Source organism: Mauremys reevesii, linkage group 17, assembly GCF_016161935.1.
Source record: "Mauremys reevesii isolate NIE-2019 linkage group 17, ASM1616193v1, whole genome shotgun sequence".
Lineage (NCBI taxonomy): Eukaryota > Metazoa > Chordata > Testudines > Geoemydidae > Mauremys > Mauremys reevesii.
In genome coordinates this window covers 8,005,740-8,073,800 of record NC_052639.1, presented here as the reverse complement: position 1 = coordinate 8,073,800, position 68,061 = coordinate 8,005,740, and the positions used below count along the sequence as shown (strand labels likewise).

Here is a 68,061-nt window from a genome sequence, read left to right as displayed (position 1 = left end):
GGGCGAGGCCAGGGGGTCTCCGTGTGCCACTGCCTGCAGGCGCTGCCCCCAGAGCTCCAATTGGCTGCAGTTCCTGGCCAATGGGAGCTGCGGAGTTGGTACTCGGGGCAGGGGCAGCGCATGGAGACACTCCCCCCACCCCAGGGGATGCTGGGACATGCCGGCCATTTCTGGGAGTGGCACGGAGGGACAGAGGCAGAGTGGGCAGGGAGCCACCTCAGTGCTGCTGGCACATCTCTGCACACCCATGGGGGGAGGGGAGCAGAGGTCGTCCATGTGCTGCCTGGGGTTGGGGCAGTGCACAGAGCTGCCTCCCCTCCCGGGTCTATTACAGGAGTGGGTGGGTGGGGTCTTTGGGCCTGCAAGGTGCAGCAGGTCGGACTAGATGATCACATTGGTCCCTTCTACTTTAAAGGCTCTGAGTCTAAAAGGGAGAGGGAAGTAAAGGGAAAAAAATAAAAAATAAACCAAATATTGTAATAACCAGGATGACTCCACCTACTCATTGTATAGTTCTGCCCCTTTCTTCCTCCACTGGGTGTTTAATGACCTGCAGGATATTGATTCTCTTATTTCCATTGCTAAACTGATACAATGTGACTGAAATTAAACCAATTCCCAGCAGAGAAAACATCACATCACTGCATTGGCTGGGAATTAAACCCAGGTCAGCTGCTTGGAAGGCAACTATGCTCACCACTATACCACCAATGCATCTGACAAAAAGCACCACTTATGCTTGCCAAATGAGGCTAGACCAGAATTGAGGCATTTTACTGCCTGCTAAAATGTACTGGAGTCTCATCACTAAAAAAAACAAACTACCTCTATCTTCACCTGGGTTTGAACCATCAGCCTCTCAATTAGGTCACCAAAGTGGTTAATCACAGACACAGGTAACTACCCTACACTTCCCAAGCTTGTCTATGAAGCATGTACAGGGGCACACCTGGCTAGTCAGGGAGGCGCACTGCTGGGGTTATGAGTTCAGGCCTCACCCAAAGCATCGGTTTTCATTAGCCAGGGAGCTTCCCCCACTCACTTTGTCTAATTCACATGGAAAGTGCCATACCAGGGTGATGAGAGCAAATTCTAAACTCTGAAATGTGGAGGTGGCCCATAGACTGGGATAAGGGGTTTGAAGAGAAAAAGCTCTAAGGATATAAAACCAGACAGGCTCCAGGGGCAGGTATGGTACAACGTCTCAACAGGGAGCCATTCGGGGGAGAGGGTTTCACTTCCTCTGTTCAATGTCCTGAGAGGTATTTTAAGATGAAGATAACACCATGGCTAACAGTTGACTGGCACGTCCTGGGTTAAAGAAAGGAAGGGACTTGGGTTAACAGTCGGAAGATTTGTGTTACCGTCACTGTCTGACCCCCCTTCAGTGCAGAGGTTTGTACGTTGCTGGGTGGAACGCACAGACTCCTGGAGAGCAGGGGCAGCTGTTTCCATGGCAGAGAGCCTGGCACTTAGGAGACTTTCTTGACTTGCTGTTTTGAAGCAATTCAATAAAATAACAGTGGAGCTACAATGTCCAGTCCAAAATTTCAGCCCCCCCCCAGTGCAAAAATGCTATTTGAGGATCTAAACAGGAGGCTTCCGGCACTAGGACTCCTGACCAGAGAGCTCAGAGGGGGGTGTAAGAGCTGCTGACTCTGAGGATCCTGGGCTAAATCCACTTGCAGGTGGAAGTGTTTTGATTTACTTGATGGATAATGAGCGCCAGCTACCAGGGGAGAAGCCCTGCCAACCTGCTGCCACTCTAGCTGCTGCCCCGGCGGGGGGCGGGGGGAGCCCCAGGGGCCCTGCTGCTGCTCCAGCCACCCCAGGAGTGCTGCTGCCGGGGGCCACCGAGCTGCGGCTGCTCCTGCTGCCCACGGAACCACAGGAGGGAGATGATTTTTGACAGTGACGGACGCCTCGTCCTAAAGGCCTTTGTCTGCCCCCTTCTAGTGACTGTTTGGCACAGGAATGCAGCCCTCACTCCTGAATCTCTCCTGGGGAAATAATGTTTCTGTGCAAAACACCAAAACTTTTGACAGAAAGGAAGAAAAGGAAATGGCCACACGATGGGACTAGGACATAAGGAATGAAACACAAGATGCTTCTCCCATGTGCATTGACTTTGAACCTTGTTGTTTGCGGTGTTGTTGTATCCATGTTGGTCCCAGGACATGAGACACAAGGGGGAGGGGGTCACATAATATCTTCTAAAGGACCAAGGAAGGGAGTATTATTTACTCCTTCTCATAACACAAGAACTAGGAGGGGTCACCACATGAAATGAATAAGCTGCAGGTTTGAAATGAACACACTTCCCTCAAGCTGCTGGCAATGCTTCTACTAATGCAGCCTAATCTGCTGTTAGCCTTCTTGGCAACAGGGGTACTGTTGACTCATATCGAGATTCTCAGCCACTGTAATCCCCAGGTCCTTTCCTGAAGAACGGCTGCTTAGCCAGTCGGTCCCCAGGCTGTAACAGTGCAGGTGATTCTTCCTTCCTAAGTGCAGGACTCTGCACTTCTCCTTGTTGAACCTCCTCAGATTTCTTTTGGCCCAATCCGCCAATTTGTCTAGGTCACTCTGGACCCAAACCCTACCCTCCAGCGCTTGGATTCTTAACATGCTTTCACAGAGTGAAGAGCACATGTTCCATGATTTCATATGGCAGAGTTTTATGCTATAGGGAGCTTTCCCTGTGTGAATTTGACAGGTGAATCAACATAGAGACATATTGTGACCCTTCTCAGGGAGCTGAGGGCTGAGAGTTTCCTTGTTGCCACCTTCCACTAGGAAGACGGAGTTTTGCATTTGGCAGCTGGATGTTAGGGACCAAACTCACCCAGCCCGTCAGGCACTCAAGGACCCTCCTCTGAGCTACAGCAGCCACCTTAACCCCTGAGTTCCTTCAATGTGTCCCCCTCTGGGGTCCAGCCCGGATCACCAGATACTCAGAGAAATCCCAGATCCACTCTGCCCAAAGCAATAGTAGATCCCAGGTTACTAGTTTTACTGTGGACCACTGCTACTGTATCTCACACAGCACTTGAGTATAGTTATCAAACAAGCAGAAATTTATTTAACAACCGATAGAGATTTAAACAAACAAATGTGAGTGATGGAAACCAACTGTTACCAACTAAACAAAATCAGAAAATGCAACCTACACTTTTTAATAATTACCTTTCCTATGTAAGTAGAGTCTCACCTCACACGTCAGTCAATTTCACTGACTGCTAGTCCCTAGGAGCCACGGCCCTGCCTTTCATGAAGCACCACTGGTCATTAGGAATCTCCTTGGTGAATGGACCCAGAGTGTTTTTCTCCACCCTGTTATGAACTGAATCAGTCTTTTGTCTTTATTCACAGAAAGGACGATCTACTCATTCTCATATGGTCCTTGTCACTTCCACAGGGTTTCGATGTCTATAATTTGTCTTTGATGGTTTTCCATTGGCTTTTCTAGGTTGGTGCAGAGGCTGACAATGGAGCAATATACATCACATAACTGGCTAGCAAGGGAGAGGTGCCAATTCCCTCCCACTGGAATGGGCCGTCCCCACCACGACCTATGATTGGGGTGACTCACTTTCACAATACCATATGGGCATAATTTTCCATGTACTTACATTACCCCTTAACTATGACTTGTACACACCTCTCGCAGTGATTAGGAGTATCAATAATTTACAAGCTTTCAGTAGAGATCTCACTGCTATGCTTCCTGGATAACTATCATAAAAGCAGTGTATTAGGTGTGGGGAGTTTGTCAGGTCTGACACAGGAGTTGCTTGTGAAGAACAGTGACCCCTTTGCCAATTGGCACCAATGAGCTTTTGTCACAGATGCACTGAGCTATACAGTCACCTCCTGATAGAACAGAAAGGCCAGCACAAAAAACAGAGAGAGGAACAATAAGATACTAAAATGACAATGGCTGGAACTCTCCATTTCTCTCAGTCTTTGCATTCATGGGCACTAAGAGCTGTAGCTACAGTTGAGGAACCAGGTGAGCGGACAGCTGGCTCAGCCCTCCATACGAGTAACTTTCTCACACATAGGGAGATGGGTCAAAATTGGAATTGAAGTTAAGGCTGTGTCTACACTTCAAACACTGGAAATATTCTCCTGACAACCTAACACTGTCTACACGGGGGCTCAGGTCACATTAACTACTTCTCTCAGTGGAGAGGACTTTTCACACCCCTGACAGATGTGCTCTGCCAACACAGCTTTTCAACATCGACCAGCCTTTAGCTGGCTTATTGACCTGAAAGGCAATGGATTTCAGTCTTTCTTTATATTGATGGTTGATGAGTGCAGCTGTCCTACCTGCTGGACACATCCTGTGACAGATGTCAGGCCTTTCCTTTGCAAATTAGAGAAGTGGGGAAGACAGTGACCCTTACAGTCTAAGCTGGTAAAAATTTATACAACTTGTCACCTCGAGTAGCTTTCCTTTGAATAGAAATTGACTTAGAAACTAAACAAAATAAATTCTATTTGAAAATACTAAAATCTATACTGGGCCAATATTCTCTTATACACACTTTCTCACACACATTCTCCCACCCCAACCTTTGGAGTGAGGTTTTCCACCAGAACTCCTTACACTACAGGGGGTAAATTAAATCAAATTATCTTTTCAAGATTAGCCACCATTTCCTGTACGACTAACAAAACAAAACAAAAAAACAACTTTCAGTTTTCCAAAATACTTCAGATTATCACACATTTAGTCTCTTCTTCTTTAACCAATAACTTCACCAATAATCTCATTTTAATAGATGATAAAAACATATTCAAAGATCACAAATTCTTATCATATATGTTAGTTTTCTTCTAATGCCCATTGCCAAGAACTGAACCTTGGCTCAAGTTGTGGTTTGTCCCAACCGCTTCTGTGAGTTCATATATCTCAGGATCTTCTGCAGTATGTGTTGGTGGAAGGGGTCTCCTATGTGGGAATCTTTGCATCATGAGGAAAAAGACCTCTCGTGTCACACTTTTAATCTTTCAAAGTGAGAGAAGATAGAGAAGTGATGTAAATGCATAAAACACAAGAGAGAACTGTCTGGTCTACACTAAAGACATTTATCGGTTAACTATATTACTCCGATGTGTGAAAAATCCACACCACTGAGCAATGTAGTTACACAGCCCTAACCCCCTGTGTAGATAGCGATACATCAGCAGCAGAACTTCTCCTGCCAAAAGAGCCACTGCCGCTTGCGAGGGTTGGACTAATCAAGTCCGATGAGAGAAATCTCTCCCATTGGCTGAAAGCGTCTGTAATAGCAGCGCTACAGCAGCACAGCTACATTGGTGCAGCTGCACCAACATCAGCTTTATTGTGTAGCCACAGCATCAGACACAAAACCATAGAATCAGAACTCAACATGCGAGTGTCCAGAAGTCTGAAATTGGAGCCTGATACATTCATTGCCTCATTGGTTACCATCATTTCTACAGCCTTGAAGTCCTTGTTACCCAATCAGGCAGCCAGTTTGGGATCCACGGGGAAGGAATGTCCTTTGAAGCACTCTCTCTTTGGATCCAAATGGTGAAGGATGATTGTTCTCAATGTAACCTGGCATCCTTTGGAACTGTAATCAGTGACACTGAACTAGAAAATGGAGTTGTACAAACAATTTTCCTTGGGTCACTGGTCACCACAGCTTCCTTTACTGGGGTGGAAACCAAGAACTGGATGTGGACTCTTTCAGCCCCAGCTCTTTCCAAATCCTTGGCCTTGGTTAGGATAAATTTACACTTCTCCAAAGTAGAATCCTTTACAAAACCTCTCCAAATCTCAGCAGTGTTAGTGAGGCTTACCAAAACATGCCCAGCTTTTCTTTAATTTGGTGGCACAGTTCCAGGCAAGGGACTGGATACAGGGCTGGATCACAATCTTCATTAGTGACCAGAGTTGGAGTTTCTATTAAAAAATCGCTATTTTTCTGCAGCTATTAGATTTCCAAAACTGATTTGATCTATATACATTTTTAGCACCTACAAAGGATAAATTCAACAAAACTCTGCTTCTATTTCCTCAACATCTGCATCATGAAGGGCAGCATCTCCGATACAATAAGATTAGCTACGAAAGATCTTCTGTAGGGCCTGGGTTACAAAGGCTTTGGAACCAAATACCTGGGCATTGTGCCTAGTTCAAAAATCACTTAGCATGGAATTTTCTCCCCAGAACATCTGGGACAATATTGACTTAAACAATTGAACTACACAGTGATCATATGCACTTCCTTCAGTTAGTTCGGGTTCTGCTGTTGTTCACCATTTCTGAGTACAGACTTTAAATCACTGCTGTTTCTTTGTTAGCCTGTCCAGTAAATTGGAGAGTCCTCTAATGCACACAGAACTGCACTTCAACCTTCTCCATGACATCGTGCAGGGATGGGGAAAAAGCAAAGCTGAAGTGAGAAATGATGATTTTAGCAAATAGTCATTTGTCTTAAATTCTCCAATAAATCTGCGCTACATCCTATCAAACTGAACTACTATCCAATTGAGTGACCAAACAGCCTTCAGGAAAGATAGAAACCCACATCACAGAGAGCTAGAATACATGGCAATGAAAGTGTGAAGTGAAATTCCAGAGCAGGTTATATCTGATTATTCAGAATCAGGACAAGAGATTCTCCCATCACATTCTCCTCTGATCCATTCAAACATACTTCGCTCAGCACTGTCTCAATAGCCAGTTATGTTATTTACAAAATTTTATTATCCGAGCATTGCTATAATTAGGGACAAAACCACTCACACCTTGCCAAAAGTGGCTTTACCAATAGATGGAACCTGCGATTTAAACTCCCAATGATCACACTGTGTTTGGAATCCATTTGAATTCCCCTTCCAGGTCTTTGACACTTTCATCTCAGAGTGACTCTGATATAAGATTAAAGAAGTCAAAGCATCATCTCCAAGCACAGACAGCTGAGAACTGTTCCTCACAGGACACTTTGAGAAGTGGATGGATAGAATGTGATGATGATAACCTCTGCATGGCTCAGACAAAAGGTAACAGTTCTGCAGTGATGGGGAAGGAGGGAATCTCTGCGTCTCCCCATCTCTTTCCAGTGTCACAGAGGCTGAAATTACACTTTTTTTTCCTGCCCCTGCTCCTCTTCATTTAACTATAATTTGAAAAATTCCCATTATATCTGCTCTTCAGCACAACCCAGAGCAATGTGAGAACAACAGGCAATGATACAATCTGTATCACTAGTGACTAACAATAATTTTGAAATAGGAGGAATAGTATAAATGTGATGCTCCCTGGTTCCTGATAGGAAGGACACACTTGAATTACTCATGGGATAATGGAGTTGATAGAAAGGACAAATGGGTCCACTTCAAAACAGGGCAAACGACAAAAATGGCCACTCATCTGGTCAAACTGAGGGATAACCATGCTGCAAACAGTTCAAACAGCTGTAAAAGTTACTATGTGGGAATCAGGAAAATTATTAGAGAAAAAAAAGTATTGATAGCCCTAGAGGTGTTTATGTTGTTGCTCTCCCTTGCAGATTCTCTGATGACTAACATGGGCTAAGTGCCCACAGAAGGTTTTCCTGCACTCACTGCATTTATAAGGTCTCCCACCGGTGTGGATTCTCTGATGTTTAGAAAGGCTTGAGCTGCTAGTGAAGTTTTTCCCACACTCACTGCATTCATAGGGCCTCTTCCCTTTGTGGATTCTCTGATGCCTAATAAGGTGTGAACTGCGACTGAAGGTTTTCCCACACTCACTGCATTCATAGGGCCTTTCCCCTGTGTGGATTCTCTGATGTTTAGAAAGGACTGAGCTGTCAGTGAAGCATTTTCCACACTCACTGCATTCATAGGGCCTCTCCCCTGTGTGGATTCTCTGATGGGTAAGAAGGTTTGAGCTGCGATTGAAGGTTTTCCCACACTCGCTGCATTCATAGGGCCTCTTCCCTGTGTGGATTCTCTGATGTCTAATAAGGTCTGAGCTGCGATTGAATTTTCCCCCACATTCACAGCATTCATAGGGCCTCTCCCCTGTGTGGATTCTCTGATGTTGAGAAAGGGCTGAGCTGTCAGTGAAGCATTTTTCACACTCACTGCATTCATAGGGCCTCTCCCCTGTGTGGATTCTCTGATGTTGATAAAGGCCTGAGCTGCTAGTGAAGCATTTTCCACACTCACTGCATTCATAGGGCCTCTCCCCTGTGTGGATTCTCTGATGTTGATAAAGGCCTGAGCTGCTAGTGAAGCATTTTCCACACTCACTGCATTCATAGGGCCTCTCCCCTGTGTGGATTCTCTGATGGGCAAGAAGGTTTGAGCTGCTAGTGAAGCTTTTCCCACACTCACGGCATTCATAGGGCCTCTTCCCTGTGTGGATTCTCTGATGCCTAATAAGGTGTGAACTGCGACTGAAGGTTTTCCCACACTCACTGCATTCATAGGGCCTCTCCCCTCTGTGGATTATCTGATGTTGAGAAAGGGCTGAGCTGTCAGTGAAGCATTTTCCACACTCACTGCATTCATAGGGCCTCTCCCCTGTGTGGATTCTCTGATGGGTAAGAAGGTTTGAGCTGCTAGTGAAGCTTTTCCCACACTCACTGCATTCATAGGGCCTCTTCCCTGTGTGGAGTCTCTGATGTCTAATAAGGACTGAGCTGCGATTGAATTTTCCCCCACATTCACTGCATTCATAGGGCCTCTCCCCTGTGTGGATTCTCTGATGTTGATAAAGGCCTGAGCTGCTAGTGAAGCATTTTCCACACTCACTGCATTCATAGGGCCTCTCCTCTGTGTGGATTCTCTGATGCGTAATAAGGTGTGAACTGCGACTGAAGGTTTTCCCGCACTCACTGCATTCATAGGGCCTCTCCCCTGTGTGAATTCTCTGATGTTGAGAAAGGGCTGAGTTGCTAGGGAAGCATTTTCCACACTCAGTGCATTCATAGGGCCTCTTCCCTGTGTGGATTCTGTGATGCTTTATAAGGATGGAGTAATCACATACGTTTTCCCCAAACTCACTGCATGTATTTTTTCTCTTTCTGCTGAGGATTTCCTGTTGTGTTGTGGTTTCCTTGAGGTCCTTCTGAGTTTCCTGACAGGAAATACATTTACCCACTTTCTCCCCTGGCTGGTTTCCCTGCTCTCCTTCTGGTCTGTGCTGAATGTCATGGGATTTTTCCTGCTTATGACTCCAGGACACATTCCTTTTCGATCTTTGTGATAATGCTCTGTGTTTATCCACTTGCTCAACATTTTCCTGCTGAGAATTCTGCTCCTCTTTCTCGTATACCATTGCTTCACCTGCTGTGATAGAGACAGAAACCTCAAACAGGGATGGAAAGGGGAAGGCCAAACCAATACAAGTACTGGAGAGAGGTCAAATAAAAATCAGGAACTGAACTCCCCAAGTTCTTCCCCAAACAGGAGAGAGGAGGGGATCAATTCAGGCTTCACATCCCATCCAAATTCACAGGGGGAAAGGAGGAAGCTACTGCCTGGTGTCTGCTAGTGTCTACAGGAAGCCATGAGCTATATTTACCCTAAGGATACGACCCCTGCTAGGGACAATATTGAACTGAGACACCTTCCAAGGGCATTGTAGGGCATCCCAGATGTTTCCTTCAGGCACTTACAGATTCTGAGTTGGTTTAATATTTCCTCACCTGTGCAGGGAGCTCTCAGGATCTCTCTTTCCTCTGAACCCTGGAGGTCTGGGACCCATGGCTCTTCCCCTTCTTCCAGCTGGGAGATCACATCAGGTTGGGAAATTGGAAACCCTGCTCAGATGAAAGAAAACAAAGGAGGTCACTTGATTTCATAACTTTGTCATAAAAAACATTCTATTAATTTAACTTCAGTGCTTAGTGTGACGGGTGTGCCTGGGGCAGTCCACACTGAAAATGCCAGGGTCAGGGCAGGATGAAAAAGGGAGAGCAGATGCTCCCAAAACTGGTGGTTAACATGGAAGTTAAATTCACCGACCAGTCACAAACTGTGCTTCTGATCCCACACACGGGTTACCGAGAAGCTGAAAAAAGAAATCACAGGGCCCCCTTTATTGCACTCCAGTTCTTCGACTCCCAATCAGCACCTAGGTCCAGTACAGTGAGAGGTTATTTAAAAACTCTGCTCATATACAAAATGTTTTTCTGACCCCAAAGGGTCAGCCACATTACAAGATCACTATAGGTTTGGATCTTACCCAAAAGACCACACTGCCAGCCAATCCTTTAGCATGGAAAGACAAGACAGGACACGACACAAAAAAAGTTGTTAAATGGAAAAGCAGTGAGATGCATTCCAAAATCTATATATCAGGTTATTAGCAGTATTGTTGAGCTGCTGGCTTGAAAGTCCGTCTGGAACACATCCACAAGTTCGATGGGTCTTTCAGTCCTTTGTTCCAGGCTTCAATTTGTAGAGAAGTTGCTCCAGAGGTAGGAAGAGGGATTGAAGACAAAATGGAGATGATGCAGCTGCCCTTTATATTCCCTTTGCCATGTGGCTTGTACTTCCTGTGTCCCAAACACAAGCTTCACAGCACATGTCATGGAAAAGCCTCGTAGGTCTCAGCACACAGACATACCCCTGCATGTCTTGCTGACTCAATAGGTTTATGCCCTTGATCAGGGATGGGCAAATTACGGCCCACGGGCCACATCCAGCCGACAGGACCATCCTGCCCGGACCCTGAGCTCCCGGCTAGGGAGGCTAGCCCCTCCCCCACAGCCACGCCACCGTGCGGGCAGCGCTCCTGCGGGGCGGGGCGGGGCTGTGCGCTCCTGCAGGGCAATGTGTCTGGCTCTGCGTGGCCCACGTGGCTGCCAGACACGCTGCTCTGAGCGGCATGGTAAGGAGGTGGGGGCGTTGGATAAGGGGCAGGGAGTCCCAGGGGGCAGTCAGGGGACAGTTGGATGGGGTGGAGGTTCTGGGGACGGGGCTGGATAGGTGTGGGAGTCCCAAGGGTCTGTCAGTGGGCAGCGGGGTGGATAGAGGTCAGGGCATTCACGGGACAGGTAGCCGCGTGGTTGGGTAGGGGGTGGCGTCCTGGATATGAACCCATATCCACACCCCCGCCCCCTGACAGACCCCGGGACTCCTACACCTATCCAACCCCCCAGTTCCCCATCCCTGACCCCGCCCAACCGTCCCCTGCTCCCTGTCCCCTGACTGCCCCCCAGGGCTCTCTGCCCCTTATCCAACCCCCTGGCCCTGGCCCCCTTACCACAGCCACGCGGCCTGCTGCAGCTAGACACGGGGTCCCTCAGGAGTGCGCAGACCAGCCCCCTTACCATGCCACTCAGAACAGTAGGAGCTCGCAGCCCCACCGCTGCAGCACTGCCCAGGAGTGGTGGGCCAGAGCGCTGGTGGCGCGGCATGTTGAGGCTGCAGGGGGACAGTGGGGGCGAGGGGACAGCAGGGGAGAGGAGGGGACGGGGGAGCCTCCCCGGCCGGGAGCTCAGGGGCCGGATGTGGCCTGCGGGCCGTAGTTTACCCACCCCTGACTTACACATTAGTTTGTAAAAAGAACAGGAGTACTTGTGGCACCTTAGAGACTAACAAATTTATTTGTGGTTTATCTTGCATTTCTTTTGTAAACAATTCTGACTTTTATGACTTGTTACCTGTAGTCACTGAAAATCTTTTTTTTTTGGTAATTAACAATCTTGTTTTATTGTTTTATCCAACTAGCGTGTTTGGATTAAAGTGTGTTGGAAACTGCATTTGGGATGTAGCGGGGTGGACCCCCGCTCCTGCCCTGAAGGGTTAAAAACAGCCCTGGGAGGGGGCTGTGGCTGGAGAAAGCAGCTTTTAGGCTGGGCTGATTGGGGGAAGTGGCTGCAGCTGGGGCCACGCCCCAAACAGACTCAGCTGCCCTATAAAGGCAGAGAAGCCAGGGGCAGATAGAGTCTCTCTCTGTTTGTAGAGGGAGATGGGCCTGGCTGCAGGGAGCTGGACACAGGGTACCGGAGTGGAGCAGGGCTGGGGAAAGGCAGAGGAGCTGGGGAGCTCCAGCCTGGAAAGCCCCAGGCTGCGGCCTAGCAGAAGGCAATAGGTACTGGGGGGTTGCAGAGGGCAGCCCAGCGGTAGGCAAAGGCAGCAGGTCCAAACCCTCCTTACCAGTGATGAGTTGCTGATACTGCAGCCTGCCCCAGGGTGTGGGGCTAGACGATGACTGGCCTTATACTGAGCCGAGGTGGGAATAGTGGGTGGGAGTTCCCTGGGGAGGGGAGACCCTAAGACTGAGGGGTTACTGCCAGAGGGCAGCACCCCAGGTAAAAGGGGCACCAGGTCCAGGGAGGGACACAGGGACCAGAGGACAGGCGGATCACCGGCCTGCAGAGGGTGCACCGGAGCTGGAATGAGCTAATTCCCAGAAGTCACCAGCAGGGGGTGCCGCAGGGATGAGTCCACTCATCTACATGGGATAACAAGGCTGGTGCATGTCATTTTCCACTGATGAAATGACAGACGTCATATGAGCTTGCCTTGTTCAGTGGTGTGCTGGACAGGGAAAGATGCACCTTTCTGGGGGAAGTCTGGGAACAGAGACTTTTCTGGGGTTTTCCTGTGCTGCACTGTAACTCCTGAGTCGCTGACTAGCAGCACTAAATACTGTGTAGCTGGGAGCGAGTTACATGCTGGAGACTGCGTGTTACCTGCCCAGGAGCGGCTGCTCTCACAGTAAAACAGTGTAAAAGTCACCTCAGCCTGGAGAACTGAGGGGACACAGCTGTTCAACACTCCAGATTGCACTGTGGCTAATGTCACAGACACTCAATTTCAAAGAGGCTCCCAAAACACAGAGAAAGTAAATCCATGTCCCAGAAATCCAAGACTCCAGAGAGAGGGCAAGTCTCCCTGCCACTGCTTCTTGCTGACGGAGAGGTCCAGAGACAATGAGAGAGTCCTGGGGAAGCTGGGGACAGTAACCATGGGCTGGTGGGGTTCAGTGGAGAAAGGGAACAGGAAGGGCAGGGACAGTACTGAATGCAGGATCTCAGCAGTACTAGATGTCAGGACAGCACATAGTGCAGCCCATTGGAAAACATAATCCCAACTAGACATACAAAATGATGAGGTCTAAATTAGCTGTTTCCACTCAAGACAGAGAACTTGGAGTCATGGATAGTTACATAAGAACATAAGAACATAAGAAAGGCCGTACCGGGTCAGACTAAAGGTCCATCTAGCCCAGTATCTGTCTACCGACAGTGGCCAATGCCAGGTGCCCCTGAGGGAGTGAACCTAACAGGCAATGATCAAGTGATCTCTCTCCTGCCATCCATCTCCATCCTCTGATGAACAGAGGCTAGGGACACCATTCTTACCCATCCTGGCTAATAGCCATTTATGGACTTAGCCACCATGAATTTATCCAGTCCCCTTTTAAACATTGTTATAGTCCTAGCCTTCACAACCTCCTCAGGTAAGGAGTTCCACAAGTTGACTGTGCGCTGCGTGAAGAAGAACTTCCTTTTATTTGTTTTAAACCTGCTGCCTATTAATTTCATTTGGTGACCCCTAGTTCTTATATTATGTGAATAAGTAAATAACTTTTCCTTATCCACTTTCTCAACATCACTCATGATTTTATATACCTCTATCATGTCCCCCCTTAGTCTTCTCTTTTCCAAACTGAAGAGTCCTAGCCTCTTTAATCTTTCCTCATATGGGACCTTCTCTAAACCCCTAATCATTTTAGTTGCTCTTTTCTGAACCTTTTCTAGTGCTAGAATATCTTTTTTGAGGTGAGGAGACCACATCTGTACACAGTATTCGAGATGTGGGCGTACCATGGATTTATATAAGGGCAATAATATATTCTCAGTCTTATTCTCTATCCCCTTTTTAATGATTCCTAACATCCTGTTTGCTTTTTTGACCGCCTCTGCACACTGCGTGGACATCTTCAGAGAACTATCCACGATAACTCCAAGATCTTTTTCCTGACTCGTTGTAGCTAAATTAGCCCCCATCATGTTGTATGTATAGTTGGGGTTATTTTTTCCAATGTGCATTACTTTACATTTATCCACATTAAATTTCATTTGCCATTTTGTTGCCCAATCACTTAGTTTTGTGAGATCTTTTTGAAGTTCTTCACAATCTGCTTTGGTCTTAACTATCTTGAGTAGTTTAGTATCATCTGCAAACTTTGCCACCTCACTGTTTACCCCTTTCTCCAGATCATTTATGAATAAATTGAATAGGATTGGTCCTAGGACTGACCCTTGGGGAACACCACTAGTTACCCCTCTCCATTCTGAGAATTTACCATTAATTCCTACCCTTTGTTCCCTGTCCTTTAACCAGTTCTCAATCCATGAAAGGACCTTTCCTTTTATCCCATGACAGCTTAATTTACGTAAGAGCCTTTGGTGAGGACCTTGTCAAAGGCTTTCTGGAAATCTAAGTACACTATGTCCACGGATCCCCTTGTCCACATGTTTGTTGACCCCTTCAAAGAACTCTAATAGATTAGTAAGACACGATTTCCCTTTACAGAAACCATGTTGACTATTGCTCAAGAGTTTATGTTTTTCTATGTGTCTGACAATTTTATTCTTTACTATTGTTTCAACTAATTTGCCCGGTACCGACGTTAGACTTACCGGTCTGTAATTGCCGGGATCACCCCTAGAGCCCTTTTTAAATATTGGCGTTACATTAGCTAACTTCCAATCATTGGGTACCGAAGCCGATTTAAAGGACAGGTTACAAACCTTAGTTAATAGTTCCGCAACTTCACATTTGAGTTCTTTCAGAACTCTTGGGTGAATGCCATCTGGTCCCGGTGACTTGTTAATGTTGAGTTTATCAATTAATTCCAAAACCTCCTCTACTGATACTTCTCTTTAGTTCTCTGAAAACATCCACGCAATGTGCAGCAGCAGTCAAAAAGCGAACGGAATGTTGGGAAACATTAAGCAAGGGATAGAAAAGACAGAAAATATCATATTGCCTCTATATAAATCTACGGTACATCCACATCTCGAATACAACTGTAGGAGCTGGATTTTATAATGTACTCTGAGAATTTAATGTATGATTTGATTTCATCCTGTCAGCCACCCTGTTTGAATAGCAGAAAGGAATGACAGACCAGAACAATCCTTCTGACTCATTATGGTCACCTTTTGTTTTAGGATAAGTTACACTGTCTACTATAAGCAAAGAATCCTGTGGCACCTTATAGACTAACAGACGTTTTGCAGCATGAGCTTTCGTGGGTGAATACCCACTTCTTCGGATGCAAGAGTCATTAGAAGCTACAACAGACTGGTTACTATGAACATCACTGGTGCAGAGAGAGAGAGAGAGAGAGAGAGAGTGTGTGTGTGTGTGTGTGTGTGTGTGTGTGTGTGTGTGTGTGTGTGTGTGTGTGTGTGTGTGTGTGTGTGAGAGAGAGAGAGAGAGATGCTAACTGCTGTATTCTGAATAAATGCTGTATATTTACCTTCCTCTATAAAGATCCCATGTGCTTTGTAGGAGCATAACACTGCATGCAGATGTGGTCGCCCCATCTCAAAGAAGTTTACTTGAGCAAACAGGAGATATTTGACACTAGGTAATACTGTTCCTGTGCTCTGCAGCAGGGGAGGGTCTGTGGCAGTGTGTGGGTCACTGGCATACTGGGGTGATGCAGAGACAGGACAGAGCAGAGGTAGCATTGTGGGGCTGGCATGAACCGTATCTCTTCATTTCCCCTTCCAAGAACTGAGGTGACAGGAACCCTTACCCAGCGAGGTCACAGTCTCATAGTTCTCCTGCATGACGTCTCTGCAGAGGGCTCTCTGAGCAGAGTCCAGCAGAGCCCACTCTTCCCTGGAGAAATACACAGCCACCTCCTTGAAGGTCACTGGCCTCTGAAAGAGCAAGAGTCCAACACTCAGTACCTGCTGCCTCACTCACAGCCCCACTATTTCTGGGGGAGAGAAGCCAATCAAATGCAAGCTCTGGGTGGATTACAGTCAGAGTCCCACCTCCACCCCACTCAGAGCATCCTGGAAACACCAGGTTAAGGGGACGAATAGAGAGTCCCTTTTCTCTCCCAGCAGATCCATCACACACCTACTAGCCACAGACGGATAAAGGAGATGGAGCCCCTAGCAGGGACCAGGGAGAGATCTCCGGTAGTAAGCCCAACACCCTCCTCATTGTGCAGAGCTGGATACGAAAGGAGGGGAATCTCCCCTAAACCTCACTGATGGGTGCCCCCTTCATATCTCACAGCAGCCACTGGTTAGTCAGGTCAGGCTCCAGCACTGGGAATCTGGTCAGTTTTCCTAGCCCCATGTAGGAGGGTTATTTTCTGTTTCACAAATTAGGGTATTTCCACCTCCTAATCTCATGGGTCTGTTCCTAGAATCTGGGCCATTCATTAAACTCCCCCCAGCAGGAATGTCACAAGCTGTCCTCCTCCCTTCCCCACCTTGTGCATTTCCTGCCCGGCTCCAAACCAGACTGTGCAAATCTTCCCATCTCCGATGTATTTGCTGTCCCTCTCCCTCCTGCAGGAACCCACCAGCAACCCCCCGACAATCCCTACCTGAACAGGCTCCTCTGCAGCCATTTCTCTCCCCTGTCCCATGGCAGGATGGGATGAGCTGGAGTGAAACATGGACGTCATTCTGCAGCCTGGGAGGGTGAGAAGGGCAGTTGTGGGGGTTACAGAACAGGCTTTAGTTAATGTCACAGGATGATTCCCCCAGGCCCTTTCCCTGCCGATAGACATCCTAGATTCTGCCATGCTGGGAAAATGCTCAATCTCTTTATTACAGTGTGGAGCTGGCCCCTCCTGCCAGGCTAAGCCCACAGAGAGATTTTTAACCTTCCTTCTCCCTCCCCCAATCGGATAACAAAGTCTCTGAACACAAGGCTGGAAAAGAGCAGAACCCAAGGAGTCACTGTGGGGGATTCCCTCGGACACTGACCCCTCGGCAGTCACACCCCAGCAGGGGGAATATGGAGTCAAGAACCAGCTTTTCCTCTGTCTGATCCTTTTCTTGTTCACTGGAAAGTGGTTCTGCCCAGGGATGCTGCAATACATGTGTCTGGGTGGACTAGAGAGCTGGAAATCTCTCCCCCCACTCATTTCTCCCACTGCCCCTTTCAGTCTCTCCTCCTTCCCCTGTCCACTCTCCCTGCCCCTCTGGCTGGGACAGTCCCATTTCTGGGGGCTTTGCTCTCCCACGGCTGGATTTGCTCCTAGCAATTGCTAATGGGAGGAGAGGCTGTTTGTGTAGAGTCACTTTCTTGCCAGTCCCCAGCACTTTCTCAGAGGTCTTTCAGTTACCTGGACTCTGGTAGAATTTGTATTAACAGGGCCCAGGACTGCCCCAAGGGGCTAGTACCAGCTGCAGAAAGTCATCACCTGGGCTGGGCAGCTATTGAATAACTAGAGGGAAAAGGGGGACTGTTTGATTGGATTTTATATTACAGTCCAATACATAAACATAGAGGATGGGAGTTTCCTGGGGAGGGGAGACCCTAAGACTGAGGGGTTACTGCCAGATGGGCAGCACCCCAGGTAAAAGGGGCACCAGGTCCAGGGAGGGACACGGGGGCCAGAGGACAGGCGGATCACCGGCCTGCAGAGGGTGCGCTGGAGCTGGAATGAGCTAATTCCCAGAAGTCAGCAGCAGGGGGTGCCGCAGGGATGAGTCCACTCATCTACATGGGATAACAAGGCTGGTGCATGTCAGTTTCCACTGATGAAATGACAGACGTCATATGAGCTTGCCTTGTTCAGTAGTGTGCTGGACAGGGAAAGATGCACATTTCTGGGGGAAGTCTGGGAACAGAGACTTTTCTGGGGTTTTCCTGTGCTGCACTGTAACTCCTGAGTCGCTGACTAGCAGCAGTAAATACTGTGTAGCTGGGAGTGAGTTACATGCTGGAGACTGTGTGATAACTGCCCAGGAGTGGCTGCTCTCACAGTAAAACAGTGTAAAAGTCACCCCAGCCTGGGGAACTGAGGGGACACAGCTGTTCACTCCAGATTGCACTGTGGTTAACGTCACAGACACTCAATTTCAAAGAGGCTCCTAAAACACAGAGAAAGTAAATCCATGTCCCAGAAATCCAAGACTCCAGAGAGAGGGCAAGTCTCCCTGCCACTGCTTCTTGCTGACAGAGAGGTCCAGAGACAATGAGAGAGTCCTGGGGAAGCTGGGAACAGTAACCATGGGCTGGTGGGGTTCAGTGGAGAAAGGGAACAGGAAGGGCAGGGACAGTACTGAATGCAGGATCTCAGCAGTACTGGATGTCAGGATAGCACATAGTGCAGCCCATTGGAAAACATAATCCCAACTATACATACAAAATGATGAGGTGTAAATTAGCTGTTTCCACTCAAGAGAGAGAACTTGGAGTCATGGATAGTTCTCTGAAAACATCCACGCAATGTGCAGCAGCAGTCAAAAAGCGAACGGAATGCTGGGAATCATTAAGCAAGGGATAGAAAAGACAGAAAATATCATATTGCCTGTATACAAATCTATGGTGCACCCACATCTCAAATACGGCTGTGGGAGCTGGATTTTATAATGTACTGGGAGAATTTAATGTATGATTTGATTTCATCCTGTCAGCCACCCCGTTTGAATAGCAGAAAGGAATGACAGACCAGAACAATCCTTCTGACTGATTCTGGTCACCTTTTGTTTTAGGATAAGTTACACTGTCTACTATGGTTTCCTGTATGTATTACAAATTAGGCACTCTAGTTAAATCTACATGTCTTTGTTTTAAGGTTTAGTAAATAAGAGACAGGATTCTCTATTGTGTCTATGTTAGTAGATTAGAGAAACATTGAAGGCAAGGTTTCATTTGCAATGCCTTTTTGCTCGATATAAAATACTACTGTTTGTATTCTCAGTGGGTTTGTGTGAATGAGGATGTATGCATCAGGAAAAGAGAAGGTGTAAAGGCCATTGTTATAGCCAGAGTCAAGGAAGAAGGAGTCAAGAGACTTAAAGGACATCAAAGAATCAACAACGCGCATCCATAATGAAGAGCAGATTGATGACCCTGAGGTCAAGGCTGGCACCCCTGAGGACAATTGATTAAATCAGAACAAAAGGACAGGCTGACCCTCTCGAAGGTGCACTGGAATGTTTACACCAGTTAAGAAGTAACCGATCACAAACTGATACAGCAATGTATGGTGTGGGTCACTGGCATATTGGGGTGATGCAGAGACAGGGCAGAGCAGAGGTAGCATTGTGGGGCTGGCATGAACCGTATCTCTTCATTTCCCCTTCCAAGAACTGAGGGGACAGGAATCCTTACCCAGCGAGGTCACATTCTCATAGTTCTCCTGCATGACGTCTCTGCAGAGGGCTCTCTGAGCAGGGTCCAGCAGAGCCCACTCTTCCCTGGAGAAATACACAGCCACCTCCTCAAAGGTCACTGGCCCCTGAAAGAGCAAGGGTCTAACACTCAGTACCTGATGCCCCACTCCCACTATTTGTGGGGGAGAGAAGCCAATCAAATGCAAGCTCTGGGTGGATCACAGTCAGAATCCCACCTCCACCCCACTCAGAGCATCCTGGAAACACCAGGTTAAGGGGATGAATACAGAGCCCCTTGTCTCTCCCAGCAGATCCATCACATGCCTACTAGCCACAGACCGATACAGGAGATGGAGCCCCTAGCAGGGACCAGGGAGAGCTCCCTCGTAGGAAGCCCAACACTCTCCTCATTGTGAGGAGCTGGATATGAAGGGAGGGGAATCTCCCCTAACCCTCACTGGTGGGTGCCCCCTTCATATCTCACAGCAGCCGCTGGTTAGTCAGGTCAGGCTCCAGCACTGGGAGTCTGGTCAGTTTTCCTAGCCCCATGTAGGAGGGTTATTTTCTGTTTCACAAATTAGGGTATTTCCACCTCCTAATCTCATGGGTCTGTTCCTAGAATCTGGGCCATTCATTAAACTCCCCCCAGCAGGTTTGTCACAAGCTGTCCTCCTCCCTTCCCCACCCTGTGCATTTCCTGCCCGGCTCCAAACCAGACTGTGCAAATCTTCCCATCTCCGGTGTATTTGCTGTCCCTCTCCCTCCTGCAGGAACCCACCAGCAACCCCCCGACAATCCCTACCTGAACAGGCTCCTCTGCCTGTTTCTCTCCCCTGTCCCATGGCAGGATGGGATGAGCTGGAGTGAAACGTGGACGTCATTCTGCAGCCTGGGAGGGTGAGAAGGGCAGTGGTGGAGGTTTCAGAACAGGCTTTAGTTAATTTCACAGGACAATTCCCCCAGGCCCTTTCCCTGCAGGCAGACATCCTAGATTCTGCCATCCTGGGAAAATGCTCAATCTCTTTATTACAGCGTGGAGCTGGCCCCTCCTGCCGGGCTAAACCCACAGAGAGATTTTTAACCTTCCTTCTCCCTCCCTCCATCCCATAACAAAGTCTCTGAACACAAGGCTAGAAAAGAGCAGAACCCAAGGAGTCACTGTGGGGGATTCCCTCAGACACTGACCCCCGGGCAGTCACACCCCAGCAGGGGGAATATAGAGTCAGGAACTGGCTTTTCCTCTGACTGATCCTTTGCTTGTTCACTGGAAAGTGGTTCTGCCCAGGGATGCTGCAATACATGTGTCTGGGTGGACTAGAGAGCTGGAAATCTCTCCCCCCGCCCACTCATTTCTCCCACTGCCCCTTTCAGTCTCTCCTTCCCCTATCTCCCTCTCCCTCTCTCCCTGCTCCTCTGGCTGGGACAGTCCCATTCCTGGGGACTTTGCTCTCCCATGGCTGGATTTGCTTCTGGCAATTGCTAATGGGAGGAGAAATGACGAAGGGCTGTTTGTGCAGAGTCACTTTCTTGCCAGTCCCCAGCACTTTCCCTGAGGTCTGTCTGTTACTTGGAGTCTGGTAGAATTTGTATTAACAGAGCCCAGGGCTGCCCCAAGGGGTTAGTAGAAGCTGGAGAAAGTCATCCCCTGGGCAGGGCAGAGAAGCAGCTTTAATTAAGGTCACATCCCAGCAGAGAGTCCCTGCTGGGGGAGCAGCAGCTGCTAAGCCTGGTCTCCCAGATCACAATGGAGGCTGCAGCGTCTGACCCAGGAAGCTGAACCCCAATATCCTGAGCAGAGAGGGACAGAGCGTTTGAGCAGCTTCCCTCCTTTAGCTCTCTGGGGAGAGCAGCTAATGAGAGCCCCTCCTCACAGGGAGAGCTGCTGATCTCATTTGCCCCACTGTCCATCCAGAGTCACTCCTTGTCTTTCCATGCAGTGACTCTGGATTAACAATGGTCTCAATGAAACCAGATTTCAGAAAGAAGGAGTCCAGAATGCTTGTGGAAGAGACCATTGTGTGGCATTTCTAGCCCCCTTCCCACCTGCCGCACCCCCAAGATCTAGTATAAGGACTTGATGGGGAAGGCGGCATGAATATTCCCTGCGGGACCAGAAGTTCCTGCAGTTTTCAAGAGGGGAGAAAAGACAAATCTGTGATTTCACCTGACAGTGTTTGGTAAGTGGATAGAAAGTTATCAGGGTGAGTGGGCCTGGCTGGGGGCTGCCTGGCCGCGCTTGGAGCCAGGATTGTGGCACAAACTGATCCGGGAGCAGGATCAGGGTTAGCAGCAGCCCCCAGACACCCCCCAGTACCCAGACCCCACAGCCGGGGCCCCGTCACCCCCACAGCCCCAGCCAGGGTCCTGCCAGATCTTCCCTGGCCCCCAGTCCCCAGAGCCCCTGGCCAGGGCCCCAGACACCCCCAGAGCCCCCCCAGCCCCAGGGAGAGCTGGACACTGGCGAAGGGGAGAGAAAATGGGGCACAGCCGGGGGGGGGCAGGGAACTTCTCAGGGGTTGGGGAGGGGGGGTCACCCTGGGGGCTGCTCGTGGCTCTCTAGGGAGAAAGGGGGCGGGGGTCCCACGGGGGCAGCGGTAAATGAGGGGTCTCAGCCCCCTTTCTCTCCCCGCCCCCGGGGTCACTGGCTCCCCGGCCATGTCCGGGCTGCACCGACACTACCCCCGCCCTTTCCCAGCCCCCGGGACCCCCCCGCTCGGCCCCGCCCCCGGGCTCGCGGCGGCACCTGGAGGCTGCAGCTCCGCAGCGGGGGCGGGGCCGGGCTGGGCACGGGGGGGTTAATGAAGGTTTCTCCCGCCGCGATCTGCGCATGCCCAGAGCACAACGGCACAAACCTTCTCCGGCCCGGGAGAGGCTCCAACGGCTCCGCACGAGCCAGGCAGAACCGCAGCGACCCAGACGCGTCCGCGCTCCGGCTCCGCCTCCCTGGCCGACGTCACTTCCGCTCCACTGAGAGCCCGGAACTACATCTCCCAGCCTGCCCCGGGGCCGCGTCCGCCCTCCCCTGCCCAGGTAAGGGAGCTGAAAGTGCGCATGCTCCGTGCGAGCCCCGCTGGGGGCGGGAGAACAAAGTTGCTGCTGCCGCCTCCGTGTGAGCCGGTGAGTGAGAGACCCGGGGGGGGGCGGGCACGTGACTCTGCCCCGGGGAACCTGGGAGAAGCCTCGGAGCCGCCTCGGGGGGGAGGGGGAGTGAGTCGGGGTTGCGGGGGGGGTCATTGGGGAGGGAAATTCGAACTGTTTTGTGCAGCCAGGAAATTCCCCGGGGGGGGGGGGGGTCAGTTCACTGAATCCTCCCCTGTTTGTGCCACGTCCTCCCACGTACAAAGTCTGTCAAGTGTTTCCCCCTTTCTCTCGCTATCACACGGGGCTGTAAAATCCAGGGAGATCCCCCTGTTAGGGACTTTAACCCCAACAGCGAAATTCGTTGTCTGTTCAGCTAGAGAGACAGTCAACACCAGCAAGATCCCATCAAAAGCCTTTTATTGACAAGTGCACGCATCAACAAAAGGCCGCTCGTCTCCAGTGAGAACCAGGCCCTTTTTACAGCTTAGCATTAGCCTATATAGACAGTTTTATTACGTCATACATCACTCACTTGAGCAAAACCCACCCCCCTTTGTTTAACAACTTAAAACTAGACACTTTTAATATACACACATGCCTAGACTTTATGTCTACAACTTTAGATTATTAATTATATCTTAACAACACCCAAAAGTTAGAAATACAGGGGAGTTTTTAAACAAACCTATAACTCAACCAGAGAGTTAGAATCTGAACCCGTGGGATGCTAGAGTTCCTTATCAGCTCTTCAAACACTGTCCTTAGCACAGCTAATGGCATGCCAGCCATGCAATCCCTGGTTTATCTCAGGCTTGTCTCACGTTTTCCAGGGCTCTGTTAAACAATACTGCTTTTCAGTACTTTTCCACTCTGGGATTATCAAAACCTTTGCTAGCCTGATTTCAGTCAGGTTAGCATAACTGTTTTGTCTGCTATATATTCATTCAGGCCTAACACCCCCCCCCCCCCAATGATCAGCTCTCTGATCTCCCCCCATAGTGCCCTGGTCTCCCCACGCTTCTCAAGTGTCCATTGAAAATCTCTCCCATGGGGGGTCCCCCCCCCCGTTTTACCTGCAGCGATTTGTCCTTGGCCGGGTGGGAGAGTGTTGCCCTGGGTCAGTCCCCAGCACGTGGCTCCCCTGCCGGGGGTGCGATGCCGGGTCTCGGCCGGGGGGGGACGGGAGGGGCACGTGTCCCCCGTGGGGGCTGCCCGGACCCCGGTTTCCCACTTACTGCCCCCAACTACCACCACATCCACCTGCCCATCCCCCACTGCTGCCCCCTTCCCTCCTCCAGGGACCTGCCAGCTCCCCTAACTACCAAGACCGTTTCCCTCAGCCCCAGTCACCTGCTCATCCCCGACTGCTGCCCCTTCCTTTATCCACGGAGCCTTCCAGCTCCCCCCCTCTTAAATCAGCTCCTCAAAGGGCTCCCTGCTGCCCATGGGAATGGTGGCAGAGGGAGGTGCCATCACTTTGTGTTTATGTATTGGATAGTCTCATAAAATCCAGTCAAACAGCGCCCCTTTTCCCTCTAGTTATTTAATAGCAACATAAAATCCCCCCAGATCTTGGTGTTTTTCTCTCGTGTTGTCAATTGCTTACCTTGTTACACGTTTATCCCCTAAACATTTGCTCCACTTCCCTTTAGTTGTCTATTTCTAAGTGAATATCCCCAGAGATTTTTTCCTTGTCTCTCTAATGATAAAATAAAAAGGAAATCTGAGATTTACACCTTTCCTCAGATTCTTAAACATGGATAAAAAATGTTTGCAAATGTTGCCCATTTCTGCTCTATTCATTTATCAAATATTGATGTGAAATACACTCAGATTTTACCTCATACCAACAACTGATATAAAATCCCTCCGATTTTACACTTTCTTCTCTATAATTGGCAAAAATGGATCCAAAATCGCTCAGATTTCCACCCTTTCTCTTTCATTTCTGAACATTGATCTCAAAACCCAGGATTTCCCTCTTTCTACGTCATTATCAAATATCAATTAAAAATCCTGTCGGGTTCGGGCTGTTCCCCATGTCTCTAAATCCCAGCAACTTCTCCTTCCTTGGAGGGGACCTGTTGCCATGAGTCATTGTCCATCCTGGAGGTCGCAGGGGGTTAAATTGCCCAATGATCATCTGTCCCCTGTCCTTTGAGAATCATTTGTTCCTCCTTTATCTCTGTTAAAATGTTTGCTGATGAAAGAGACCAGACACACGTTTAATACCCATCAAAGCCAGAGGCCTCCCCCTGTTTGGGGGATCGGTGGTTCCCAGCTGGTAACGGGAGAATTGGCTGGACCCTTTTCTTTTCTCCAGCTGGCATGGGATGAGGAGGTCACTGAGTGCAGTGTGGGTCCAGAAGTATCCCAAAGCCCATGATAAATGGTCTCTGGAAGGGGCTGCTTCCCACCTTGCTAAGATGTAGCCACCTTGGGGTGGATCCATGGTGACCATTATTTGCTAGTGACAGGGCATGGACATGTCTTACCTTTCTGCTGAAGGGCAGGCGGGGGTCCTAGGCAGGCAGTGAGTTCCCATTTGGGGTCCCTGGCTGGTGGGGGCTCTTGGTGGGGGGAACCCTTTGGGATTCCTAGCCTGGCAGTGAAGATCTGGTGGGGGTTCTCTGGCTGGTGGGGCTCTGAGGGGTATCTGGGGTCTCTGGCCAGAGATTCTGGGGGTTGGGTCCCAGGGAACATATGGTGGGACCCTGGCTGGGGTCTGGATTCTGGGTACTGGGGTGTTTGGAGGCCCCTGGATGGAGGCTCTGGGGCTGCTACTAACCATGCTCCTTCTATCTCATCAGCTTGTGCCAGAATCCTGGCTCCAAGCACTTCCTGGCATTCCCCAGGCAGGCCCAGTCACCATGATAACTTTCTAGCCACTTATCAAACACTGTGAGGTGAAGTGACAGATTTTGCTTTTCTCTTCTCTTGAAAACTGCAGGAACTTCTGGTTTCATAGGGAAAATTCCGGCCCTGATTCCTTGTCCTAGATCTGGGGGGTGAGGGAGGTGGGAAGGGGTTTATCACTATCTTCCACAGCATTCTGGACTCATTCTTTCTGAAATCTGGATTCATTGAGAACATTGTTAATCCAGAGTCACTGTATGGAAAGACAGGGAGTGACTCCAGATGGACAGTGGGGCAAATGAGATTCTCCCTGTGAGGCAGGGCTCTCATTAGCAGCTCTCCCCAGAGAGCTAAAGGAGGGAAGCTGCTCAAACGCTCTGTCCCTCTCTGCTCAGGACATTGGGGTTCAGCTTCCTGGGTCAGACGCTGCAGCCTCCATTGTGATCGGGGAGACCAGGCTTAGCAGCTGCTGCTCCACCAGCGGGGTTCTGTGCTGGGAAGTGACCTGAATTAAAGCTGCTTCTCTGCCCAGTCCAGGTGATGACTTTCTGCAGCTGGTACTAGCAGACCTGGGCTTTGTTAATACAAATTCTGAGCCACAGACTCCAGGTAACAGACAGACCTCAGAGAAAGTGCTGGGGACTGGCAAGAAAGTGACTCTGCACAAACAGCACCCCCCCGTCACCCCCCAATATCTCCTCTCATTAGTAGTTGCCAAGAGAAAATCTAGCCATGGGAGAGCAAAGAGCCAGGAATGGGCTTTCCCAGCCAGAGGGGCAGGGAGAGAGGACAGGGGAAGGAGAGACTGAAAGGGGCAGTGGGAGAAATGAGTGGGGGGAGAGATTTTCAGCCCTCTAGTCCACCAGACACATGTATTGCAACATCCCTGGGCAGAACCACTTTCCAGTGAACAAGAAAAGGATCAGACAGAGGAAAAAAGTCTTCCAGACTCCATATTCCCCCTGCTGGGGTGTGGCTGCCGTGGGGTCAGTGTCTGAGGGAATCCCCCACAGTGAGTCCTTTGGTTCTGCTCTTTTCTAGCCTTGTGTTCAGAGACAAAGGGCAGGTCTATCCTACCACCGGATCGGCAGGTAGCTCTCTCCCATCAACTCCAGTACTCCACTGCCTCAAGGGGCGAATGCGGAGTCGATGGGTTAGCAGCAGCAGCAGTCGGATGCTGCAGTAAGTCGATCTAAGTAAGCTGACTTCACCTACGCTATTCTCATAGCTGAAGTTGCGTATCTTAGATCAACCTCCACCTCCAGTGTAGACCTGGGTTTTGTTATGGGATGGGGGGAGGGAGAAGGGAGGTTAAAAATCTCTGGGCTTAGCCTGACAGAAGAGGCCAGGTCTACACTGTAATAAAGAGATTGAGCATTTCTCAGCATGGCAGAATCTAGGATGTCTGTCTGCAGGGAAAGGGCCTGGGGGAATCGTGATGTGAAACTAACTAAAACCTGTTCTGTAACCCCCACAACTGCCCTTCTCGCCCTGCCAGGCTGCAGAATGACGTCCATGTTTCGCTCCAGCTCATCCCATCCTCCCACGGGATAGGGGAGAGAAATGGCTGCAGTGGAGTCAGCTAAGGTAGGGATTATCGGGGGGTTGCTGGTGGGTTCCTGCAGGAGGGAGAGGGACAGCAAGTACACCAGAGATGGGAAGGTTTGCCTAGTCTGGTTTGGAGGTTGGAGCAGGGCAGGAAATGCACAGGTTGGGAAAGGGAGAATGACAGATTGTGGCAAACCTGCTGGGAGTTGTTTAATAAATGGCCTAGACTCTAGGAGCAGTCCCATGAGATGAGGAGGTTGAAATGCCCTCATTTCTGGAACAGAAAATAACCCACCTACATGGGGCTAGGAAAACTGACCAGACTCCCAGTGCTGGAGCCTGACCCGACTAACCAGCGGCTGCTGTGAGATATGAAGGGGGCACCCACCAGTGAGGGTTAGGGGAGATTCCCCTCCCTTCATATCCAGCTCCTCACAATGAGGAGAGTGTTGGGCTTCCTACCACGGAACTCTACCTGGACCCTGCTAGAGGCTCCATCTGTATCAGTCTGTGGCTAGTAGGTGTGTGATGGATCTGCTGGGAGAGACAAGGGGCTCTTGCTTCATCCCCTCACCCTGGTGTTTCCAGGATTCTCTGAGCGGGCTGGGGTGGGACTTTGTTGACTATCATCCACAGAGCTTCCATTTGATTGAAAGTGTGAGTGGTGCAGCAGGTACTGAGTGCTGGGCTCTTGCTCTTTCAGAGGCCATTGACCTTCGAGGAGGTGGCTGTGTATTTCACCAGGGAAGAGGGGGCTCTGCTGGACCCCACTCAGAGAGTCCTCTGCAGAGACGTCATGCAGGAGAACTATGAGACTGTGACCTCGCTGGGTAAGGATTCCCGTCCCCTCGGTTCTTGGAAGGGGAAATGAAGAGAGATGGTTCATGCCACCCCCCAATGACATCCCTACTCTGCCCTGTTTCTGCATCACTGCAATATGCCAGTGACACACACACTGCCACAGACCCTCCCCTGCTGCAGAACACTTTGGGAACAGAGCACAGGAGCCGTATCGCACAGTGTCAAATATCTCCTGTTTGCTCAAGTAAAACTGGGGTTTAGGTCCAGCATAACGTAAGAACATAAGAATGTCCGTACTGGGTCAGAGCAAAGGTCCATCTAGCCCAGTATCCTGTCCACTGACACTGGCCAACTCGAGGTGCCCTGGAGTGAGTGAACCCAACAGGCAATCACCAAGTGATCTCTCCCCTGCCATCCATCACCCTCCTCTGACAGACGGAGGCTAGGGACACCATTCCTTACCCGTCCTGGCTAATAGCTATTAATGGAGTTAACCTCCATGAATTTATCCAGTTCTCTTTTAAACCCTGTTATAGTCCTAGCCTTCACAACCTCCTCAGGCAAGGAGTTCCACAGGTTGACTGTGTGTTGTGTGAAGAAATACTTCCTTTTGTTTGTTCTAAACCTGCTGCCTATTAATTTCATTTGGTGATTCCTAGTCCTTGTGTTATGAGGCATAAATAACACTTATTCACTTTCTCCACACCAGTCATGACATATAGACCTCTCTCATATCCCCCCTTTGTCTCTTTTCCAAGCTGAAAAGTCCCAGTCTTTTAATCTCGCCTCATACAGAAGTTGTTCCATATCCCTAATCATGTTTTTGTCCTTTTCTGAACATTTTCTAATTCCAATATATCTTCTTTGAGATGGGGAGACCACAGCTGCATGCAGTATTCAAGATGTGGGCGTACCATGGGTTCATAGAGAAGTGATATGATATTTTCTGTCTTATTATCTATCCCTGTCTTAATGATTCCCAACTTTTTGTTTGCTTTTTGACAGCCACTGCACGTTGAGTGGATGTGTTCAGAGAACTATCCACAGTGACTCCGAAATCTCTCTTGAGTGGAAACAGATAATTTAGACCACACCATTTTATATGTCTGGTTGGGATTATGTTTTCCAATGGGCTGCACTATGTGCTATCCTGACATCTAGTACTGCTGAGATCCTGCATTCAGTACTATCCCTGCCCTTCCTGTTCCCTTTCTCCACTGAACCCCACCAGCCCATGGTTACTGTCCCCAGCCTCCCCAGGACTCTCTCATTGTCTCTGGACCTCACCGTCAGCAAGAAGCAGTGGCAGGGAGACTTGCCCTCTCTCTGGAGTCTTGGATTTCTGGGACATGGATTTACTTTCTCTGTGTTTTGGGAGCCTCTTTGAAATTGAGTGTCTGTGACATTAAGCACAGTGCAATCTGGAGTGTTGAACAGCTGTGTCCCCTCGGTTCCCCAGGCTGGGGTGCCTTTTACACTGCTCTACTGTGAGAGCAGCCACTCCTGGGCAGGTAACACACAGTCTCCAGTATGTAACTCGCTCCCAGCTACACAGTATTCAGTGCTGCTAGTCAGTGACTCACGAATTACAGTACCCCATTGGAGAACCCCAGAACATTCTCTGTTCCCAGACTTCCCCCAGAAATGTGCATCTTGTCCTGTCCAGCACACTACAGAACAACCCAAGCTCATATGAAGTCTGTTATTTCATCAGTGGAAAATGACACGTGCCAACCTTGTCATTCCAAATGGAGTTTCCAACACACTTGAATCCAAACACACTGGTTAGGTAAAACAATAAAACAAAATTGTTAACTGCCGGAAAAAAATCTTTTCAGTGACTATGGGTAATGAGGCATAAAAGTCAGAATTGTTTACAAAAGAAATGCAAAGATAAAACACAAACTAACACCTAAGTTAACAAGCTAAAATGGATTCAAAGCAAATGTTCTCTCACCACGTGCTGAGACAGGCTGGTTTTCCTTTCAGCCAGGACTCCCCCTAACCTGCCCCTGCTGCCCAAGTTCAGTTCTTCAGGATTTGTCATGGGCAGAGGGAAAGGGGAGAGAGAGAGAGATTTTCCTCACTTCTTTTTATACTTCAGTCCTTTCTATTAGAAACAACTTCAGTTCTCAGCTGAATCATGGTGCCAGGCTGTCTTCTCGTAGATATGAGTTTCAAGTGTCCCTGTGATGGAATGTAAATGTCTTCTTCACACCTTCCCCCTGCCAGCGAATGGCTGTTTGACCAGCGGTTTGCCTTGCTGTCTCTGAGGAACTGGTCTGTGGGTGTTCCCCAGAATTGTAACTTTTGTAATATCATACAGTAAAATCTCATAACTTTACATACAGTGTTACACATTTTAACAGGAGGATAATATTCAGTAGATTATGCAATTTCAAGTGATAGTTCACAAACCATACTGTGTACAAAATTGATCATAATTTTCCAGAAGAGTGAACATAGGATTACAGACTGACACAGGGCCTGTCTGTGTGTGTTCCCAGCAGATATGTGGCTATTTCAATCCCTCCTAAGCAGAGTGTTCTGCATCTTCAAGGACCTGGCCAGCTGGTTCTGGGAATTCACTGGTTTACTAAGTGTGACGCTGTCTGGAACTGTGCGACACTTTATATTATTATTACTTTATTATTCCAATCTGATAAAATTGCAATGAATTGTGCTAGATATGCCATGTTAGGTGTCAGGGAAAATGTTATAATTTTCCAAGTATGATCATTTTGTTTGTATCACCTTTGTAGTATGAGCTATAGATACATAGGGTATATCTGTATTCCAGACTGTGGACTGTGTTTCTGGGTGACACACCCAGATATATTGGCATCAGCACTGCCTACCCTGTTTGATGGTCCATCCAGGGTCATCAGCTGTACAATGAACCCACTGAAAGGATCAAGGGGATACACCTATTGACTCAGCAAGACATGCAGGGATATATCCTGTGTACTGAGACCTCCAAGGCTTTTCCATGCCCTGTGCAGTGAAGCTTGTGTTTGGGACACAGGAAGTACAAGCCACATGGCAAAAGGAATGTAAAGGGCAGCTGCATCATCTCCATTTTGTCTTCAATCCCTCTTCCTGCCTCTGGAGCAACTTCTCTACAAACTGACATAGACCCCGACTCTGTGGGTGCTCTGCACCCACCAGGGAGCTCAGCTGTTGGCAACTGCCAATCCCCTATTTAGCATGCTCAGCAGCCCTCAGCAGCTCTTTGGCTGGCTGTGGCCAATCAGCTGTTTGGTGCCAACACCCGCCTATCAGCTGTTTTCCCTGCAGCTGCTGTAGCTCCCAGCTCCATTGCAGCTGTGTGTGTGAGTCCTTTTATTTTTCAGGGCTTGGCAGCTTCTGGGCTTGGGGTGGGGTGGGCAGCCTCGCGGCTGTGGGCGGGGGGGAGACGGCTGGGCAGCTTCTCGGCTTGCCCCAGGGGGCTGATGGGAGCAGTACGGACTGGGGGGGAGTTTCTCAAGGACTGAGCCAGCCATTCTCAGCCCCCCCTGGTGTCTCCCCCAGGACCTGTGCTTCCCCCTCCAGCCAGGAGAAACCAGCGGTGGGCCCCCTTAGTGCTGGGCAGGGGGACAAACCAAAAGACATTGCTCCTTTAAGAAAAGCTTGCCCTGGTGTCTGATGAGTGAACTTGGCCTGAGGCCAGCTGCTCGCCCCCTCCCCGTGCTCCAGCCGGGTGCGCCCAGCCATGGCCAAAGGGGAGAGGGGCTTCACTGCAGCCCTAGCCCCAGGTGCAGATGAGCAGCCCCCCTTCCCCGCCCGGACCCTGCCTGTGCCCAGACTCCTCCCATGGGGGCTCTGGGAGCTCCCAGCCCCTACGGCTCTGACCCAGGTCCCAGGGCTCTGCATCCATTCCCCCATGTGTGGGGACAAGAGGGCCAACACACCACCAGTGCTTCTAGCCGCATCCTCCCGTGGGCTCTTCTCCATGGCCGGCTCTCATGCCTGGGAAAGTAACGCTTGCCCCCCTCAAAGCCGTCTCCCCCTCCCCTGCCCAGAGCAAGCTTGGCTGAGGGGCTTTTCCTCCCCGAGAGGAAGTTTATCCCTTCCCGCACCGACCAGCATCTGCATCAGGAAAGATTGATTTCCTTCCCCTGGATCCATCCACCCCCCATCTCCTCTTCCCTGGGAGCTGCATTCCTTTTGCTGCATTCACCCCCGTGTATGAGCTTCAAGGCAGGAGACACGGCCCTGCTTCACCTTGGGATGTCTGAGCTTGTCTTCCTTCAGGGTGCTGGGCTGCTGCAGCCCGGGGGAGGAAGCAACCCCTCCCCCTGCCTTTGGCCATGATCCCATCAGGACTCCCCGCCCACAATGTTGCAGAGCGGGTGAGGGAGTCAGCGAGCGAGCTTCAAAGTGGGGGTGGGTTGCAGCCTGGGGCACTGGGAGGAGCTGGAGTGACACAGCAGCCCATACAGCCGGATGAATAAATGGGCCATTTCTATGCTGGGCTGTTGAATTAAATTTCTCTCTCTGGCTCAGGGTGGGCAGTTCCTGGGCTGGCCACAGTGGGTGGGGCTTGGGGAAGACAGAGCTGCTTTGAGTGCGTGGGTGGGAGCGGGCACTAAACAGAGGCACCAGGAGGTGGGGAGCAGAAAGAGAGAGATGGGAAAAGGGTCCCAGGTAGAGAACAAGAACTGAGAAACATCAGGAAGGGGAGATACCATTTATAGACACACTTTCAATGAGTACACTGGAAGTGTATAAATATGCTGAAAATAGCCTCCCCTCAAAACTGGCAGAGCCCCCCTCCAGCACAAGAACCCTCGCCCTTACGGCAGGAAGGGGTGCAAAGGAGGGAGTGGTAGGTGGGAGGCATTTAGGGCAGGGGGTCGGTAAGGAGGCGGCATTCAGGAGAGTCTAGGGAGATGGGGCAGGAAGAAGTACAGTGGGGGTGGGGCTTTGGAGAAGGGGGCGAAGCCAGGATGGGGCACCCACCGGCAAAACCAAAAGTCAGCACCTGTGCAAACAGAAGCCTTGAACAAAGGACTGGATGACCCATCCAAGCTGTGGCTGTGTTCCAAACAGACTTTCAAGCCGGCAACTTACCAATACTGCTAAGAAGCTGATATATAGATTTCTGAATGTATCTGACTCCTTTCCCATTTAACAACTTTCTTTCTGTTTCTGGTTCCTTTCTCTTTCTTATCTAAACTTTTAGTTTAGATGCTAAAGTATTGCCTGGCATCATGGTATTTTTGGTAAGATCCAAACCCATACTGACTTGGTAACGTGGCTGACCCTTTGGGGTCAAAAGAACATTTCGTTTATGTGCGCAGAGTTTTTAAATAACCTCTCACTGTACCGGACCTAGGTGCTGATTGGGAGTCAGAGAAGTGCAATGCAATAAAGGGGGCCGTGTGATTTCTTTTTTCAGCTTCTCAATAACCCGTGTGGGGGATCAGAAGCACAGTTTGTGTCTGGTCAGTGAGTTTAACTTCAGTGTTAACCACCAGTTTGGGGAGCATCTGCTCACCCTTTTTCAACCTGCCCTGACCCAGGCACACCAGGTCACACTAAGCACTAAAGATAAATTAATAGAATGTTTTTTATGACCAAGTCTTCAGAAATCCACTGAACTCCTTTTGTTTTCTTTTATCTGAGCAGGGTTTCCAGTTTCCCAACCTGATGTGATCTCCCAGCTGGAACAAGGGGAAGAGCCATGGGTCCCAGACCTCCAGGGTTCAGAGGAAAGAGAGATCCTGAGAGCTCCCTGCACAGGTGAGGAAACATTAAAGCAACTCAGAATCTGTAAGTGCCTGAAGGAAACATCTGGGATGCCCTACAAAGCCCTTGGGAGGTCTCTCAGTTTAGTATTGTCCCTAGCAGGGGTCGTATCCTCAGGGTAAATATAGCTCATGGCTTCCTGTAGACACTAGCAGACACCAGGCAGTAGCTTCCTCCCTTCCCCCGTGAATTTGGATGGGATGTGGAGGCTGAATTGATCCCCTCCTCTCTCCTGTTTGGGGGAAGAGTTTGGGGGAGTTCAGTTCTTGATTTTTATTTGACCTCCCTTCCGCACTTGTTTTGGTTTGGCCTTCCCCTTTCCATCCCTGTCTGAGGTTTCTGTCTCTATCGCAGCAGGTGACGCAATGGTAGGTGAGAAAGAGGAGCAGAATTCTCAGCAGGAAAATGTTGAGCAAGTGGATAAACACAGAGAATTATCGCAAAGATCAAAAAGAAATCTGTCGAAGAGTCATGAGCAGGGAAGATCCTGTGAGATTCAGCACACACCAGAAAGAGAGCAAGGAAACCAGCCAGGAGAGAAAATGGGTAAATTTATTTCCTGTCAGGGAACTCAGAAGAGCATCAAGGAAACCACAACACAGCAGGAAATCCTCATGGGAAAGAGGGAAAATACATGCACTGAGTGTGGGAAAAACTTCACTCGAAGATCAACCCTTTCTGCTCATCAGAGAATCCACACAGGGGAGCGGCCCTATAAATGCCATGAGTGTGGAAAATGCTTCACTGTAAGATCAGCACTTTCTGATCATCAGAGAATTCACACAGGAGAGAGACCCTATGAATGCAGTGAGTGTGGGAAGAACTTCACTCGCAGCTCAAACCTTATTGCCCATCAAAGAATCCACACTGGGGAGCGGCCCTATAAATGCTGTGAGTGTGGGAAAACCTTCTATTGCCACTCAAAGCTTATTGCCCATCAGAGAATCCACACAGAGGAGTGGCCCTATAAATGCAGTGAGTGTGGGAAATACTTCACTGAGAGCTCAGCCCTTTCTGCACATCAGAGAATCCACATGGGGAAGACGCCCTTTGAATGCCATGAGTGTGGGAAAATCTTCAGTCGCAGCTCACACCTCATTAGACATCAGACAGTCCACACAGGGCAGAGGCCCTATGAATGCAGTGACTGTGGGAAAACCTTCAGTCGCAGTTCACACCTTATTAGACATCAGACAGTCCACACAGGGGAGAGGCCCTATGAATGCAGTGAGTGTGGGAAAACTTTCAGTTTCAGCTCACATCTTATTAGGCATCAGATAGTCCACACAGGGGAGAACCCCTATGAATGCAGTGAGTGTGGGAAAACCTTCAATCGCAGCTTGCACCTTATTAGGCATCAGAGATTCCACACAGGGGAGAGCCCCTTTGAATGCAGTGAGTGTGGGAAAACCTTCAGTTGCAGCTGGAACCTTATTAGGCATCAGAAAATCCACACAAGTGAGAGAACCTATGAAAGCAGTGAGTGTGGGAAAACCTTAGGGCCCAAAGAAATTTTGTCCAACTCCACTTCCTAGTTCAGTGTGTCTCATTACCGTTCCAGAGGATACCAGGGTTAGATTGAGAACAATCATCCTTCACCGTTTGGATGCAAAGAGAGAGCGCTTCATAGGACAGTCCTTCCCTGTGGATCCCAAACTGGCTGCCTGAGTGGGTAACAAGGACTTTCAGGCTGTAGAAATGATGGTAACCAATGAGGCAACAAATGTGTCAAGCTCCAATTTCAGACTTCTGGATACTCACATGCTGAGTCCTGATTCTAAGGTTTTGTGTCTGACGCTCTGGCTACACAATAAAGCTGATGTTGGTGCAGCTGTAGCGCTGCTATTACAGATGCTCTCCACCAATGGGAGAAATCTCTTCCCTAGGACTTTATTAGTCCAGCCCCCACAAGTGGCGGTGGCTATGTTGGCAGGCAAAGCTCTCCTGCCGATGTAGTGTTATTTCACAGGGGAGGAGGGTTTTGTAACTACATTTCTCACCAGTGTGTATTTTTCATACCTCTGAGAAATAGAGTTACACCAATAAATGTCTTTAGTGTAGACTAGACCTTAGTTTTCTCTTGTTTTATGTATTTACATCACTTCTCTTTGAAAGATTAAAAAGTGTGACAAGAGAGTTATTTTTCCCCATGATGCAAACATTCCTATATAAGAAACCCCTTCCACCAACACACATGGCAAAAGAGCCAGGGATATATGAACTCACATGTAGTGTAAGGAGTTCTGGTAGAAAACCTCCCTCCAAAGGCTGAGATGGGAGAATGTGTGTGAGAAAGAGTGTATGAGAATATTGGCCCAGTATAGATTTAAATTTTTTGTATTTCAGATAAACGTTGAAGCTAAGCAAAATACGTTCTATTTCTATTAAAAGGAAAACTACTCGAGGAGACAAGTTGTATAACTTTTTACCCACTTAGCCTGTAAGGGTCACTGAGTTCCCCACGTCTCTAATTTGCAAAGGAAAGGCCTGACATCTGTCATAGGATGTGTCTAACAGGTAGGAAAGCTGCAATCGTCAACCATCAATATCAAGGAAAAGGCTGGACTCCACTGCCTTTCATGTCTAAAAGCTGGCTAGAGGCTGATCTACAATGAAAAGCTATGTTGACATAGCCACATCTCTCAGGGGTGTGAAAAATCTACTCCACAGAGCAGTAGTTAATGTGAGCCCCAGTGTAGACAGGCTTGGGTTGGGTTGTCAGAAGAATACTTCCAGTGTTTGAAGTGTAGACATAGCCTTAGGGCTGGTCTACAGTATGTGGTTATTTTGGAATTAGCCGAGTTAATTCAAAATAAAACTGATTCCGTCTACATGCCCAAATCGTTTTTTTTTTTTTAATTTAAAGGGCTCTTTAATCCGGTTTCTGTACTCCACCTCAGCAAGTGGAGTAGTGCTAAAATCGAGATTGCAGTTCCGAATTAGAGGTACTGTGGACACAATTTGACATTATTGGCATCCGGGAGCTATCCCAGAATGCTTCCTTGTGACCACTCTGGACAACACTCTCAACTCCGATGTACTTGCCAGGTAGGCAGTAAAAGCCCCGGGAACTTTTGAATTTCATTTCTTGTTTGGCCACTGTGGTGAGCTCATCAGCAGAGGTGACCATCAGGACAATCCACCATCACAGGCGACCATGCAGAGTCCATCATCATGAGAGCCCACGCAGTCCTGGATTCACAGATGAGCTCCAGCATGGTCTGAACGGGAGGTACTGGATCTCATTGCATGTTGGGGAGACTAATCTCTTATGGGAGAACTACGTTCCAAAAAAAGAAACACAAATACACCTCTACCCTGATATAACGCTGACCTCGGGAGCCAAAAAATCTTACTGTGTTATTGGTGAAACCGCGTTATATTGAACGTGCTTTGATCCACCGGAGTGCGCAGCCCCCCCGCGCCACCCACCCACCCCGTTATATCCGAATTCATGTTAAATTGGGTTGCATTATATTGGGTAGAGGTATATGTACGCTAAATTCTCCAGGGTCATGATGGAAAGAGGCTACTCCAGGGACACAGAGCAGTGTCATGTAAAAATCAAGGAGCTCAAGCAAGTGTATCAAAAAGCCAGGGAGGCGAATGGGCTCTCTGGGTCACAGCCCCATACATGCTGCTTCTACCCTGAACTGCATGCAATTATGGGGGGTGATGCCACCACTACCCCACTACTGTCCATGGACACGTGCAAGTTGGGAGTCGCACGGAGCAGGGAGAATGACTTTTTGGAGGATGAAGAGGAGAAGGAGGAGGACAGTGCACAAGCGACAAGTGGGGAATCCCTTTTCCCCCATCAAGGTTCCCTCCCCACTCTGAACTTTAGGGTACAGATGTGGGGACCTGAAAGAAAGACCCCCTAAGTTTATTTACCAGCTTAGGTTAACAGTAAGGTGCCACCACCAAGTGTATTCCAAATCTTAGGGGAGAGCCACTTGGAACTCTGCCTTTCCCCAAATATCTCCCAAGTCCTTAACCTGTCCTTTCCTGGACAGCCTTGAGACTAATCCCCCCCCCCAATTCCCTACACCCCTTTTCCTGGGTAGGCTTGAGCGTATACCCTCACCAATTAGTCCTGGCAAACCTGGTGGCTGAACTTGGTGACTTTGTCCTCACCCATAACTATTTCACAGTTGGGGACAATGTATACCTTCATGTCAGCGGCACTGCTATGGGTACTCGCATGGCCCCACAGTATGCCAACATTTTTATGGGTGACTTAGAACAACGCGTCCTCAGCTCCTGTCCCGTAATGCCCCATCTCTACTTGCTCTGCACTGATGACATCTTCATCATCTGGACCCATGGAAGAGAAGCCCTTGAGGAATTCCACCAGTATTTCAACAATTTCCATCCCACCATCAACCTCAGCCTGGACCAATCCACACAAGAGCAGTATCAACAGGAAAGGGAAGCTGAGAGACTCTATGCGCTGCAGCTTGCTGTGAATGGAGAGCTGGCTGCTAGAAGGGGGTGGCAGCGTGAATGGGGAACAAGTGTGCCCAAGGAGTAGAAAGCTTTGGCTCAGATAGCACCCTCAGAAGACTTCCCCAGACTGGTTTAGGGATGCCGGTGTGACCTCTCTTGGCAACCCCCAAAGAAGGAACTGGGTGGACTAAATGGACAGTGCCCCTCTCTATCTGAAGCCTAGCAAGAGAGGTACGTGAATCCCACCAGAAGTTAAAATGGTAAGTAAGGAGGAGGCTCTACTAGAGGGCCTGAGCAGCTTCAGATACAGCACAGGAGGATTTCCACTTCTGAGCCATGAAAATAGAAATTGACTTTTTCCTTTCCAGATTTATCTAATATTCAGAAAGAGAATCTAGCACCTGCCTTCCAGATTTGAACACCCTCACAATCCAGGAGTGCTCAAGCTCAATTTGGGCAACTGTTACTTCATTTCTCCCAAATCAAATATGCTGATCCACTGTCATTTGCTGTAGAAAAAGTAGAATACAATTGAGCAACAAATGCTGGGGTGTTTCCAGTGCTAACTATGGCTGGAATTGCTATTTGCAACAGCCATTGCCATTTTTTTTTAAATTTTGTTTGTTTAAAAGGAAGACAGTAATATTGCACTAGCAAATTCCCCATAGAAACAAAGAATGGAACAAAAGAATAATAAAGGCACCTCAACTTTTCCTCATTTAGGTAGGACAGTCTTATAAGCTGGATCCAAACATCTTCCAATCACACAAGCTGAAAATTGTTCCACTTTACTGCAGTTCTGTAACCATGCGGGAACCAGTCCTGTCTGTGTCTGTGCACATCCAAAATCCCTGCTGAATGCAGAAGTGCCCTGCTTTTGTGAACATCCCACCTGATATGTTCAGCCCTTGTGAGCGAAGCAGATTCACATTTAGTAAATGGGTGGGAAGCGTCTCAGAAAGTGTTAGGTGCTGTAGGAGGTGTTGCTTATTCACTAGGTGAAGTGAGACCTTCCTGTTACACTAGTAAACCAGTGCTGCACAGAATGCACTTTGCTCCTGGAGTCTAGAATGGGCCCTTTGCTTCTATACACAGCCCATTAAAGACCGTGAAAAGACTCCCACTCACTTCAACAGGCTTTGGACTGACCTGGTTATACACAGGGTAACTCCACTGTCTGCACAGGGTCCTGGTCCCACGGCGGAGGGGGGGCTTGTGAGCTTGTTGCAGAGCTGCTGCTCAGGGATGGGAGCCTCCTGGCACCCCAGCCTCCAAAATCACTCAGGCTGCACTTTCTGCACGACTAGGTGCTGGCTGAAGGGGACGTGGGAATTGGTGACCTCTGCTGCAGGTGATGGGCATCTCAGGTACTTAAAGCCATGGCCTAGAGGAGGGAAGTGCCTAACTCCAGAGTCTGCAGCTGCCTAGGGCCAGCGCTGAGGATTTAGAGTCCCTAGTGCTGCCATTGCAAGGTTCAAGCATGCTCAGCCCTGGCATTGCCACCCCTCCTGCGGCTAGTAGCTGCAGCTGGCTAAGGCTGGCCTCTGGCAATTGGCCCCATGGCTGTAGCCAGAGAAGCTACAAGTGGCTCTGTGACTACTGGGGCCATTAAGGTAGAGCAGCTAAAGACACTGGAGTTAACCTCAAGGAACAGAGGTCACCAGCAGGAAAGGAATGTCAAGGGGAGCAGGGAAAGAGGGAGCAGGTCAGGCTTGCAGAGGGAGCTTCCAGCTGGGTGGGAGCATGTCCAAAATAGAAAGGAAACAAGCCTAGGGAGAGGTGGTGGTGACCAGGTAGCAGACTAGTATGTAGACGGGAGCAGAGGGAGAGAGGCTGGTGTCTTTGGATTCCCAAGGGCTAAGTCCTGACTTTGGGGAGATGGTGTTTGCAGGTGGCTGGCTCACATGGCAGGATGGGGGCTGAGGGAGGGATCTGTCAGAACTGATCAGGTATCTGCTGGCTGTGGAACTCTGAGCTGAGACTAGGACCACATGCCGTGACTGGTGACATGGGGGGTACTGGAGACATGGCTACAGAAGGTATGAATGAGGAAGGAGATAAATCTGGGGAGTTTCCTTGGTCACTGTGATAGTTCTACTCACTGCGGACACTGGTAAACCCACATGGGTGTACAGCTCAATGAGAAAACCCGGGGGCTGAGGGAGCTGTGTATTGCAATGCATATAGCCATGTAGGGGTGTGATCAAAATGAAAAATGTCTCTGAGGTTCAGTACCGGGTATACTATGGCACCAATGGCACTGCCCCACCAGGCCAACACTTGGAGCCCACAGTGACTAGAAATACGTTTGGTGTCGGGGCCCACAAAAGGCTAACCCGGCCCTGACTGCCCGAGCACTATTTCAGCCCCACATTTTTGGGTGGACTTCCCACAGTGGGAGCTGCAGAGCAGTCCTCCATGACACGCACACACACACACCTCCTGGTGTTGGGAGGGGAACAGGAGAAAGGACAAAAGAAGCAAGAGATGAAGAGAAAGGAGGGAGGGAGGGATGGAGGAAGAGGTGAAACAAAAAGGACAAACCCTAATGTCCCCAGTGATTCTAAGGGACAAAATCTCAGGTGTGGAATAAAATTCTGCCTCCTTAAGCTCATGTGGTGATAGTAGACACTCTACTAGCTGCTCGGCTCCACTCACCCAGTGGCTGCACAAACTGCTCCACTCTGCTCTGCCCACTGCTCTGCTCCATGGTATTGCTTCAGGCTCCCCCACTCATTAGCACAGTACTCAGTGCTCTCAGCTCAACAAGTCCAGCTCTTCAGTGATTTCAGCTCTTCAGTGATTTCAGCTCATAGCAGGGGAGCCCCAGTGCCAGTGAATTCAGCTCAGTAACCTTTATCAAGTGGGTATTCACCCACGAAAGCTCATGCTGCAAAAACGTTTGTTAGTCTATAAGGTGCCACAGGATTCTTTGCAACCTTTATCAAGATTCTTAAGGAAATCAAAAATTAACTCTGACATTCCACAGTGGAGAGAGACATAGGTGGAACTGGTGCTTCTGGCTCACACAAGGAGCTTATACCACCAAGTACAGATATCTGTCCCCAGCCTCTCTCTTTTTAATGGGTTTTGGAACCCATGTCCCTTGTCTAGCAAGTGCTTTTTAGTTGATAGTGAAACCCTTTATCATAAGACAATTTTGTAGTTCCTCAAAACATAGTGGTGGTAGTAGACACTGTACCTGACCCTCTTGTATAATTTAATTACCAAACTTCTATCAAATGTGACTGCACAGAGCTGCACATACAGTTACGTACAGTTACATTCAGTGAAAGTGAGCAACAGTCCCCAGAACTCACTGACGGGAGCCTTAAAATATCTGCCAGTGGCACAGGTACTTTTTAAATACCGAGATGTGCAGTGGCACATCTTTCATGGGAACCGGCCGGCGTGTGCATGGCCGACGTATGCAGAGCAAAGGTTGCCCACAGGCGCTGTGTCAGGCTTTGGCACCGCGTGAAACACAATGGACCACTTTCTGGTGGCTGGTTTTTTTTCCCCGACAGGTGTGGGGACTTCTGGAGAGAGGGATGGATGGAGGAAAAGGTGAAACAGAAAGGACAAACTCTAATGTCCCCACTGATTCTATGGGACAAAATCCCAAGTGTGAAATCAGCAAAGAATCCTGTGGCACCTTATAGACTAACAGATGTTTTGCAGCATGAGCTTTCGTGGGTGAATACCCACTTCTTCAGATGCAAGCAGTGGAAATTTCCAGGGGCAGGTGTGTATATATAAGCAAGCAAGAAGCAAGCTAGAGATAACGAGGTTAGATCAATCAGGGAGGATGGGGCCCTGTTCCAGCAGCTGAGGTGTGAAAACCAAGGGAGGAGAAACTGGTTCTGTAATTGGCAAGCCATTCACAGTCTTTGTTTAGTCCTAAACTGATGGTGTTAAATTTGCAGATGAATTGGAGCTCAGCAGTTTCTCTCTGGAGTCTGGTCCTAAAGTTTTTTTGCTGGAGGATGGCCACCTTAAAATCTGCTATTGTGTGGCCAGGGAGGTTGAAGTGTTCTCCTACAGGTTTTTGTATATTGCCATTCCTAATGTCTGATTTGTGTCCATTTATCCTTTTCCTTAGAGACTGTCCAGTTTGGCCGATGTACATAGCAGAGGGGCATTGCTGGCATATGATGGCATATATTACATTGGTGGACGTGCAGGTGAATGAACCGGTGATGGTGTGGCTGATCTGGTTAGGTCCTGTGATGGTGTTGCTGGTGTAGATATGTGGGCAGAGTTGGCATCGAGGTTTGTTGCATGGGTTGGTTCCTGAGCTAGAGTTACTATGGTGCGGTGTGCAGTTGCTGGTGAGAATATGCTTCAGGTTGGCAGGTTGTCTGTGGGCGAGGACTGGCCTGCCACCCAAGGCCTGTGAAAGTGTGGGATCATTGTCCAGGATGGGTTGTAGATCCCTGATGATGCGGTGGAGGGTTTGAGCTGGGGACTGTATGTGATGGCCAGTGGAGTCCTGTTGGTTTCTTTCTTGGGCTTGTCTTGCAGTAGGAGGCTTCTGGGTACACATCTGGCTCTGTTGATCTGTTTCCTTATTTCCTCATGTGGGTACTGTAGTCTTGAGAATGCTTGGTGGAGATTTTCTAAGTGTTGGTCTCTGTCTGCGGGGTTAGAGCAGATACGGTTGTACCTCAGTGCTTGGCTGTAGACAATGGATCTTGTGATGTGCCCGGATGGAAGCTGGAGGCATGAAGGTAGGCATAGCGGTCGGTAGGTTTTCGGTATAGGGTGGTGTTAATGTGACCACCACTTATTTGCACCGTGGTGTCTAGGAAGTGGACTTCCCGTGTAGATAGGTCCAGGCTGAGGTTGATGGAGGGTGGAAGCTGTTGAAATCATGGTGGAATTTTTCCAGAGTCTCCTTCCCATGGGTCCAGATGATGAAGATGTCATCAATGTAGCGTAGGTAGAGAAGGGGCGTGAGTGGACAGGAGCTGAGGAAGCGTTGTTCCAGGTCAGCCATAAAAATATTGGCATATTGTGGGGCCATGCGGGTGCCCATAGCGGTGCCACTGATCTGGAGATATATATTGTCATTAAATTTGAAATAGTTGTGTGTGAGGATAAAGGCACAGAGCTCAGCAACCAGTTGTGCTGTGGCATCATCAGGGATACTGTTCCTGACAGCTTGTATTCCATCAGTGTGTGGGATGTTTGTGTAGAGAGCCTCTACATCCATAGTGGCTAGGATGGTGTTCTCTGGAAGGTCACCAATGCATTGTAGTTTCCTCAGGAAATCAGTGGTGTCACGGAGATAGCTGGGAGTGCTGGTAACATAGGGTCTGAGTAGAGAGTCCACATATCCAGACAGTCCTTCAGTGAGAGTTCCAATGCCCGAGATGATGGGGCGTCCAGGATTTCCAGGTTTGTGGATCTTAGGTAGTAGATAGAATAACCCTGGTCGGGGTTCTAAGGGTATGTTGATTTGTTCCGGTGTTAGTGTAGGGAGTGTCCTGAGTAGATGGTGCAGTTTCTTAGTGTATTCCTCAGTGGGATCTGAGGGAAGTAGCCTGTAAAATTTGGTATTGGAGAGTTGTCTGATGGCCTCCTTTTGGTAGTCAGACCTGTTCATGATGACAACAGCACCTCCTTTATCAGCCTCTTTGATTATAATGTCAGGATGGTTTCTGAGGCTGTGGATGGCATTGCGTTCTGCACGACTTAGGTTGTGAGGCAAGCGATGTTGTTTTTCCACAATTTCTGCCTGTGCACGTCGGCGGAAGCATTCAATGTATAGGTCCAAACTGTCATTTCGACCCTCAGGAGGACTCCATGTGGAGTTCTTCTTCTTGTGCTGTTGGTGGGAGGGTAACTGTGTATCAGTGTGCTGTTCAGTGTTGTCCTGGAAGTATTCTTTGAGTCAGAGACGGCGAAAGTAGGCTTCCAGATCGCCGCAGAACCGTATCATGTTGGTGGGGGTGGCAGGGCAGAAAGAGAGTCCCCGAGATAGGACAGACTGTTCTTCTGGGCTGAGTGTGTGGTTGGATAGATTGACGATATTGCTGGGTGGGTTAGGGGTACCACGGTTGTGGCCCCATGTGGCAGGTAGGAGTTTAGACAGCTTACAGTCCTTTTTCCTTTGTAGAGAGGTGAAGTGAGTGATGTAGATCTCCTGTCTTATTTTAGTTAAGTCCGTTTGTATGGAAGTTTGGTTATTGATGAGAGTCTCTAGTGTGAAATAAAATTCTGCCTCCTTAAGCTCGTGTTTTCCATGCCTAGAATTCAACTGTAACCAGATGGATCAGACTGAACAGGTTTCAAACCTCGAGGAGGCTCTTACCTTCTAAACAGGGACAGCTATTTTCTAGTAAAATCACTAAAAGGGAAGGAGAAAACTTGAAAGAGGTTCCTCCTGGCACTCACGTCCATGAACCCGAATACTCTCTCAGTCCTCAAAGAGAGACCTCGAGAAGGAGACTTGCTGAAGCAAAGCCACAGGGGTCTCTGAGGTTTCCCTGGTCCCTCGCCCCTGTCCTGTCTTCCTGATGTCAGCATCTCTCTGTGAGGTCACCACCTCCCCACCACCTTTGACCAATGGTCTGAGGTCCTGCAAAAGCCTTTGTGATGTCACTGCCACACTCCTGCCTTGCTGTGCTAATGTCCTGCCCCGGCCAGGCCCTTTGGAGGTTTGAGCTACTCCCTGTGGATCACCCCACTCAAGGAGCGTTCATTCTAGGAAGCAAGCCGGCTAGACAGGAAAACATCAGATGCTGCTCCCAATGCTACGCTCAGTTTTTCAGAAATTAGTCAACTTTATGGCCAGAAGAGACCATTAGAGCATCTAATCTGACCCCCTGCATATCACAGGCCTCCTGTATGACACAATAGCTACTTCTGGAGCAAACACATTCCAGAAAAGCATCTAGTCTTCATTAAAAGCAGCAAAGAATCCTGTGGCACCTTATAGACTAACAGATGTTTTGCAGCATGAGCTTTCGTGGGTGAATGCCCACTTCGTCGGATGCAAGAGTGGAAATTTCCAGGGGCCGGTAAATATAAGCAAGCAAGAAGCAAGCTAGAGATAACGAGGTTAAATCAATCAGGGAGGATGAGGCCCTGTTCTAGCAGTTGAGGTGTGAAAACCAAGGGAGGAGAAACTGGTTCTGTAGTTGGCAAGCCATTCACAGTCTTTGTTTAATCCTAAACTGATGGTGTCAAATTTGCAAATGAACTGAAGCTCAGCAGTTTCTCTTAGAAGTCTGGTCCTAAAGTTTTTTTGCTGGAGGATGGCCACCTTAAGATCTGCTATTGTGTGGCCAGGGAGGTTGAAGTGTTCTCCTACAGGTTTTTGTATATTGCCATTCCTAATATCTGATTTGTGTCCATTTATCCTTTTCCTTAGAGACTGTCCAGTTTGGCCGATGTACATAGCAGAGGGGCATTGCTGGCATATGATGGCATATGTTACATTGGTGGATGTGCAGGTGAATGAACCGGTGATGGTGTGGCTGATCTGGTTAGGTCCTGTGATGGTGTTGCTGGTGTAGATATGTGGGCAGAGTTAGCATCGAGGTTTGTTGCATGGATTGGTTCCTGAGCTAGAGTTACTGTTTGGGCCTGGGGCTGAAGCCAAAAGTCTGAGCCCCACCACCCAGGGCTGAATCCCTCAAGCTCTGGTTTTGCCCTCCCCTACCTGGGGCAGGGCTCAGGCTTTATCTTCCCTGCCTCTGTCCAGTATGGAGGGGCCTGGTCCCTCTTTCCAGGATCATGTAGTAAGTTTTTTTTTGGCAGAAGGGGGTTGCAGTGAAAGGAAGTTTGAGAAACCCTGGCATAGAGCCTCTGAATATGTCTAGACTTGGCTCCCTGGGGCATGGTGGGTGATCAGACACTGAACGTGCAGCCATGGAGACACCACACACCAGCCTTGCCTAACAGGCAAGAATCAAACCTCCACAGAAAGATGCCCGTTGCTTTCTAACTCAGCTCCCTAAGCACTCAGCCACCACCACTTACCCCCACTCTTCTTTTACCACTAGCTCCTGCACTCCCTACCCTTGCACCTCCTTCACCCCTAACTCCTGCCCCCTCCTGTGCCCCCTTTGCCCTTAACTCCCTGGGCCACCAGCCATTGCCCCTCTCCTGCAGCCCCTTCACATGGCTCCAGTGCTGGGGGCCCCGCACTTGTTCTCCCTTTCCCTGGGCTTTGGCATCACTAGCCCCTGCTTAGCGAGTAGGGTTCAGTGGTCCCCAAAATGTGGGGCATGACTCCTAGGGGGACACAGAGGAACATTCATGGGGACACCTCAGGGCCTGAGCCAGCCCCCATGGAGGGAGCAGCACTCAGCCCCACTCTGTCCCAGCTCTTCCCCCACCCCACCCCACCCCACCCCACCCCACCCTCAGCCTGGGCCTCTGGCTCCCAGCTCGGCCTCGACCCCCTGACCCCTGTCTGCACCCCTCTCCCCAGCAAGCAACAGCCCCACTCCCAGCCCCGGTTCTTGACCGTGGCTTCTGATGGGCAACAGCCCAGGCTAAGAGTGCAAAGAGTGAAATGTTTTGGGACCACTAGTTTATGATGACGTTAACAATCACTGCTATGAAGTCCAATAAAGCTATTCCTCACCCACCCACCCTCCATCAGGACAGACTAGGTATGTTCTGCTGCCCTTCACTCATGCAGGAAGGATAATAACATTTCATTCAACTCAATCCTAAAGTGATTTGTAACCCACCACCAGCCAAAACTGGTCATTTTGGGAAAGCGGCCCCATCATGCTGCAATCTAGGCAGAGTAGGTGTGTCTGTGCATACACGGTCTGTTCCTGAAGTCTTTCCCCCAGCTCCTCACTAGATGTGAGGGGGGAGCTCATTCAGCCCCTGCTTCTGCTTAGTATTTAAAAACTCCTTATTGTCCCTATCTCTGCTGGCCTTAGATTTCTCCACCTGTCCCTTCCTTGACAATTCAAGTGAGGTGGCCAAGTGGTTAAGGTGGAGGACTGTTAATCTGTTGTGCTCTGCATGCATGGGTTCAAATCTCCTCATCAGATGCATTTAGTTTTCACCCCTCCTTTACAGACAACCATCTCCCCCTTTGGTACAATAACAGAGCCAACAGTGTTGCTTCATGCAAACAAAAACCTCAGAAACTCAGGACCCCCTCTTGCTTTAAATAAATTGTCTAAATCCCAGATTTCTTTTAAAAAAATTCTCTAGTGCTGTATTTCTTAGTTTTTATCTCAAAAGGGAACATCCTCATCATCTCCCCCAAACACCCTGGGACCTGCCCAAATTATTAAAATACCCTCAACCCGAGCAAGTGACCCAGAGCTAGTGTCTAGGACAAGCTGTTCTGAAGGAGGCAACTCCAACATTTTCTCTCTGCTTCCCTTGGCAAGGTCTGACTGAGAAAACAAAATTCCCCAGACTGAAAATTTTCTGCTGAAAAACCAATACTAGTCTGTTTGGGGACTTTGGTTTGAAAGTATTATTGTTATTATTCTCTTCTGTTTCTGAGTCAGTTCAGTTCAGTCTTTGTCCTCCAGGTGTGTTTCCAGCTGCTGAGTTGTGGGGGAGAGAGGCCAAGTCATGATGTCTCTTCCCATCTTTCATAGATTCTTCCAACTTGCTAGGAAGCTCCTTTGCTACGATGTGAGTCAAGCAGTGTCCATTGTCGCTGTGCTATCTCGGAGAAGCCTGCATTGTACACGGTTCCTGGGCTAGTCCTTGGCAGTGTGGATCCCTTCAATGGGCCAGCAGCGAGTCTGGCTCCTCCCTTGTCGCACCTGAAAGGCTGGTGGGGGGCATTTCCCAACCTCATAATGTATCTCAGTAACACACACAGAGCAAAACTTCATAACTTCCCAACCAATGCGAGCACACACAATCCAACACGATATTAATGTTCAACAGATCAAGACTTTTTAAATGACACCTCACGAGGCAGACTTTGTACAAACCATCTCATCGTTATATGAGTGGTGAATATGGGGCTTGCAGGGTGCTGCTCTGAGCACAGCGTGCCACACCTGGGCTTACACTGCAATGGAGACGTACCCTTAGAGTCCATCTCTCCTGGGATGACGATGGCAGCAGGGCTGGCCTGGGTCATCTGACTTGGGCTCCTGGGCGTAAAGCTGAGGGGCTAAAAACTGGTGCAGATATTTGTGTTCACACTGAAGCCTGGGTTCAGAAACCCTCATGGGGCCTCAGAGGTTGGGCTCAAGCCCATATGTCTGCACTGTAATTTTATAGAGGTTGGGAGGGAGTTTAGCGAGTGGAAATGGTAAAACCACATTGAGGGGAGTGGACCACTGACCTATCAGCTCTTAACACCCAAACTTTCAGTAACTCTATTATCAGTGCCTGTGAGTGTAATTTAAACCATAGGTCCATCTAGCTCTGAATCTTCTCTTCTGACAGTAGCCAATACCAGGTGCCCCAAAAGCCACTCCTGAAGGCACCCCTGGGAGTTGAACCCAGGATCTCTTGTTTACAAAAGAGGTATTTTAACCAGCTAAGCCATGATACCTGCTATTACTTAAAGCATTGTCTTTGCCCACACCTGACTCTCTGCCAATCCCCACTGGGCCCTGACAAGTGTTGCTCGTGTTTGGATTCTGTAAAGCAGAGGAGCAGGTGAAGTTTTGCTCCCACGGTGTGTGTGTGATTCTTTGGACAGGTCTACACTACAAAATTAGGTTGGTGTAATTACATTACTTAGGCTGACAATGCAGTTCTATCAACCTAATCCCGGTGTAGATAGTGGCTCAGCTGTCAGAACTTTCTGGAGCTATGAAAGGGGAGAGACCCAGCCTCTGTAGCAGGAATGCAGGGCAGGCGAGTTCACGGCAGGCATTGTGGGATACTGGTGGAGGCCAGTTATGGTGATATAATGACCAGCAGCATTTACACTGACAATTTGTCACTTTAAGTTTGCTGCACAAAGCTCTAGGCCTCTCGTCAAGGTGGTTTTATTTTGTCACCAAAACAAGGCAGTTTTGTCACCAGACGTGGTATTGCAGTGTGTGCACCAGCCACAAGCTGCTGATCGAGGGAGCGTTGTGTGTTTTTCACACATCTGAGCAATATAATGATGCTGAAATAACTTTGTAGTGCAGATCTGGCCAAAGACACAGCTTGCAAGGAAAACCTCACCTGCTCCTCTGCTTTGCAGAATCCAAACACAAGCAAAGCTTGTCAGGCCCCAGTGGGGATGGCAGGAAGTCAGGTGTGAGCAGACAATGTATTTTCACCACAGGCAGGCACCATGGCTTAGCTAGCTAAGAGCTTGTTCTGTAAATAAGAGATCCTGGGTTCAACTCCCAGTCGTACCTTGTTGATGAACTCTTGGGTGTACTTGGTATTGGCTACTTTCAGAGGACCATACACAGAGCTAGATGGGCCTCTGGTCCAGCCCAGTACAGCTGTTTAAATTACGCTCACAGGCACTGATAACAGAGTTACTGAAAGTTTGAGTGTTAAGAGCTGATAGGTCAGTGGTCCAGTCCCCTCAATGCATTTTTACCATTCCAGGGGAGCAACCACGGCAGTTCTGGGGAGAGCTCTGGCTGCCAGGGGATCCAGCTAGGAGAGGGCGTGCTGGGGGCTCTGGAGGCCAGTCCAGTGGGGCTGTCAGAGGTGGCTTTACCAGTGGGGAGGTGCTAGGTCACATGTTGGTGGGATGGGGAAGTAGGGACTACAGGATGTGAGGCTGGCTAAAATGAAACTGCACAAAAAACCCTCCCCCTTTGCTCCAGCTAAAGGCCCTAATTTGGCCTCTCCCCCTTTCATAAAAATCTCCATATCTACCCCAGCTCTCAGAAACCCCCTTTCTCCCATGGGTATTTTCACAGTTTCTTCCTTTTTTCATGGTCTCGTACAAGTATTTTTGCCATGGAAATGATCAAGTACATTTAACATGAGAAAAACAATCAAACGACACATCTGTATCTCCTTCCTCAAGCATGGTGTCTCAATTTATCTATAGAAAAGTCTAGGCAGGCAGAGTCACTCCTATGCTGTTTAGGGGTGGGATAGCTCAGTGGTTTGTGCATTTACTTACTAAATGCAGCGTTGTGAGTTCAATTATTGAGAGGCCCTTTAGGAATCTGGGGCAAAATCAGTACTTGGTCCTGCTAGTGAAGGCAGGGGGCTGGACTCATCGGTCTCTTCCAGTTCTAGGGGATAGGGTGCCTCCATTATCTTTTTTTTCTTACTTCACATCAGACCCAGGACTTGCACCCAGCAGTTCTTGGGGCCATGGGACAGAACTGAGCTTCACTGGCAGCAGTGAGGGAGAACGGTTGGGACTGAGCTGTCTGGGGAATATTTTAAGCCTTATCTAATTTTCAGAGGATTAAATCAATGCAGCTTCCACTTCTCCATCTCTCCCAAGGAAATGATGTTTCTGTGCAAAGTACCCAAACCTTTTAACAATAAGAAGTGAAATGAAATGGCCACATGATGGCAACAGAACCTAAGAAATTTGTTATTCTCTAAGTTGTCACATGTACTCCTGTTCTTTTTGAGGATACAGACTAACACGGCTGCTCCTCTGAAACCAAAGTGATGAGAAGCCATGTTCTTGTTCAATGAGCATTGAAGCTGAAAAGGGAGATGTTTTTTTGTTTGATTTCTAGGCCCCCACCTCTAATCTACTAGACACCTCTTTCCTCCCACAGCCAGGAATAGAACCCCACAGGCATGACTACTAGCCCCCCAACCCTGCTCCCTAGGAGAACCTCTGAGACCCCTCTGCTGGCCCCTCACCTCCCTGCTTGTACTGCACTTGAAACCCAATGGGGTTTCCTTGGGCAGTTTTGACTCACTCCCAGGAAGGGTGTAATTTTAGGAGCAGGTTCCAAATAGTGCAATTAACCAGCCAGAAGGGGCAGCAGATGTCAGTGTAGGAGCCATTGAAATAACTCTGCACTTACTTAGAGGCAGACATAATGAGCTCTACGGTTGGTAAACGTACAGAGACTCTGCTGCTGCTCATGAACTAGCAGCACATGACCTGTAAACAGCTGCTATTTGAATGCATCTGAAAGTTACAAGGAACAACGATCTGTGTTAAAGGAAGGCTGCCATTTATTAGAGCCCCAATTGATGCCATGTGCACAAAGAGAGGTTTGAATGTGTAACAGGGAGTTTGGTAAATCTTGGTTATTTTATTTTTCTAAGAGATTCCTGTCCACCCCCAGGAGAGTTTTCAGTCCCAATGGCAACTTACTTACCAAATGTAATACAGACTAGTCCATTCCTCCCAAGTGGATGTGGTTCTTGTTCTTCTGCACATTGTAGCCCATGGAGGCCAAGGACCTGCAAATGTGTCTTCACGTGCCTTTGTTTCATTGATGAAAACAAACCTAGACACTTAGAGGATTGGAACTGATTTCAGCTGGGGACATGTTTGCTAGGTTTTTATGCATTTGCACAGGAAAACATTGAGTGTGTCCATTCATTTCAGGGATCCCTATTTAGTGGAGCTCCTGAAATAGAAATATTTTTACTGAAAAAACAACTTTGTGAGGGGGCACTTGGATTTGAACCAAGGACCACTTGATCTGCAGTCAAACACTCTACCCCTGAGCTATACCCCCATGACATTTACACAGCCAAGTCCATAATCTTAAGGATTTTGAAGGACGGGCTCTGCCTCAGCGAGCTCCTTTTCTATTCCCAGACCACAGGGGTTTTAAAAATGGGGTTTGATTAAACTTTATATATACATGTAGACACCACAGCTTGCACACCCACCAACATAGCTTCCCCCAGTGACATAGCTACCACCTCTCGGGGAGATGGGTTAACTGCACGGACAGGACAGCTCTCTCCCCTCCACTTAGAGCAGCTTCATTATTTATGAATAGGTGGGAAATAACCTCCTGAATGGACAGCAACCAATGTATCAGATATTGCTGTGCCTGCATTCAATATGGGTAACTGGTCATATTGGGCTGGATTAGTAGGAGCGTTGCCAGCAGATCGAGGGAAGTGATTATTCCCCTCTAGTCAGCACTGCTGAGGCCACATCTGGAGCATTGCGTCCAGTTTTCACGCCCCCCCACACTACAGAAACAAATTGTAGAGAGTCTAGGGGAGGGCAACAAATCCTGCCAACTACAGAGGAAGTTGTGGTTCTTTAGTTTCAGTGGAGCTGGGTCTTGTTTCACTCTTAAGCTATGTCTACATGAAAGAATAATGTGGCTTTAGTTAAAGTGTTTTAATTGAACAGCTGTTGCATGTCCACCCTGTGTCACCAGAGCACATCCATGCTAGCATCTCTTGGATTGCCACAGAGAGCAGTGCATTGTGGGTAGCTGGCTGCAGGGTGCTTTGGGAAATGTTTGCAATGCCTCACGGGCTGCATCGCATGATGCAGGTTTCTATCCTATCAGGTTTCTATCAGGTTTCTTCTAGTAGGATGCCCATTGGTCCATGGGCATCCTACTAGATTGCCAGCTGCTTTTCAACTGCAATGTGCGTGGTGGGGAGAGACAGTGTGTGTGTTGCGGAAGAGTGAGTGTGTCGCACACTGTCTCTAAGTTCAGACAGCTGCTGGAAGCAACCAGTCCTGAGGCAGGGGACAGCCCCGACATCAGCCCCCCTTCTCTCACTGGCTCAGCACAGCACAGCACTCTCTGTCACACACACACACACACACACACACACACACACACACACACACACACACACACAGCTGCCTGCTCAGCTCTGTGTCAGGGGTGCTGGAACAGGGGGTTTAGAGCACCATGGCCCCACCACGCTTTACTGGCTGTTAGGAGAAATGATGGAGGGGGGGAGGGTGCAGTCTTGGGGAAGAGGCGTCTGTGGGTGTGGCCTTGGGGGGAGAGGTGGTGTGAGTGGGGGTCCTTAGGGAAGGGGTGTCATGGGGGTGCCACAGTTTGGACAATGGTGCCCCCCCCCCACTGTAAGGAAGCTTCTGCCACCCCGGCTCTGTGTTGGCAGAGCGGGAGAGAGCAGCATCCACGGCAGTGATTTGCTCCCCGGGGCTCCGGCAAGGGGGCTCGGGAGGTGATTTAAAGGGCCCAGGGCTTCGGCCGCAGCAGGGAGCCCTGGACCCTTGAAATCACCAGCCTGGGGAAGCCAGGCCGGGCTGGCACAGCGTACCGGCTCTTGCCGGTAACCCATACCGGAACATACCGGCTTACTTTCACCTCTGGAAGGTCCTCACGTGGATCAAGAACTGGTTAAAAGACAAGAAACAAAGGGTAGGACTAAATGGTCAGTTTTCAGGATGGAAACAGGTAACTAGTGGTGTCTGTACTGGGACCAGGACTAGTCAACATATTAATAAATGATCTAATAAACAGTGAGCTGACAAAATTTGCAGATGATCCAAAACTACCGGCTTGTTGCCTAGAACGAACGCTCCTTGAGTGGGGTGATCCACAGGGAGTAGCTCAAACCTCCACAGTGCCTGGCCAGGGGCAGGACATTAGCACAGCAAGGGAGGGGTGTGGCAGTGACATCACAAAGGCTTTTTGCAGGACCTCAGGCTATTGGTCAAAGGTGGTGGGGAGGTGGTGACCTCACAGAGAGATGCTGACATCAGCCAGGCAGGACAGGGTTGAGGGGCCAGGGAAACCTCAGAGACCCCTGTGGCTTTGCTTCAGCAAGTCTCCTTCTCCAGGTCTCTCTTTGAGGACTGAGAGAGTATTCGGGTTCACGGACGTGAGCGCCAGGAGGAACCTCTTTCGAGTTTTCTCCTTCCCTTTTCCTGATTTTACTAGAAAACAGACATCCCTGTTTAGAAGGTAAGAGCCTCCTCGAGATTTGAAACCTGTTCAGTCTGATCCATCTGGTGACAGTTGAATTCTAGGCATGGAAAACACGAGCTAAGGAGGCCGAATTTTATTCCGCACCTGGGATTTTGTCCCTTAGAATCACTGGGGACATTAGGGTTTGTCCTTTTTGTTTTACCTTTTCCTCCATCCATCCCGTCCTCCTTTCTCTTCATCCCTTGCTTCTTTTGTCCTTTCTCCTGTTCCCCTCCCAACACCAGGAGGGGTGTGTGTGTGTATGTGTGTTGCGGGGGAGTGCTCGGCAGCTCCCCCTGTGGGAGGTCCACCCAAAAATGTGGGGCTGAAATAGTGCTCGGGCAGTGATCCCCGCCAGTGACCTGGGCCATCCTTTGGGCTCTCTGGTGAGAACCCTCAGCCTCCTGTCCTCAGTCTCTACCCTGATTGGCTGAGCAGGGGGTTATTGACAGGGAGGAGACTCAGGTCCTTGTTCTCTTTTAAGACCAAGTAAATAAGTCAGAACCAGTCATATGTTTGATGAATTTTGCTGCTTCTCTGCATTAATGGTCTCTGAGCAGTTCATGATTCTCTCTAACCTTGCAGTTCTCCTCAAATACTTACTGAATAATTACTGTGCACTGTTGTTGGTCTGGAGCTCATGTGAGAGCACTTTATTCAGGTCATTCAATGTCTGAAATTCAAGATCCGATGGTTAGTTTGAAAATCAGGGCTCTTGGGTCCTATTCCCAACTCTGCCACTGGCTGGCTGTGTGACCTAAGACAAGTCAATTCTCTTTTCTCAGCCTTAGCTTCTCCCTCTTTCAAGTAGGGATAATAATGATCTGCTGCTACCTACCTCATGGTGAGTGGAGGATGGGGATCCATTGGAGAGTGTCACTAGGAGTAGTGCATAATATCACGTTTACTCTGATCAGATTGTGACATAATAAAATAGCTGAAATAGTCTATTTGATTTGTATTTTTTTTATTTTGAAATTGTTAAGAGCAGCAACTACTTAGCTTAGACTGACTGAAGCATCTTATCTCATGTTTGTGATCTAAGTGTCTCTTGTGTGTGATGAGACAATTTAACACACTGTGACAAACAGGAGATGCTTTTGTTTGGCAACAAAATATTTGTGCAAAGAACTTTCATCCCACTTGTTTTGAGTTCGAGAAACAAACTGGTTTAGTCTGAATGGGATTTTCTGACAGAAATGGTTTCAGTTAAATTTCCCCACCATCTCGATTCCTGGGCTCTATCCCTGCCACTGGGGGGGGTTTGCTGTTTGTTAGAACAGGAATCAGGACAGGTGAGATCTCTTTCTGACTCTGCCACCACCTTGCTGTGTAGGCCCTTGGGTAGGTCACTTCCCTTCTCTGCACCTCAGGCTCCTCCCCATCTGTCCAATGGGAACAGGGACAATTCTCGAACTCTGGGCGGTCGTGAGCCTGAGTGAGATAAGGGGCGTTAAAGCCCTCTGTGAAGGAGAAAGGGGAGTTTCACGGTATTTAGCACCAAGGAATTGTAAAGTTTGCTAAACAAGTTTGCTAAAGTCTGCGGAAACAAGAAATGGTCGGGGCCAAACTTTTAACCACTGCCTTTTTTAAAGCCCATTCAGGGATGTGAGTCCCTGTCTCTTAGGTACCTGGGGTTCTTTGCCAGCAGGAGAGAACAGGTCCTACCTCTGTTTTTGTGGCTTTAACAAACCAGGCATTGTGCCCCAGTTCTCGTCTGAGATCCCTGAAAAAGAACATCTTCCCATCCATGAACAAGACAGGACCTATCTTTAAAAGGGGAACAAAGAGACCCCTGGGACTTACAGACTAGCTAGCCTCACTTCCACAGCTGGAGAGATCCTGGAATACATTCTTAAACAATCACTTTGTCAGCAGCACCTACAGGATACTTTGGTTCTTAGGACTAGTGAGCATGGATTTGTCAAGAACAAATCATCCCAAACCAATCCTCTTTCCTTCTTCGGCAGGGTTCCGGGCCTAGTGGAGGTGGGTAAACAGTAGATGGGATCGAGCTCGGTGTTACTAAGGCTTTTGACACAGTCCCGTAGGACATTCTCACAAGCAAAGGAGGGAAATGCGGTCTAGATGCAATCAGTGTCATGTGGGGGCAGAGCTGGTTGAAAGCCCAGACTCCAAGAGCCCTTCTCCATGTCTGGCTGTCCAACGGAGAGGGTGCACCTAGTGGGTCCGGCAGGGATCAGTCCGGGGTCCGGGACTATTCAATAGTTTCATGAATGATTTGGAAGATGGAGTGGAGAGCATGCTGCTAAAATGTGCAACTGACACCAAGCACTTTGGAGCACAGGACTGGAATTCAAAACACCCTTAACAAATTGGAGACTTGGTCTTCTTGAGCCAAACTCCATGGCTGGGCCCCTCTCTCTAGACTGGGCTGAAGTGAAACCCCAGAGCCAAACCCTCCCCCTCCTGGGCCGTGCGCTCCGCCCTGGAATGGTCAGATGCTGCTTAGCGCTGTCAGAGCAGCTTTGGCTGGGGGATTCTCCCAGCACTTTCCAATAGCGGGAAAGTATGAAATCCCCAGCAATGGAACCCAGGAATCCTGGATCCCAGTCCCCCTACTCTAGACCCCCTCCACTTCCAGAGCCAGGGATAGAACCCAGGGGTCCTGGTGCCCAGCCCCCTCCCTGCTCTGACCACTAGACCCCACTCCCCTCCCAGGGTGGTGCAGGAGTCACTGGGTCTCTGTCTCAGCTCTGCTAAGGGCCTTGACTGATTTTCCCAAAGTGCTTCCTTCTGAATACATCCGACAAAGTGGGGATTCACCCATGAAAGCTTATGCTCCAATACGTCTGTTAGTCTATAAGGAGCCACAGGATTCTTTGCTGCTTTTACAGATCCGGCACATCTGCCCCCCATGCCCGGTCGCTGCCCACCCCCGTGTGGGGGCACCAGCACTGTGCCGGGTCGTGATGGGAAATTGTCCAAGCTGGCCCAGGGGAGAGGTGTGTGTCCCTGCTGCCCTCTGCTGGTGGGGCTGAGCCCTGCTCTGTGTGTGTGTGTGCGTCTGTGACACTGTTTGTATCAGTGTGTTGCTGGGCTAAGCAGTAAGAAATGGCTTTGCAGGATTTTGTATCCTGCAGCAAGTGACACTGACAGACAGACAGACACACACACACACACACAACACACCCAGAGGGACATGCTAGCCCAACCCCCAAAGAAAGAAACAATCACACCCACAGCCGTACTCACAATCACCCCCCCAACCATAATATTCACAATCGTGCTCAGAGACACAACTGCACACAGTTCACTCCCACTGCTGCAAATACAAGGACCTCCTGCCCCACACAGCATGTGCCGAGGCCTGTGGAACTCACTGCCACTGGACAGCTACCAATGAGAATGATCCCCTCATGCTGGATCATCTGCTTGGCCCCCTGCCCCCTCTCGGGATGCGCTGTGTGGTGTGGCTGGGGATTGTACAGTGGCACAGCACCAGGCAACGCAGAACGGACACCACACGCCCTGCCCCACCTCACCTGAGCTGCTCTCCAGGTGCATTGGAGCCCAGCACCCCACACCTTGGCACTCCTGCCCCACAGGGGGTGAGCTGCAGCCCCTGCCACACTCCGCAGAGGGGAGAAGGGTCAGGCCAGCCAGCCCTTGTAACATGGGAAAATCACCACTGGGGTCGACAGTATGGGGGCTGTGACATACAGAGAAACGGTTGTTGCGCCAGCAGAGGGCAGCAGAGCATGCACACACACACACACACAATTGCAAACATACACAAACACATGCATGAATCCAGCCACACACACACAATTGCTAATATACACAAACATCCGCACAAATCCAGCCAACACCAACACAAGCCTGGGAGCCAGGGGAGCAGAGCAGGCTGGGGCTGGGTCACTCCACTTCCCGCAGGAAGTAGCCAGCTCCCCATGTCCCACGATGGCCTGGGGCCAGCCCCCTTCTGCTTCCCCCCGCGCAGGCCTTGGGCCCCAGCCTGCTCTGCTCCCCTGGCTCCCAAGCTTGGGGGGAGGGGGGAACCGCCCCACAACACTCGCCGGCGGCGTGGCTGGGAGCCAGGGGAGTGGACCAGGCTGGGTCTGGGTCACTCCACTTACCATGCAGTGAGTGCAGGGGTGGGGCCCATGAGGAAGAGCTGGGCAGCCCCCCTGCAGCAGCTCCCCACCCCAGCTCACCTCCGCTCCACTTCTCCCCTGAGCTCGCCACGTCTCCCGCCTCCCAGGCTTGTGGTGCCAATCAGCTGTTTAGTGCAGGAAGCCTGGGAGGGGAGGAGAATCAGAGCGGGGGCGTTGTGCTCGGGGAGAAGACGGAGCAGAGGTGAGCTGGGACAGGGAGCGGTTCACCTGCACACACACCCCCCGTTACTTGCTGCGGGAAGCCCTCCCCCCGCACCTCCCCCAGCCACCTGCCCCAGCTCACCTCCACTCCCCCGCCTCCCCTGAGTGCACTTCTCAGCGCCCCCCAAGCCACTTGGCACCCTGGGCGGCTGACCAGTTCGCTTAGTGGTTGCACCGGCCCTGGCCACTGCCTGTCAGCAGGATTCCTCCTCCTCCTCAGTGCGACTAAATCTCCTCACCTAGACAGCCGGTCCATCCGCTGCACCCCAGTCCCCCATGCCTGAGCCTTCCTGCCAAAACCCTGCACCTGGCTCCAGAGAATTAAGTCTCACATCTCACTGGGAACTCGACTTCTTGTGCCCAGAGAGTCTCGGCCCCACTCAGTAGCTGACCTGAGAAACACAGTGTCTGCAAAAGCAGCCAAGAGTCGTGTGGCACCTTATAGACTAACAGACGTATTGGAGCATGAGCTTTCGTGGGTGAATCCCCACTTTGTCGGATGCGTCAGTGTTGGCCTTTTCCAAAGAAGTGCCTGGAGGGCCTGTTTCTATGTGGCCTAATGGATAAGGCGTCTGATTTCGGATCAGGCGATTGAGGGTTCGAGTCCCTTCATGGTTGTGCTTGTGCAGTTTTACCTTTGGGCTGAATGTCCTGCTCGCTTCAGGGCTGGAACCTCTTCTTGGCCGCTCAGGCCAATGCTCTGGCTTCAGCTAGAGCCCCGGGAAGGAGTTGGGGGTTGGGTGTCACAAAGGCTGGGGCATGAGCCCCAGGTGCTTCCAGTCTCGCCTTTGCCCTTCCTGACTTGCCAAAGAAAATGGGCGGCTGCCCGGGCTAGAGTGTGGAGCAGTTTCCCTCTTCCAAGTGTGCGCCTGTCCCTGTGCTGGAGGGGGGTTGCTACATAGCGCCTTGGGAGCCTGGGTGTTTCTCTGCTTCTCGCCAGCTGGGGAAAAGCCTCTCGGGGTAAAATCTCCTGCCCCACTGCCAAAGTGAGCACCTGGAGTGGGAACAGTAAGAGGCGCCACCATGGGGGCTGGCCCTGCTTTCCTACCGTCTTCGATAATGGCCACAGAGCATCAGCAGCCTCCCCACATGCTGGTCTGCGGGTGGCCTTCAGTGGGGTTTGGCACGGCAGGGAGCAGCCTGGCTGGGTGTTTTTGTGCCTGTCTGAAGGCCACACATAGGCATGGTCCTGCCCTCCTCTGGCCCTGACCTCAGTTGCTCTGTGGCTTTTAAGCCTTCCCTTGGAGCTGTCAGCACCAGCCGCCTCTGCTCCAGGTGCCCAGAGGAGGAGAGGTGCTGGGCTCTGTGACGAAGTGGGGGATTTTCTTAGGGTTTTCTGTGTTTTCCAGTGGTTCGCATGCACAGGGAGCGGGACTCAGTGTCCCCAGGTGTTACTGGTTTAACGAGGTGAGGGGAGAGGGAGTTTGTTGTTACAGAGGACCGGAGAGGGACTTGGGACCCCGGCTGATGGCCTGAAGGATGGAGACTCCAGCAACTGGTGACCTGGAGACCCAGCTCAGGAGTCACAGCCAGTTCTGGCCAGTGAGAGGACAATGGGCTGCGGGGAGAGGACCCTGTGACCAACCTGTTCCAGCCAGAGGAGGGCAGAGAGGGGAGGAGGCCCAGGCAACCCTGTTTACCTGGAGAAAAGACAATGGACAGAGGTGGGGCTTGGGGCCCGGGATATCGGAGGCCCAGCTGGGGAGCAGGAGGGCTCGGGGCTGGCGGGGAAGCAGGCAGAGCCCACCTGGCTGCAGGGGGACTGGGATGTGCTGGGCTGAGGGAGGCCAGGCCTGAGGCCCTGAGAGTTTCCTGTGCTGTGTTCAATGCTCAATAAACCCTCCTGTTTTATGCTGGCTGAGAGTCACTCCGGTCTAGAGAACAGGGGGCATCAACCCCTTCGGGGGTGAGGAGGCCCAGGGGATCCAGAGCGCGTGGACTCCCTGAGGGGCCCACGGCGAGAGACAGACGTGCTAAGACTCAGAGAGGGGCGGCTCCAGGAGGTGGAGGGGCCTGACCCCGAGAGAGAGTGGACCCCCCGAGAAGGGCTGTCGCACTGAAAGGGGCACCCCCCACGGACCCCACAGGGCCAAGAGTGGGCACGATCTGTGAGTCCGTGACAGGCAGTGACATCACAAAGGCCTTTTGCAGGACCTCAGACTATTGGTCACAGGTGGTGGGGAGGTGGTGACCTCACAGAGAGATGCTGACATCAGCCAGGCAGGACAGGGGCGAGGGGCCAGGGAAACCTCAGAGACCCCTGTGGCTTTGCTTCAGCAAGTCTCCTTCTCCAGGTCTCTCTTTGAGGACTGAGAGAGTATTCGGGTTCACGGACATGAGTGCCAGGAGGAACCTCTTTCGAGTTTTCTCCTCCCCTTTTAGTGATTTTACTAGAAAACAGCCGTCCCTGTTTAGAAGGTAAGAGCCTCCGCTAGGGAAGGGGTGTCCTGGGGGTGTCACAGTTCGGATGCTAGTGGCCCCCCCATGTAAGGAAGTTCCTGCTACCCTGCTCTGTGTTCGCAGGGCAGGAGAGAGCAGCATCCACCGCAGTGATTTGCTCCTGGCTGCTGCAGCAGAGCAGCAGGCTCAGAAGTTCCCAGAGCGCTGAAAGGGGAGGGGCCCATGGCTCTCTAGCAGGAATGCAGGGCAGGCGAGTTCACAGAGGGTATAGTGGGATACTGGAGGAGGCCAGTTATGGTGATATAATGAACAGCAGCGTCTACATTGACACTCTCACTTTAAGTTTGCTGCAAAAAGCTCTAGACCGCTCATCAAAGTGGTTTTATTTTGTCAGCAAAACAGGGCAGTTTTGTCGCCAGACGTGGCATTGCAGTGTGTGCACCAGCCACAAGCTGCTAACTGAGGAAGCATAGTTTGTTTTTCACACATCTGAGCAATATAATTCTGCTGAAATAACTTTGTAGTGCAGACCTGGCCAAAGATTCTCACACACACACAGACAGAGCTTGCAAGGAAAATGTCACCTGCTCCTCTGCTTTGCAGAATCCAAACACAAGCAAAGCTTGTCAGGCTCAGGTGGGGATGCAAAGAGGCAGGTGTGAGCAGACACTCTACCTTAATCACAAGCAGGCACCATGGTTTAGCTGGTTAAAGTACCTGTTTTGTAAACAGGAGATCCTGGGTTCAACTCCCAGTGGTGCCTTGTTCAGATCCTTTTAGAGCACCTGGTATTGGCTACTGTCAGAAGACAAGATTCAGAGCTAGATGGACCTTTGGTCTAGCCCAGTGTGGTTTTTCTTATGATTTAAATTACACTCACTGGCACTGATAATAGAGTTACTGATTGTTTGGGAGTTAAGAGCTGATAGGTCAGTGGTCCAAGCCCCTTGCAGGTGACCCCCTCCCTCTGGGACAGGGACAGGTCTGGGCTCTCGCACCAAATGCTCATTGTGGCTGCCAGAATCTGTGGGCAGCTCATTTAGTTTACAGCCAGGGTTGAGTCCTTGATTCACACATCAAGGATAACAACCCTTTGTTTCTCCTGCCCCAATAACATGGAGACTGGGAATCCAACACCAGCCACCAGTGATCATTTCGGCAAGCAACCCAACCTATTTCCAACATACTGTGAAATCCACATGCAGACTCATACACGAAACCTTGCAATAAAATCTTCCTGAGGGGGTCTGAAGCACCTGCTGCTGGAGGGAAGGAGGGAGCCGTGGGTTGGGATTGAGGGGCACCGGGAATAGGAGGGGGCTGTACGTTGGGACAGAGGAGAAGGGTGAAGAGGAGCAGGCTCTGGTTGGGAGTGAGGAGCAGTGAGCATAGGAGGGACTGAGGGTTGGGTCTGAGGGGCACTGGGAAAAGAGGGGACATGGGTTTGGGCTGAAGAGCATCTTCATTTGGGGATGCAGCAGGACAGGGGAAGGCAGCAGGTGATATTATCCTTAGGGATATTCTGTGTGTGCAGGGGAGGAACATGCTCTATGCCCAGAGGCCTTTATTCCTCCAGGCTGCAAGGACAGAGGGGATGTCAAGGAGTTGTTCCTTCAATCCCCCCCACACAAAGGCCCTTCTTACGAAAGGAAAATCCTGAAGAGAAAGAGTAACACCAAAGAAGACTCCAGAAAGTCAGATTTTTACAATCATAGTGAGAAGTTTATCACCGGACCAGGGACTTGAACCCTGGACCCTCAGATAAAGTCTGATGCTCTGCCAACTGAGCTAGCCAGGCTCACATAGGAAAAGTACAAGTTGGTGCAGAGGTGAAGCTAGTCAAGAAAAAGCGAGCAGGAAACAATTGGGGAAACCTGCTGCTCTCTCTTCCCAGCCCTGGCCTGGCCTCATATTAGTGCAGGTTTAAAAGATGGGAAAATATTGGCATCTACCAGCCATTCATAGCTGTACAAGACTCAGGCACAATACAGAGGTGCCCATCTGCAAGTGCCGAATGGTTGGATTGGCTAATGCAACCTGTAGACGTCCAGGGCACTCTGGGATATCGAGCCGAGTGTCCATCACCATCATCATTTCGAAGGGATAATGATAATGATGGGAAGGTTCACAACTGACTCAGCAGTTGCATACAAAGGTGCACGTTTGGCAGTTACATTGGGAAATTCTGGCTCCTTCTCAGGCTCAGGTTGGCCACCCTGGTCTAGATGTAGAAGTTACAACATTTAAACTTGAAAGAGGGGCCAATTTCCCCATCATTTCACACCTTTACATCCAAACACGATGACTTTCTGAATGAACCCTCCTCGTTCAGCCAGAAGATCTTGGGGTGGATGTAGGAGTCACTGGATAAAATTCTCTGGACTCTGTTTTGAATCAGGTCAGAGCAGAGGTACCTAGTGATCTAGTCTGGCTGTAAAATCTATATATCAACACCAAATATGGTGTGAAATTAATCCTCAGAAACGGCTGTTCCCCACCCAGACCCCAGCAAGGGGCTCTCCTGTTGAGGAAGGAAAGAAGAAAGACGTCCTTCTCTCCCTGGAGGAACTGGGCTCTGCGCTTTGGACAGAAAGGAGGGGAAGCGAATGGTCACACGATGGCAGCAGAACCTAAGGAATGAAACACAATAGGCTTCTGAGCACGTTGCTTCTGAACAGAGAATGAACCTGACTCCCGCATCATAGGCTGGCTGGGAAGATGCTGGGAGTTCTCGTTCCCTGAGAACTGGCCCGGCTCCCTTCTCAACAGCGAACAAATCAATTCCACGTCCCCTCTCCAGAAAAACCAGCCTGGAGCCAAGGGCAGCAGGGGACGATTCCCTCCAGTTCCCACCGAGGCAGGAGAGAACCCAGGGTGTTTCTAGCAGAGCTTATGGAACTGACGTGGGGAAACCAGCCTTTAATAACAGGCAGTTCCAGTTTAAGCTAAGTGTTTTTAACAATTTTTACAACATTAAATAACCCTTCAATCGTAGTGTCACCATCCATAAAATTGCTTCAGCCTTATAGGTTCCCAAGTACAAAACTAAACATCTCTTCAAACACAAGGGAGTGGAGATCAGTCAGTGTTCAGAGCCATCCCACATAAAAGAACCATGTTGTGGTACATACTGGCCCCATCATGTGGCTATCGCCTTTCCCTCCTCTCTGTTAAAAGTTTTAGTATTTTGCACAGAAACTTTCTTCCCTCAGGAGAGACTTGGGAACCAGGGCTGCCAGCCAGACAAACACTTTTAAGAGGAGGCGTAACCTGTCAAAAAATGATCTCCCTTCTTCAGTTCAGTGACAGCCTGAAATGTTACTTGTCCCGGCAGAGCTGGAGGATTGAAAGCAGCTACATCAAACCCCTGTGTAGCTCGCAGGAATGAACACAAACACTCCCTTGTATCTGAAGAGATATTTAGTTTTACCCTTGGTAAACTATAAGACTAAAGGGAAAGGCAGTGGTGCCAAATATATAGAGTGAAACACGAAACAATCGTCATAGTTATGCCCATAGTGACTGCAAAATCTTTCTATATACTTCTTATTATTTTCTCTGGTGTCTAGACATTGACTAGACCTTGACCAAGAAATTTGGCTCTTGATAAAATAATCAACTACCCCTGGTTAATGCAATGGACTAGAAATTGACTGGGGTCTCTCCACGCAGTTTCAAATCCTGCCAGCTACAGATGCATTAGTATATTGTCGTTACTGTTGTCTTAGTGCCTGAGCATCCACAGAGCCAAATCTGGTCTTGCTCTGAGGCTGTCTACACTTAAAATGCTGCTATAGCACTGTGGAGAAGACGGTTGCTACAGTGACAAGAGGGGTTTTCCATCCCTGTAATAGCTATGTTGACAGAACAATCTTTACTTTCATTTAGCACTAACTAACCATGGGTTAGGTCAGCTTAATTATACTGGTTCTGAGGTCTTTCACACCCTGATAGACGTACTTGTTAGAGGGTTTATCCCATCACCCTCCCATTCCCTGGTCCTTCTCGCGTGACCAGAGAGCAGCAATGCATGAAGTACAAAGGTGAAAACAATTCAATGTTTATTGGGGTAAACTTCCAGCAAGCAATGATTCCAATTTCCTTCCTCAGTGTCCCCCTTCCCAGCTCTGACACCACAGAGCTTTGCCTGTGTCCCTGTTCCCATTCCCTGTTCCTATTTCCCCCCTTAGCAAAACATAATTCCAATTCCCCTACCCCCATCCCCACTCCCATTCCCATTTCCATTCCCATTCCCCCCCTTACTTCCTGACTGACTGCAGACTATATAGTAAAACTGGAGTTCTGCTTAGCTATGCCTTAACCAATCATTTTACTGAAATGTAACTAACCAATCCTAACATAGTGTAACATGACTATCTAACCAATTATACCCCACCACCTTAATTGGTTTACACTCAACAAATTAATTATACAACAGACAGAAAGAATCACAGCACCAGACAGAGATTATACAGACAAGCAATAGGAAAATGGGGACTACAGTGATAGAACAACACAGAAATGAGGATTTCACACCCCAGCTATTGATCAGTGAGTTGTTCCTAGATAGGATACTATCATGGTAGAGGTTGTGGGTGCTGGTTGCTTAACTGTCTGGCCCCCAGGGCAGGATTTTGAGGTTCACCATTACTGTCTCAGAATGCCAGCACCCATCTTTTGTTCACTTAAAACGCGAGCAGGGAGATTACAACACCACAGAACTCATGGAGCTCCAGGAAATGTGTAACTTTAGGTCCGGGTGAATGTGTCTAAAATTCAGCTGTGCTGTAGAAGGTCCCTTTGTGCCATCTCGACCGCCCTAAAAAGTTAATCAATTATTAATGAAAACTAGGGTTGATAAGTCATGTTTTTTGTAGCAGGAGGATGGTGGACTGGTCTAAAGTGCCAGTTTTAAGACTCTTTTTTCCCTATCTCTTGGGTGTTCTGGTCTCTGCATAGAGATGTGGTTTCAAATCCCACTCCTGACATGACCATTTAATTCTATCTGGAGAAAATAACCTCACTTCAATCTCCTGTGCAACAATAGAACCCCATTTGCTTAGCTTTGCTATTCCAGTAGTTGTGAGAGAAGCTCCAAACCAGGGGGAAACAGGGCCTGTTCTCTCGACCCATCAATTTTTGTCTTCCTTCATTCCAAGCCCTTTCCTCAGATACATCCATATTTCCCACACTATTTTGTTTAATGTTCTTTGCTTTTATGAAACTTTAGAGTCATCATTTAATTGCCACACAACTGTACTTATGAAGTGAAGTGAAACACAATATTTTTTGGATATTCTTGCAGAAGAGTTTTGCTTTCTGACCTGGAATTGAACAGGGGCTACCCGAGGGGGACAATGCTGCTCCCTTTTCTTGGCTCATCCAAAAAACATAAGTTCTTGGTGCCCTTTGTTTCCCTGTTCTTCAAAGGCAAATCAGCTGGTTTAGCGGCTACTGAGAAAGCCTTAGAAAAGGGCCCCAAAATTGACAGCAGCTGGTTTCTATAGTGTAGGGGACAGGAAGCAGGGTGGGTTGGATGGGGAGTGGTTGGGGTGGGGGTCTCTGGAGGGGCATTCAGGAGCAGGGGGTGGATGGGGCATGGGAGTCCCGGGGTCTGTTAGGGGTGGGGAAGGATAGGAGACAGGGCAGTCAGGGAACAGGGAGCAAGGAGGGTCCTGGGAGGACAGTTAGGGCGGGGGTTGGGGGGGTCAGAGAACAAGGAGCTGGGGGGGTTGTATGGGTCCAGAGTTCTGGGGGTCCTGTCAGGGGGTGGGGAGCGGTTGGATAGGCATGGGAGTCTGGGGGGTTCTGTCTGGGTGCGGGGGTGTGGATAAGGGTTGGGGCAGTCAGGGGAGAGGCAGGGGGTAGGGTCCTAGGGGGGCAGTCAGGGGACATGGGGCAGAGAGGCTTAGATAGGGAATGGGGTCCCAGGAGGGGGTAGTAGGGACAAGGACCAGGGAGGATGGGGGTTTGGGGGGGCAGTCACCCAGCCTTCTGCCTGGAGTCCTAACCCCCTCCACACCCCGCCCAGGCCCCTGCCCTGAGCCCTGTACCACCCAGCCCCCTGTTGACTCCTTCACCCCGCCACGACCCCAGCCCTGACTCTGGCACCCCCACACATCCCCAGCCTCCCCACATCCCATGCACCCCGCACATCCCCACCCTGAGCACCAAACAGGAGCTCCTGCACCCCTCCGCACACATTCCCACCTGCACCCCTCATGCCAAATGGGAGCTCCCCAGGTCAGTGCCCCCACACCCAAACCTCCTGCCCCAACCCTGAGCCCCCTCCCTCATTGTAGCTCCTGGCCAGACCCTTCACCCCCAGCCCTGTGCTCGGTCCACTCCCACCCTCAGCTCAGTGCAGAGAGAGGAGGAGAATGGGCCAGAACCAGGGAGAAGGTAGGTACCCACTGTATGTGGGCAGGGCCGGGACTCCACACCAGCAGCGGGCTGAGCGGGTCCGGCAGCCGGGATCCCGGCTGGCAGGAGCCAGCAGATGGAACCCCTGAGCGGCAGTGGGCTGAGCCGCACAGCCCGCTACCGGTCTGGGGTTCTGGCTGCCAGACCCTTCTCAGCTGGGGTCCTGGCTGCAGGCCCCGCTCAGCCCACTGCCGGCCTAAGTGAACAGAACCCCAGACCAGCAGCAGGCTGAGCGGGCCGGTGGCATAAGATCAACATTTTAATTTAATTTTAAATGAAGCTTCTTAAACATTTTGAAAATCTTGTTTATTTTACAATACAACATTAGTTTAGTTATATAATATATAGACTTGTAGAGAGAGACCTTCTAAAAAACATCAAAAAGTATTACCGGCACGTGAAACCTTAAATTAGAGTGAATAAATGAAGACTCGGCACACCGCTTCTGAAAGGTTGCCAACCCCTGCTCTAGAGGTTTTTATGGCATTGATCTCCCTTGCAGATTCTCTGATGGCTAACATGGGCTGATTGCCAAGAGAAGGTTTTCCCACACTCACCGCATTCATAGGGCCTCTCCTGTGTGTGGATTCGCTGATGTTTAGAAAGGGCTGATCTTTGAATGAAGCTTTTTCCACAGTCACTGCATTCATAGGGCCTCTCACCTGTGTGGATTCGCTGATGTTTAGAAAGGGCTGATCTTTGAATGAAGCTTTTTCCACAGTCACTGCATTCATAGGGCCTCTCCCCTGTGTGGATTTTCTGATGAGTAAGAAGGTTTGAGCTGCAATTGAAGGTTTTCCCACACTCACTGCATTCATAGGGCCTGTTCCCTGTGTGGATTCTCTGATGTTTAGAAAGGTTTGAGCTGCTAGTGAAGGTTTTCCCACACTCACTGCATTCATAGGGTCTCTTCTCTGTGTGGATTATCTGATGTTTAGAAAGGTCTGAGCTGGTAATAAAGCTTTTCCCACACTCACAGCATTCATAGGGCCTCTCCCCTGTGTGGATTCTCTGATGTTTAGAAAGGTCTGAGCTGCTCGTGAAGCTTTTCCCGCACTCACTGCATTCATAGGGCCTCTCCCCTGTGTGGAGTCTCTTATGAACAACAAGATTTGATCTGTAAGTGAAGGTTTTTCCACACTCAGTGCATGTATTTTTCCTCTTTCCGCTCAGGATTTCCTGCTGGGTTGTGGTTTCCTTGATGCTCTTCTGAGTTCCCCGACAGGAAATAAATTTACCCACTTTCTCCTCTGGCTGGTTTCCTTGCTCTCTTTCTGGTCTGTGCTGAATCTCACAGGATTTTCCCTGCTCATGACTCCAGGACACATTCCTTTTCGA

At 49.7% G+C, this 68,061-nt stretch overlaps 1 protein-coding gene and 3 non-coding genes across 4 annotated transcripts; 1 reads left to right on the top strand and 3 right to left on the bottom strand.

Annotated features, from left to right (window-relative positions):
- Positions 1-642: 642 nt before the first annotated feature.
- On the bottom strand, positions 643-714 carry TRNAG-UCC. The gene has a single exon. It is a non-coding gene; the product is annotated as a tRNA-Gly (tRNA).
- Positions 715-7,594: 6,880 nt separating this feature from the next.
- LOC120385194 (zinc finger protein 850-like) lies at positions 7,595-67,743 on the bottom strand (the record flags this gene model as incomplete). Its single annotated transcript, XM_039504298.1, has 2 exons — positions 7,595-8,927; positions 67,256-67,743. Coding segments are annotated over 2 exons (1,821 nt in total), but the record flags the coding sequence as incomplete, so codon positions are not given.
- TRNAC-GCA lies at positions 51,308-51,379 on the bottom strand. The gene has a single exon. It is a non-coding gene; the product is annotated as a tRNA-Cys (tRNA).
- Positions 60,990-61,063, top strand: TRNAT-UGU. Its single transcript has one exon. It is a non-coding gene; the product is annotated as a tRNA-Thr (tRNA).
- Positions 67,744-68,061: the final 318 nt, after the last annotated feature.